This window comes from Gymnoscopelus microlampas (assembly GCF_963454915.1).
Source record: "Gymnoscopelus microlampas genome assembly, chromosome: 4".
Classification (NCBI taxonomy): Eukaryota; Metazoa; Chordata; class Actinopteri; order Myctophiformes; family Myctophidae; genus Gymnoscopelus; species Gymnoscopelus microlampas.
The window spans coordinates 45,162,207-45,234,295 of NC_139941.1; the positions used below are offsets into that span (position 1 = coordinate 45,162,207).

General features: G+C 42.5%; 2 protein-coding genes across 3 annotated transcripts; both read right to left on the bottom strand.

Annotated features, from left to right (window-relative positions):
- Positions 1–23,219: 23,219 nt before the first annotated feature.
- LOC311043035 (protein crumbs homolog 2-like) lies at positions 23,220–49,839 on the bottom strand (the record flags this gene model as incomplete). The annotated part of the gene is made up of 13 exons (XM_084054166.1): positions 23,220–23,441; positions 23,736–23,862; positions 24,837–24,953; positions 26,061–26,922; positions 27,222–27,387; positions 28,056–28,597; positions 30,685–31,656; positions 35,819–35,932; positions 36,473–36,658; positions 38,191–38,330; positions 40,124–40,319; positions 40,880–41,575; positions 49,770–49,839. The coding sequence occupies 13 exons, from the start codon at positions 49,837–49,839 to the stop codon at positions 23,220–23,222; spliced, it is 4,410 nt and encodes a 1,469-aa protein (XP_083910292.1).
- Positions 49,840–58,439: 8,600 nt separating this feature from the next.
- LOC311043808 (folylpolyglutamate synthase, mitochondrial-like) lies at positions 58,440–70,509 on the bottom strand. 2 transcript variants are annotated; one of them, XM_084055175.1, is made up of 15 exons: positions 70,255–70,509; positions 69,332–69,454; positions 68,524–68,577; positions 68,213–68,277; positions 66,228–66,342; positions 64,448–64,525; positions 63,937–63,998; positions 63,747–63,849; positions 63,574–63,651; positions 62,959–63,112; positions 62,472–62,555; positions 61,584–61,731; positions 60,590–60,665; positions 60,254–60,317; positions 58,440–59,808 (listed from the first exon to the last, which is right to left on the bottom strand). In XM_084055175.1, the coding sequence occupies exons 1-15, from the start codon at positions 70,303–70,305 to the stop codon at positions 59,411–59,413; spliced, it is 1,653 nt and encodes a 550-aa protein (XP_083911301.1). In that variant the 5' UTR covers positions 70,306–70,509; the 3' UTR covers positions 58,440–59,410. The 2 variants fall into 2 exon arrangements, with proteins under 2 accessions (XP_083911301.1, XP_083911300.1); XM_084055174.1 differs by having other exon boundaries at positions 58,440–59,823.
- Between the last annotated feature and the right edge of the window lie 1,580 nt (positions 70,510–72,089).

Here is a 72,089-nt window from a genome sequence, read left to right on the forward strand (position 1 = left end):
CCATTTGTTGCCTTAAATCTATGAGGTTCTTTTGAAATATGAGAACTTTTTATTTCTGTAAATGTTTTATTTTAAAAATTGTAGGAAACTAAAAGGAAAAAGAGGAAGATTTATAGACAGAGATTAAGAAAATCTATTTTTGTTTTATTTGTTTCATGATCATAAAGTGATCCAAGTGCTCAAAGTGAAAAGTGCAGCAACACACATTTAGGTCATAGGACCATCGTCAGTGCTATATCATCAGATCTAATAATTTGCGGTTAAAGCTTCATTACGTCAGTCCACATCACATACAGTATGACCATAGTGTATGTCTGGTGTAGTGTAGTATGTGATGTGGATTTATGTCTTGTATCATTTTGCGTAATTTGATTTGCGTCTCGTCTTATCATTTCACGTCACTTATAATTCATTTGCAGGTAAGTCTTCATCACGTCAGTCCACATCACATATGACCATAGGCGCTGTATGTGATGTGGATTTATGTGTTGTCATTTGTGGGTAAAGCTTGATTATTCACGGCGGTCAGTAGGCGATGCACTGACGATGGTCCTTTGACCCAAACGTTTGCTGCTGCACTTTTCACTTTTAGCACTTGGAGCTCTTTATGAGCATGAAAAATGTAAACGCTAATATATTTACTTATTCTCTGTCTAAGGAGTTTTCCATAAGGTTTTTGTGGAGTGAGTCTTTTCTTCAACCGGTTTTTATTTTTTATAAAGATAACATGGCTACCCATTTATGGTCTGTAAATGATTACATTATTACAATTTTCAAAAATATAAAATTGGTTGGAGTCAAGATTTTATTTCACACTTGTAACTTTTGTGGACATTTTTGTTTTTTGATAACAAATATGATCTATATGTCGTTTACCCGATTAAAAGCATCATCAGGTTTTTATTAAAACAATGTCCACAGAGCTTTAAAAAAGTGTTAAATAAAATAAAGTTCCTCTAAAAAATGTCAATCTTAATTGTGAAACTTAATTACATGTTGCTCATGTACTTAATCCATAGGGTTAGGTTTTCATCTGCCGTAGTTGTAGATCTTTAATTAAATGTTCATTTCTGCTGTAGTTGTAGATCTTTGAAATGTGTAAATCAGTGGTTCTCAACCTTAGTCTGGATCTGACCACTTAACATGGCAGCCGTGTTAAGTGGACAGATGGGTGGGCCTTTTCAGGGCATGCTTTAAAGACCAATCAATCCATTGGTACTAACTTAGTATAAATTATTTATTTAGTATAACTTTTTTTATATTAAATCTTAATGTTTTTGCCAAATATTTAGGAGGAGAACCACTGGTTTAAATTTCAACTAAATGTAAGTTGTATGTTAAACAAATGATTCCCCTACTTTATGGAATTGCTTTTCTTTTTTTAATTTACTTTATGAAATTAGTTTGAGCTTGTAGATCTTCACTCTTGTAGATTTTCATTATTTTCTTTTCTTTATGGAATTTCTTATTTAGCATTTTATTAAGTTACATTATTTTGAATGTTTTTCTTTATTTTGTGACACTGATCTTGTAGATCGGCTATTTTCACTTTTTATAATGTTTTTTGGACATCAACAATATTCCAATATGTCATATCTGCTCCATTCAGAACAAACCAATGTAATTTTCAAATGTATTTAATACATTACAATGTTCAATGAACCGTAATCCACAGGCCAATCACCTGCTGGAAGCTTTGATTGAATATTTAATTAACAGGTTGGGGGGGGGGGGGGTTTATTTACTCATGACCCAAGAAAATGTGTCCACGACCCATTATTGAGTCCCGACCCATAACTTGGGAAACGGTGGACAAGGGTCCATTTGGTTCCATGTGTTTCCTTAAATATATGAGGTTCCTTTGAAAAATAACGTTTTATTTCTGTACATTTCTTTCTTTTTTTTTATTGTAGGAAACTAAAAGGAAAAAGAGGAATATTTACTGACTGTAGCTGGTCTCAAAAACAAAGCAAAATTGGCAGAAAAAAAGACTCCCTCCACAAACTCCTTAGACGGAGACAAAGAAAAGCTATTTTTATTTTATTCGTTTCATGATCATAAAGTGCTCCAAGGGATCAAAGTGAAAAGTGCAGCAGCAAACATTTAGGTCATAGGACCATCGTCAGTGCTATATCATCAGATCTAATCATTTGCGGTTAAAGCTTCATTACGTCAGTCCACATCACATATGACCACCATAGTGTATGTCTGGTGTAGTGTAGTGTAGTGTAGTGTAGCGTATGTGATGTGGATTTATGTCTAGTTTCATTTTGCGTAATTTGATTTGCGTCTCGTCTTATCATTTCACGTCACTTCAGTCATGTGCAGGTAAGTCTTCATCACGTCAGTCCACATCACATATGACCATAGGCGATGTATGTGATGTGGATTTATGTGTTGTCATTTGCGGGTAAAGCTTCATTATTCACGGCGGTCAGTAGGCGAGGCACTGACGATGGTCCTTTGACCCAAAAGTTTGCTGCTGCACTTTTCACTTAGCTCTTGGAGCACTTTATGAGCATGAACAAATAAAATGCAAATATATTTTCTTAATCTCTGTCTCTGTGACGGGATAGATGAGGGAGGTCAGCAAGAGGTTTTTTTTGTGCAAATATTAATTTGAATATCTGTTAGTTTATTGTATCTTATCTGTATTTTGTTTTAGTTTTTCTCCTTTTTTATTGTTGTAATGTTAATTATTGACATGTATTTTGGGTTATTGTTTTCCTGTTTTCTTCTTGGTCATCATGACTTTATGGCTTGTCAAAATTACATAATAGCATTAGTCTTTGATGGATAATATCATTGGAAATTATGTAATATTTGCACAAAAAATATTTCAGTTGTAATGTATGTTTTGTTTTAACTTCCATTTACTGTATTTGAATGTGATGTTTTTTTTTATTGTATTTATTTGTTTATTTATTGCTTTCTTCTTTTTTTTAATAAAGGCGCTATATCACTAAACATTACCGTATCTGATCTCAATAGGCTCATTATCTGTAACTGTACAGCTGTGCTGCTTCAGGAATTCTGTGACCAACAGCGTAGCTCATCATTGTTGTAATGTGAAGAGACTCATCTTCAGAATCCACCTCATCCTGTAGCACTTAGATGCATTTTGAGCTTGTAGATCTGCTATTTTCAAATGGTCAAAGTTTAAATAGGGTTAATGTTTGTATGTTTTGTAACTAAAGGTTTCAAATAATTGTAGTGGAGTAAAAGTACAATATTTGCCTCTGAGGTGTGGTGGAGTAAAAGTACTGAAAATTGGAAATACTCCAGTAAAGTAAAAAATACCTCAGATGCTGGGTTCATTTGTTGACCTGGCATCCTATAGTTTCTATGTACAGATTACTAATTTATTATACCGTTCAGACTGATGCTAGGTTCTTGGTTTACCTGTGATCCTAGTTTACTGAGACACTACACTGTCTCTGCTTTCTATGTATGTGTTTACCTTGTTTATTGTGAATCACTCTGGACAAAGAGTATAGATGAATATCTACATTAAAAATTGTGAAGTGACTTTACTGTTGAAATGTAAATGAGTGAATGTTACCATGTGATTTGTAACTAACAACATAAAAACAAAGGCTCTGGTGTGGTTCTCCTGGTTTACCGGGATGGGGTTCAATTCCCTGCAGTGCCCTACTCATAGTGTTGTATTTACCATTTTATATGGTCTGTTTTATTTATGTTCATAGTGTTGTATTTACCCTTTATGGTTTTATGTTTTATTCTTTATGTTCATTGTGTTGTATTTACCCTTACATGGTTTGTTTAATTCTTTGTTCATAGTGTTGTATTTCCCCTTATGTGGTTTATTTTATCTTATGTTCATAATGTTGTATTTACCCTTACATGGTTTGTTTTATTTCATTTCATGGATGAGGGCGTTGTGCAAAGACAGGCTGGGCACCTGCCTGTGCCTGGAGTGGGCCCATGCGCTGGACGACCCTGCCCTGGAAGATGACAGTGGGGGAGTAGTGAGTGAATCTGCGCTCATGTACTGCTAGGCTGGCGAGGCAGACAGCGTTATTGAAGACACGACTGTGTGTGCGAAAGAGTTTGGCCTCAAGGGTGTCGGCAAACCACAGATCATTGATGGGCTGTGGGGGCGTTGGGAAGGCTGGAAGGCGTACCTTGCCCTGTAAGCAGCAGAGACTGCTCGTCTCCTTCTTGAATTTATATGCGCCACATTTGACGCACTTGATGCTGATTGTGCCAATAGTGTCAGCTGTGCGTGTGAGTTCAGGGATGTGTAGGTTGCCATTGAGACATTGTGCAAAGTCTTAGTTGCAGGTTTGAGATGAGGCCGGGGCTGTTGTCTTTGTGGCTGTTTGCGGGTAGTTGAGTTGCGTGGTCGGTGTGGCCTTTGTTGCCTGTGTTGTGCTTCCATGTCAGTGGCCTGGGCCGGTGTCTGGCGTGTGTGTTCCTGGTGTGCAGCTGAGAAGGAAAGACAGTGGAGTTAGATGAATAAGTGGAATGTGAAATGAAGGCATGAAGGGGCCAGGTGTTGTATGGAGGAGAATGAGAGTGGTGTTTTTTTAGTGGCGAGGTTGTGAATTGGCATGTCAGTATAGTGGATGCATAGTGTTTGACGATGAATGTGAATGCATGCATAACTCACCAGTGGCCGCAGCTTGTCGCAATGAGCGTCTACGTCTCTGTGCCTGGCTTTGCTGTTCCCGCCTGTGTGTCTTCTTTGCGAGGAGTCGAGCTGAGAAGTAAAGATAGTTGGATGTGAGGGGGGAAAAAAACACAGTACGGCTATATGCATGTGAGGTGTGGTCATGAACGGTAATGCTGTCTTTGGGAGAGATGTGAGAAATAATGTGCAGTGTGTTTGGGAGGGATGGGAGAAATTATGTGCTGTGGTGTTGGTGGTATGTGCAGCTGGCCAGGCAAATGTAGATAGGGGTGTGGGTGGAGAGAGTAGTACATGCAGGCGTTGCATGTTGGTGTGTATGTAGTGTGGTGAGGGGGAAGCAGTGTATTAGTTATAGGGCATGTGTGAAATGACTCTGCCGTCATGTGGAATGTGAAGTACATGGAAGTGCAGAGGAGGGGCAACTGAGGAGCAGAGATAAGGGCAAAGAGGGCTGTGTGTTGCAGACAGAACATGCACACACACACACACGCACACGCACACGCACACACACGCAATGCACAGGGAGACACATACCCAGACTGTGTGCATGTATGTGGTGTGTGAGTATAGGGTGTATGACAGTGCAGTGGAGAGAATGTGTGCAAGAGTGGAGAAGAGCATAAGTCATTACCTTGTTTGGGAGACAGCTGCAAGGAAGGTTGTGCTGTGGCTGCAGCCTGGCGCAAAAGTCTCAAGGAGCGTCTCGGTGTGTTGGGCTGCGGTTGTGCTGCTGGCAGCGTGTGTTCTTTGCGAGGAGTTGAGCTGAGAAGTGAAGACAGTTGGCTATGAAGTAGTGTGAGGAGCAATTATGCAGTGTGGATGAGAGGTGCGTGAATTGGCAGTAAGGCAGTCTGTGTGATGTAAGTGATAGATATTGGGGGCTGGTGTAGTAGGTAGCTAGTGTTCAGTGTGAAGATGTACATAGGAATGTGTGGTGGAGACTGAAAGAATTGCACACACATGTATGTTGCGGTGTATATAGTGTGTGGTGCTGTTTGTGGAGGTGAAGCAATGTGAAGGTGAAAGGCAATGAGGGCAAAGAGTGTGGCGAGGGGTGTGATGTGAAGGCCAATGCAACAGCAGAGGACGTCCACCTGAGGACAACAGATGTGCGCAAGGACGTCTGTGTCGTGCAGACAATAGAGTGAAACACAGACACTCTGTGTGACAGAGAGACACAGACACACACACACACACACACACACACACACACAGACAGACAGACAGACAGACAGACAGACACAGGCTGTAGTTGTGTGTGCATGGTGGTGATGTGAAAGAGTAGGTAGTACTTGGATGACAGTGGACTGCATGAGTGGAAGTAATTAGAATTGCATTAGGCAGTAGCTAGTCTCGCGTAGCCAGACCCCACAGAAAATGAAAAACAGCGACCTCTGCTTTTCTGATATTCTGTGGAGTCTGGCAGGAGTATAATGTTAGACTAGAGCGCAGGGAAACACCGGTTTCATGTCTGCCTATAGCGCATCACTTCCGGTTGGTGCGACCATGTTTTCATTCCCACTAACAATATTTCTACACGGAACACTAACACCACTTCTCCCAGAGAACATGGATGGTTTTGGTTATAAGCCCACTTGTTTCTATGATGAAAGAGTAATTTAAAATGTGAATATCTTTCCGTGGTTTTGTCCGCTCCGAGGACGCTATTGTTAAATTAGTTTCGGCTAGTTTCGAGGGGGGGAGGGTGAATCATGGTGGATGGACACGTGAATCCCGCCCACTACATTTGATTGGGTAAAGCGCGGCCCACTTCCTGATCTGAAGGCACGCCCACTTTTAGCCAATGCGCACTGGTTAGGACGAGCCGCTCCGACAGATTCCACCGCAGGTCGGAATCTGTTCTTGAGAGATTAGGCAGTAGCTTGCTTGTGAGGCAGCTGCAGCTGTGTGTGCAGCGTGCTCCGGTGTGTGGTGACTGTGTTGATGGTGTTGTTGTTGTTCTGTGCCAGTAGGCAGGTGTGTGCTGAGGCGATTGGGTTGATGGTCTGCACCTAATAATGGAAGACAGTTGAGGTGGATATATTTGTTGCATTGGAAAGGCAAGTAAAGGCATCAATGAGCAATGTGTTTTTGACACGGTAGGTGTACTGTGGAAGAGAAGTAGGTGAGGGTGATGTGGTGAGGATGTGAAATAAAGAGGTCCCTGAAGTGAAGAGAATGTGTTGGAGGTCAATGTAATAGCATGAGTCATCACCTGTGGCATGGGGCTGGGTGAATGTGCGTGTCCGTGTGTCTGGCGGCTGTTGCTGGTGATGCAGGTGTGTGTCCTTTGCGAGGAGTTGAGCTGGGAAGTGAAGATAGTTAGAGATGAGGTAGTGGAATGAGCAGTAATGGCATGTGGATGTGATTATTGCAAGGACGGCTGCGTGTTGCAGACGATAAAGGGCCACGCACATAGACAGACACACAGACTGGCAGTGTTCCTCTGTGTGCATGTTGGTGATGTGAGGGAAAAGGTTGTACATTATGCTTTTGCGAAGAGAATGGCTGGAAGTTTGGGAATGCAGTAAAGTCTACCTTGGCTGTCAGGCAGCTGCAATGAAGGGGTGTGAAGCTGGCGTTGTGGTGTGGCATCATGACCGGCATCTGAGAAGTGATGTGGCATGTACAGTATATGAGGTACACATTGGATGAAAAGGATTAAGTGCAGGTGGGAGACGTGGCGTGCTTTGGGTGGACATAGAATGTGCGAGAAGGTGCGTGTAGTCATGATGGGAAAGTGTGCGCCAGTAATGAGCAGTAATGCGATATATGTGAATCAGTGAGACAAAAGAAGTGGTGGTGTGTTGTTGTGCTGGGCAGAGCATATGTTGGTGATGAGAGATTATAGGTGGGAAATAGTGTAGAGTGGAAAGACTGCATGGAAGGGATGAGGACAACAGAAGTCATTACCTTGGCTGTCAGGCTGCTGCGGTGAAGGTGTGGGAGGTAGGGCTGGTGGAGTGATGTCGTGCTTGTCAGCTGAGAAGTGAGGTATGCATGTTAATAGGTGTTGAATAGGATAGACTGCATGTGTGGTGACACACACACATATGTATGCATAGTGGCTGTGGCATGATGTGTAATGCTATGCGCAAGGGAAGAGTTAAGGACATGCAATGGAGGGGACTGCATAGTGAAAGAGACGTACAGAGAAGGTGGTGAAATGGAAGTACTGCATTACCTGATGTGTGTGGCAAGCGTGGCCGCTTGCGTCGTCTAGCCAATGCAGGCCTTTTCCTTTTCATGACTGCCAGACAATGTGACGGTCCCAAGCAGGAGTGGGGTGGTTGTAGGTAAACTGTGAAGTAGGGAACATTGTGAGGCAGTGTAAGTGTGGTGTGACACCTTGTCAGGGCAAATGAAAATGTAATAATGGTGTGTACAATACAGCAGCGTTCCTCATAGACATGCTGTGCAAAGGGCTGTGGCCAGCGAGAAGCAGCAAAAGGCACAATAGGATTGACAACGTAAAAGAGGGCCGAAGAAAACAATGTCTTGAAAGTAATGGGTCCAAGACAACATAACCGGCAGTGAGGCAAAGAGTGAAGAGATGAATTAGAACATAGCGAGTGGGAAGAGAGGAATGGAACTGAGTGCTAGAGTGAAGGAAGAAGTGTCGGCGTGTGCTTAGAAATACACGTGCAGTAAGTGGGGCCACAGACAGCGTGTGAGGTGATGGGTGTGTATGGCGTTGTTGTGATTCAGTTAGATGGAGACATGGTGGCAGTTGTGGTGGCAGCGGTGGCAGCGGTGGCAGCGGTGGCCTAGTGGTTAGAGGGGCGGCCTTGATACCGGAAGGTCCCTAGTTCGATTCCCCAATTCATCACATCAATCATGAATCACCGCTGAATAGCCCTTGAGCAAGGCTTCCATGCAGGGTCCGGCTGGAAACAAGCTTCGTGCTTAGTCCGACACCCTGGGTAAACAACAAACTTTGCTTTGCTTTGCGCAACGGCTCCTTAGTATAGTTTTGTGTGTGAAGAAGTTGTATTGAATGATGTACTGCCTTGGCATGAGATGACATTACATTGTTGGTATGTGAAGGCGTGATAGCATGTGAAACATTTGTAGTGGCAGTGTGTTAAAGAGCAGTGTGCTGAGGTGGTTGTTGTGAACATGTTATGGCATTAATGTTAGCAGTCATGAAATACAGGGGAAAAAAGCAGCATCCGTTTAGAAAACAATCATACATGTGCATAGAAAGAGTGTGAATTAGCATGGAGAAAATGCGAGGTTGTGAAAAGCATGGAGATAAGATGGGAAGATGAAAGAAAGAGGTGAAAACATGAGTGTTACTGTAAAAAGGCATTGCACATTACATTGTTGGTTTGTGAAGGCGTGATAGCATGGGAAACATTTGTAGTGGCGTTGTGTGAAAGTGGTGTGTGCTGTGGTGCTTTGTAAACATGTTATGGCATGAATGTGAAGAGGCATGAAATAGAGGCAAAAGAACGTGCATCCGTTGTAAAGACAATCGTACATGTGCAATAGAAAGGGTGTGAATTAGCATGGGGAAAAGGCAGCGTTGTAAAAAGCATACATATAAAAGCGAAGATGAAAGAAAGAGGTGAAAACATGTGTTAAAAAAGCATTGCAAAGTGCATTGTGTATGTGAGTGTAAAGAAAGAATGGTAGGCGTGAACAGGCGTGTGGTAAAGTAGTAACGTCTGCTGGGAAGGCTGTTGTTATGAGGCAGAAGGTGAGGTAATATGCAAGCATAGTGCCGACGTGCAAAGGGAAGCACACATAGGGTCGCGGTAAGTTCAGGATGGAATGAAGCGTGAGTTTGTTAGCATTGTACTGACCTGAATGGATGGTGAAAGTAGAGAAGAGTCGGTGCAATGCAGAAGAGGTCTTGCTGGTCGTTGTGGAAGTAAAAGCATGTGTGTGTGGAGAAGCGACGTTGTGGCCACTGTCGTCGTGGTGGTGAGCAACAGGAGGTAATGGCGTCGCTGTTGCCTGGTCGGCGTGTTGTAAGCGCTGTGTGCGGGAGTTAGAGTGAGGAGGAATGGACGGTGGCAACTGTGGGCACTGGCGTGTGGTGAGGAACAGCAGGTTGTGGGAGGTGTAATGGTGTTGCCTGGTCGCCGTGTTGTAAGCGCTGTGTGCGCGAGTTAGAGGGAGGAGGAATGGGTAAAATGTGTGGTTTGGAGGGAAATTTTGCGAGCAGATCGCTTGTTTCTGTCCCGTGAACCTGGCATCCCGGACTGAATGTGCTCACGGTAAACGGTGCGGAACTGTTTCCCCTGTCTCCCCTTCCGTTCGGGTCGAAATGTGGTGAGTAGAATTAATCATGTTGCGAGGTGGAAAATATGTAGTGAGCAATGAGAGGTGCCCTACGCCACCCGTAAATTCAGCGTGCACGCCGTGGCTACTGTGGTGGCGAGATGTGGTGTGTCGGTGTTGTGTTTACTCGACAACAGAGCTGTGGGTATAGCGTCAGTGGCGGGGCGGAAGTCACTCCTCAATTATATAAGTAGATATGTTTATCGTGCCGCGCTGTGAGCTTGGACATCTGCTATTTTTTTAACATTTTCGAAGGCCCGCTCTTGTCCCCAGACGGCCAGGACGCGCTCGCCTCTTTCGCCGTTTCAACGCTATGATCCCTGCCGAGACAAAGGGAAGATCTCCCACCACCCAGCTTGGTGGAGGGTTTTCTGCGAAAAAGTCCGGAATTCTGTGTGCGATCGCTGTGCTGATGTCCAGAAGTGCTTGTCTGTCATAACTCCTTAGACACCCGACGGTGTAGGAAAAAAAGAAAAGGCTTAAAAATACTTAAAAGGAAAAACGCTGCCACGCTGAGGAGTGTGTACGGAAGCAGCCTTCCCCCTCCATTGGCGCTCCCATATAATGATGTCACATGTGTACTTTTTATAGAATGTCATATCAGAGGACAGAGCCTCGCAGCGTAAAGAATAGTTATACCCTTCCAGTCAGAGCTCCTATGTCTTGAAGGACCCATGTCCGTCCCGATAGAGCGAGCTCTGAAAGCACAGAGATGACCGAAAGGAGCCTTGCCTTTAGGGAAGTGTTTTGTTAGGCTTATGTTCTAACATTAATCGAGTATTGATTCCAAGTCCTTGGAATCTATAAGCGAATAATAGTTGCCCCTTCCCTACCGGCGTCTATAAGGTATATGTTGCATTCTGACTTTGACTCTTGCCTTGAAGACTACTGTGTCCGCCGGGATATGACTGGAGAGACTGGGAGACTCCTGTTACTGAAAAACACAAGTTGAAAATAACTTTATACTTAACTTTTTATTCTGGGTGGAAACATTCGTCAAAAATAGCAGATCTACAAGGCTAGACGCTTGTATGTCTTCATTTGTTGTTTCTGGTTTATTATTGTTGTTGAAGTAATTGTAGTATTAGTCTGTAGTAAATTCTAAAGAACAGCCACAACAGAAACCTGTGATCTGTAGTACTTTGTAGTGACTTTTTTTTGTCCCTAACATTCATCGAGCTCTGGACTTAGTAAATTCACCATTGGGTCACTACCGAAACGAAAGTTTGTCACTACCGAAATGAAAGTTAAAAAAATCACTAAAGGCCCGTTCAAAGTCCCTAGATGGGTCTGGAACGTGCGTCAGGGGGGTGAGGGATTCCGTCCGTTCTTTACAGACACACGCTCCGTACCGTACCCAATGTTGCCATGTCTGCTTATTATAAGCGACCTTGGGCTTATTTTTCTGTATAGTTGCTTGTAAACAAACAAGCATTTTTTTATTGTTGGTTGCGGTTTTATTTGGGCTTGTTTCTAAAGTGTAGTTGCTTATTTGGGCCAATTATTATTTAAACCAGTGATTCTCAAATATATATTGTAGATCTGCTATTTTCATATGCAGTGGTGTAAAGTAACTAAGTACATTTACTTAAGTACTGTACTTAAGTAAAATTTTGAGGTAATTGTACTTTACTTGAGTATTTCCAATTTCCAATACTTTTACTTTTACTCCACTACATCTCAGAGGCAAATATTGTACTTTTACTCCACTACAATTATTTGAAAACTTTAGTTACTAGTTACTTTTCAGATATAAATGATGATATTATGAAACATACATTAACCACTTTAGCCCTATTTTATACATAGGCTATTTGAAAATAGCCGATCTACAAGCTCACAACGCGTCGCACTTTTACTTAAGTAAAACATTTGAGTACTTTTTCCACCACTGTTCATATGTGGCCTAGTCGATTCTTTTGGGCTTGTTTTCATAGACCTGGTTACTTATTTCTCACAAAATCTGGCAACAATGCTACAATGCTATGAAACTAGCATTGTAGCCCAGTGGTACTACAGGCAAAACGTAGCGACCGTACGTCGGGCTGACGGTGAATGTCGACTGAACGGACGGAAAAACTGGAGCCGTTAGTGACGGAGGGGGACTAAAAAACGACAACGCAAGGAGCGCCGGCGCTCGTTACGTATCCTTACGTCCGACTATGAATGATACTTTAGTGTGGAGGCCAAAATCGTCCCCCCAAAAACCTGTTAGGAGTACGTTTCAGGCAATTTAGAGTTGATAGGTAGTACTTTGTAGTGACTTTTTTTGGTCCCTAACATTCATCGAGCTCTGGACTTAGTACATTTTTGTTTTCACCATTGTGTCACTACCGAAACGAAAGTTAAATCCGAAAAAATCACTAAGTCCAGAACTCGATGAATGTTAGGGACCAAAAAAAAAGTCACTAATCAACTTTAAATTGCCTGAAACGTACTCCTAACAGGTTTTTGGGGGAACTTTTTTTTTCCGTTTCGGTGGTGTCACTACCGAAATGGAAAAAAAATGACTAAGTCCAGAGCTCGATGAATGTTAGGGACCAAAAAAAAAGTCACTACCAATCAACTTTAAATTGCCTGAAACGTACTCCTAACAGGTTTTTGGGGGAACATTTTTTTTTCCGTTTCGGTGGTGTCACTACCGAAACGGAAAAAAATGACTAAGTCCAGAGCTCGCTGAATGTTAGGGACCAAAAAAAAAGTCACTACCAATCAACTTTAAATAGCCTGAAACGTACTCCTAACAGGTTTTTGGGGGAACAATTTTTTTTTCGTTTCGGTGGTGGCACTACCGAAACGGAAAAAAAAATGACTAAGTCCAGAGCTCGATGAATGTTAGGGACCAAAAAAAAAGTCACTACCAATCAACTTTAAATTGCCTCAAAGGTACTCCTAACAGGTTTTTGGGGGAACATTTTTTTTTTTCGTTTCGGTAGTGACACCATTGTGTCACTACCGAAACGAAAAAAAAATTACTAAGTCCAGAGCTCGATGAATGTTAGGGACCAAAAAAAATAGTCACTACCAATCAACTTTAAATTGCCTGAAACGTACTCGTAACAGGTTTTTGGGGGAACATTTTTTTTTTTCGTTTCGACCAAAACAAAAGTCACTACAGTACATACTTACTGCTAGTAACCCCATTCATACTTTAAAATGTTCATCTTACTGTGAACATGTTTGCCTGAAAAGGAATCTTTGAAATGTTTAATAGTTTTAGAATTGTACTCCTTTAATAGTTCAGAGATTTATAATGGAGGTCAATGGAAGAATTTGGGACATCAAAAAAACACAAAAAACACTTTCACCTAGAAACTCCATTCACAGTTCAAAAATTCCACCTTACTGTGGACATGCATGCTTGAGATTTTTTTTTTTAAATCATTTGTAGTTTGGGAGATATTTAAACTTTAAGCGCCCCATGCATTGTGGATGCGGCAAAGGGAAACGAGTACAGGCTACTAATCCTACATACTTACTGCTAGTAACCCCATTCATACTTTATAATGTTCATCTTACTGTGGACATGTTTGCCTGAAAAGGAATCTTTGAAATGTTTAATAGTTTTAGAATTGTACTCCTTTAAAAGTTCAGAGATTTATAATGGAGGTCGATGGAAGAATTTGGGACATCAAAAAAACACTTTCACCTAGAAACTCCATTCACAGTTCAAATAATCCACCTCACTGTGGACATGCATGCTTGAGATGTTTTCTTTGAAATCATTTGTAGTTTGGGAGATATTTAACTTTAAGCGCCCCATGCATTGTGGATGCGGCAAAGGGAAACGAGTACAGGCTACTAATCCTACATACTTACTGCTAGTAACCCCATTCATACTTTTAAATGTTCATCTTACTGTGGACATGTTTGCCTGAAAAGAAATCTTTGAAATGTTTAATAGTTTTAGAATTGTACTCCTTTAATAGTTCAGAGATTTATAATGGAGGTCGATGGAAGAATTTGGGACATCAAAAAAACACAAAAAACACTTTCACCTAGAAACTCCATTCAGAGTTCACAAATTCCACCTTACTGTGGACATGCATGCTTGAGATTTTTTCTTTGAAATCATTTGTAGTTTGGGAGATATTTAAACTTAAAGCGCCCCATGCATTGTGGATGCGGCAAAGGGAAACGAGTACAGGCTACTAATCCTACATACTTACTGCTAGTAACCCAATTCATACTTTAAAATGTTCATCTTACTGTGGACATGTTTGCCTGAAAAGGAATCTTTGAAATGTTTAATAGTTTTAGAATTGTACTCCTTTAAAAGTTCAGAGATTTATAATGGAGGTCGATGGAAGAATTTGGGACATCAAAAAAACACTTTCACCTAGAAACTCCATTCACAGTTCAAAAAATCCACCTCACTGTGGACATGCATGCTTGAGATTTTTTCTTTGAAATCATTTGTAGTTTTGGAGATATTTAACTTTAAGCGCCCCATGCATTGTGGATGCGGCAAAGGGAAACGAGTACAGGCTACTAATCCTACATACTTACTGCTAGTAACCCCATTCATACTTTAAAATGTTCATCTTACTGTGGACATGTTTGCCTGAAAAGGAATCTTTGAAATGTTTAATAGTTTTAGAATTGTACTCCTTTAAAAGTTCAGAGATTTAGGTAGCACTTTACAATAATGACCCGTTATAAAGCATTTATAAACGTTTATAAGTAGTTTGTAGACTATTAACAAATCATTAACAACCTGTTTGTTGACATTCGTAAATGATTACTAAAACCTTTCTAACTACAGTTACAAATCATTTATAAAGTATTAGTAAGTAGTGAACTATTCATGAATAAGCCATTTATATACATCTGTAAAAGATTATTAAATCATTTGTAACGACCCATTCTAAAGCATCTATAAACGTTTATAAGCAGTTTGTAGACTATTAACAAATCATTAACAACCTGTTTATTGACATTCGTAAATGATTACTAAAACCTTTATAACTACGGTTACAAATCATCTATAAAGGTATTTTATGACTATTCATGAGTAAGACATGTATAATACATCTGTAAATGATTATTAAATCATTTGTAACTGATGTTACATAATATATACAAGCTATTGGTAGCTTGTTCATGTTTAACATATGCTTTGTTAAACATTCCTAAAGTATCTATAAATCCTTAATACATGTTATTATGTGCCCTATAGTAAAGTGAAGACAGTTCATCATTTACAACTGTCTGTTAATGTGTTTGTTCATGTTTAACATGCTTTGTAAAACATTCTTAAAATATCTAAGACTATGCATTATTATACTATACCAGGAAGGCTGTACTTGTCAGCCATCTGTTAGCTCAATGGGTTGAGACGCAGTATTCATGATCCAGAGGCCATGAGTTCAAATCCCACTGATGTCATTCCTATGATTCTTTCCTTTGCAAACTGGCTTCCAGAAGATCAACTGAAAACTACCAGGAAGGCTATATTTGTCATCCAACTGTTAGCTCAATGGGTTGAGACGCAGTATACATGATCCAGAGGCCATGAGTTCAAATCCCATTGATGTCTTTCCTATGATTCTTTCCTTTGCAGACTGGCTTCCAGAAGATCAACTGAAAACTACCAGGAAGGCTGTACTTGTCAGCCATCTGTTAGCTCAATGGGTTGAGACGCAGTATTCATGATCCAGAGGCCATGAGTTCAAATCCCATTGATGTCTTTCCTATGATTCTTTCCTTTGCAGACTGGCTTCCAGAAGATCAATTGAAAACTACCAGGAAGGCTATATTTGTCATCCAACTGTTAGCTCAATGGGTTGAGACGCAGTATAGATGATCCAGAGGCCATGAGTTCAAATCCCATTGATGTCTTTCCTATGATTCTTTCCTTTGCAGACTGGCTTCCAGAAGATCAACTGAAAACTACCAGGAAGGCTGTACTTGTCAGCCATCTGTTAGCTCAATGGGTTGAGACGCAGTATTCATGATCCAGAGGCCATGAGTTCAAATCCCATTGATGTCTTTCCTATGATTCTTTCCTTGAGTGGGTTCGATTCCCACTCCGAGTCATGTGTCCCCGGTAACTTGGGGCAACGGATAAATTGACTGATATTCTTCGTGATGCTTCCCTTTGCAGAATAACTTCTAGATAAACAAGTTAAAACCACCAGGAAACCTGTAACTCTCAGCCAACAGCATAGCTCAACTGGTAGAGCGTCTGTCCAATAACATGACTTGACTTGAGTGCCCCAAGTTACCGGGGACACTTGACTCGAGTGGGAATCGAACCCACTCAAGTCAAGTCAAGTCATGTTATTGGACAGACGCTCTACCAGTCGAGCTATGCTGTTGGCTGAGAGTTACAGGTTTCCTGGTGGTTTTAACTTGTTTTTCTAGAAGTTAGTCTGCAAAGGGAAGCATCACTAAGGATGTCAGTCAATTTATCCATTGCCCCAAGTTACCGGGGACACTAGACTCGAGTGGGAATCGAACCCACTCAAGTCAAGTCAAGTCATGTTATTGGACAGACGCTCTACCAGTTGAGCTATGCTGTTGGCTGAGAGTTACAGGTTTCCTGGTGGTTTTAACTTGTTTTTCTAGAAGTTAGTCTGCAAAGGGAAGCATCACTAAGGATATCAGTCAATTTATCCGTTGCCCCAAGTTACCGGGGACACTAGACTCGAGTGGGAATCGAACCCACTCAAGTCAAGTCAAGTCATGTTATTGGACAGACGCTCTACCAGTTGAGCTATGCTGTTGGCTGAGAGTTACAGGTTTCCTGGTGGTTTTAACTTGTTTTTCTAGAAGTTATTCTGCAAAGGGAAGCATCATGAAGGATATCAGTCAATTTATCCGTTGCCCCAAGTTACCGGGGACACATGACTCGGAGTGGGAATCTAACCCACTCAAGTCAGGTCAAGTCATGTTATTGGACAGACGCTCTACCAGTTGAGCTAAGCTGTTGGCTGAGAGTTACAGGTTTCTGGTGGTTTTAACTTGTTTTTCTAGAAGTTAGTCTGCAAAGGGAAGCATCACTAAGGATATCAGTCAATTTATCCGTTGCCTCAAGTTACCGGGGACACTTGACTCGAGTGGGAATCAAACCCACTCAAGTCAAGTCAAGTCATGTTATTGGACAGACGCTCTACCAGTTGAGCTAAGCTGTTGGCTGAGAGTTACAGGTTTCCTGGTGGTTTTAACTTGTTTTTCTAGAAGTTAGTCTGCAAAGGAAAGCATCACAGTAAAGACACCAGTGGGATTTGAACTCATGGCCTCTGGATCATGTATACTGCGTCTCAACCCATTGAGCTAACAGATGGCTGACAAGTACAGCCTTCCTGGTAGTTTTCAGTTGATCTTCTGGAAGCCAGTCTGCAAAGGAAAGAATCATAGGAAAGACATCAATGGGATTTGAACTCATGGCCTCTGGATCATGAATACTGCGTCTCAACCCATTGAGCTAACAGATGGCTGAGAAGTAAAGCCTTCCTGGTAGTTTTCAGTTGATCTTCTGGAAGCCAGTCTGCAAAGGAAAGAATCATAGGAAAGACATCAATGGGATTTGAACTCATGGCCTCTGGATCATGAATACTGCGTCTCAACCCATTGAGCTAACAGATGGCTGACAAGTACAGCCTTCCTGGTAGAGTATAATAATGCATAGTCTTAGATATTTTAGGAATGTTTTACAAAGCATGTTAAACATGAACAAACACATTAACAGACAGTTGCAAATGATGAACTGTCTTCACTTTACTATAGGGCACATAATAACATGTATTAAGGATTTATAGATACTTTAGAAATGTTTAACAAAGTATATGTTAAACATGAACAAGCTACCAATAGCTTGTATATATTATGTAACATCAGTTACAAATTATTTAATAATCATTTACAGATGTATTAGACATGTCTTATTCATGAATAGTCATAAAATACCTTTATAGATGATTTGTAACCGTAGTTATAAAGGTTTTAGTAATCATTTACAAATGTCAATAAACAGGTTGTTAATGATTTGTTAATAGTCTACAAACTGCTTATAAACGTTTATAGATGCTTTAGAATGGGTTGTTACAAATGATTTAATAATCTTTTACAGATGTATATAAATGGTTTATTCATGAATAGTTCACTACTTACTAATACTTTATAAATGATTTGTAACTGTAGTTAGAAAGGTTTTAGTAATCATTTACGAATGTCAACAAACAGGTTGTTAATGATTTGTTAATAGTCTACAAACTACTTATAAACGTTTATAAATGCTTTATAACGGGTCATTATTGTAAAGTGCTACCGAGATGTATAATGGAGGTCGATGGAAGAATTTGGGACCTCAAAAAAACACAAAAAAACACTTTCACCTAGAAACTCCATTCACAGTTAAAAGATTCCACCTTACTGCGGACATGCATGCTTGAGATCTTTTCTTTGAAATCATTTGTAGTTTTGGAGATATTTAAACTTTAAGCGCCCCATGCATTGTGGATGCGGCAAAGGGAAACGAGTACAGGCTACTAATCCTACATACTTACTGCTAGTAACCCCATTCATACTTTAAAATGTTCATCTTACTGTGGACATGTTTGCCTGAAAAGGAATCTTTGAAATGTTTAATAGTTTTAGAATTGTACTCCTTTAAAAGTTCAGAGATTTATAATGGAGGTTGATGGAGGATTTTGGCACCTAAAAAATAAACTAAAAAATGTTTCACTCTTCATACCAGTAACCTGTAATAAGCTGATTTTTTGACATTCTGTATAGTAGTGTGTTTATCTGTCTGTCTCTTATATGTCATCATGATTTGTGTGAATGGGGATCTCATCTTAAACAAGCCCTGTGCTTAATGAGTCTTCCAGTTTAGTAGACCTTGTATTGTGAATTTGTACTTCCATGTACTGTTGTTCTCATGTCTTACTAAATAAAGTACATCAATCAATCAATCATGGTCAGTATCATGTCAGTATCATGATCAGTATCATGTCAGTATCATGGTCAGTATGTCAGTATCAGAAATAGGCTCTCTCCCTCTCCACCCCTCTCACTCTCCGTCTTTATGTTAGCCATGTTGAATTCCATCTATCCAAACATTCTTGGTTCATCCGCCCCCACAGAGAGTGATCAGAGAGGCCCGCTCTCCTCTCCTGCCTCCCTCGTCTTCATTAGGGAGAGAACCACTGACCGAGTCAGCAGCCACCCTGGGTGGGAGTCGCTCAAAGACACAAAGGAATTTTCCATTACTTCTTCAGAGAAAGAACGGTATAGGGAGGGAAAAAAAGGCCTGCTTTTTGCTTGGTTGCGCATTGAAAATTGCAGATCTACAAGCTCACGATGTATCAATGTATAAATCTGGGAGAAGGGCCAGGGAGGGTTTGACAGACACAGAGTTGGAGATATTAGATCTAAAAGAGAGTGGAAGAGGGACACACCTGTAGAGTAGCATGTAAAACGAGGAGTATAAATCGAGCCGCAATGAATTTTAATGTCTCTTCGGTGGATTTGTTTTTCTCCCCAAAACATATTCCATAGAGGGACATAAGAAGAGTTCCATACAGAGTTGTATGTATTGGCTATACAGTGTATTGTTGCTTAGTGACCAACATCACACAAAGGGTTTGTGGTACAAGAACAGGTGTGAGTAGTAGAAATTCTATACTTTCTGCCCAGACAGTGTCTCAGTGTTTTATTATTCATCGTATACAGTATATGGCATTTTTCACACCCGTCAATTTTGAATCCAGTAGAAAGCTGGATTGGTGCTGTGTCGCACTACACAATTACAGTTACTATCCAGTTGGAACAGTATATTAACAGTATACATCTCATATTAAAGAGTAGTCACAGAGTACTCCTTCTTACAGACCAGGGTTCTCAGTACCCAAACATGAAAAGTCTCCTTCCAAAACACAACATCCACCTTTCGAAAATAAGTGTCATTTACAAAGTGATTGATAGCGTGACACTAAAACATCAAAACAAATTATAATACGTTGGACAGTCACATAAAACACATTGAACAGTCATGTCTTAAAAAGTACTGAATAGTAAGTAATGTAATAGTAATGATATTGTTTTGGGAAAATGATATGTTGTGTTTTGGGAATGGACTCTTCATAGAAGGTAGAGATGTAAGTTGTACTGTACATGGTACAGCTTGAGTAAAAACGGCTCCAGTGTAAAATCACTACCCATTTTGTACATAGCTGAAACATTTATCATTCCAGTGTGTGTTTCTCAGTCTATGCAGTCGTATAATACGGATACTGAAATGATTTCTACCATACTGGAAAAAAAAGTGATTTGTGGCCCAATCTTCAGTCAGTCGGACCGGCACAAGGAAATTCCAAATTTTCCAACCACGTCCATTGTCAGTTATTTGTCCAAATGCCCATTTCAAATATAAAATAAAAGTGGCATTAAAAATGTACAATGTCAAATGAGTGGTTGCGTATGAGTTGGACTGTAAGGATTTAGGTGAAATGCTCTCAGGTGGAACCTTTGCACATGTAAGGCAGGTGACCGCAGGATTTCACTGATTGATTGTCTTTTGAGCCCGATGTAATGCTCCATCATACGACAGTGTCGGACGCCGAAAATAGCTGATCTACAAGCTCACAACGCGTCGCACCTGCGACGCGTTGTGAGCTGGTAGATCTGCTATTTTCGGCACAGGACACCGTCGTGCAATAGAGCATAAATTGGCCTGCAAGCTTGCAAAGTCTCCCTCCCACATCGTCTTGTTGATCATTCCTGTCATCAAGAGGAAACTACTACAACGAAACAAAGTCAGTTTGAGACCTTCTAGGTTGCCCCCGATTACCTCTAGCGTTACAGGCTTTAAATTCATATTTCATAATGAACAGTGACATTTACAAATTATGGCAAGAGTCTGATTTTGTAAGAGCAGATTACACAGACAGGGATGTGACAATGATACACCGTTTTGTTGTACTACTGTAGTCTATTAATTACAAACATTACAGTGAGTTTTCCTTTGTTGAGCCTCCATTCAACCACTTACGCCTTATTTACTTCACTGTACGACAGTGTCATGCTAAAGTACAGAGAATAACAGATCTGCAGTCTCAGAACATAAGTGGGTGTTGCTTTTGAAGCTAAGAGCAAGGGAATGCCGCAGTAGTGGCCAGACCCAACTGAAAACCTAATTGAATTCTAATGGTAAAATGTGGATTAGTGAGGTAATTGCCTCCACTGTATCTATTAAAAAAAAACTGGTCAATAACACAGAATATTTCATGTTTTGTATATTATTACATATACCGTCAATATTTTAGGGATTTCAAAGTGAATGTTTTAAAATGGGGAAGTAAGATAGCTGATGTGGGATTGATGCTCATATTAAAACATGAGTTCTGAATGGTGGGGATGCCAAAGGCTTGACACTATTGTCTTGCTACCAGTGATTGGCAGAGCTGACTACAGGCTCTTGGGAATCACAATGCGAGTTGTTGCTGTAGGGTGGAAACCTCATAATTATGTCCAAAACTGTTGATTTTCAGATAATCTCTTTCTTTTTTTCAAAAAATAGTAAAGATAGCAGATCTACGAGCACAAAAGCTTGTAGATCTTGTACAGTATATGTACTGTATCAACAATAAGCACCTTTAGTAGACAGTGAAAGAGGTTTGTAAAGTTAGCAGCAGAGGGTGTGTAGTGAATGAAAGGCAGGTGAGAGGTTGGGTTCATGTGGGTACAGTTCACCTCCAGTAGAGTTTATACTGTAGGTGAACACCACTCAGCTTAAAATATCCTATGAATTATTGATGTGGTCTTGCACAGTCCAGTCATTATTAGTGAACATAACACTCTCCCAAAGCGAGAAACCAAAGAAAAATCTGCAATCTCGAAACACATTGCCATGCGACACGTTTTGAGATTGTATATCTGCTATTTTTGCCGAATGTTCTCCCCGGCATGGGTTCAAGTGGTTCAAACGTAAAGGTATGATATCTGGAGTTAGGCTACCGAGTTCCCTGTGGAAACCACCCTCCACCACCATTAGACAGCCCTTAAGCATGGACTGTAAGCCTTACCCTGAAACCCACAGGGGGGGGGGGAAGCCAGAAAGAGCCAGGAACAGCTGGAGAAAGTCTGTCGAGGCAGAACTCAAAGGAAACAAGAACATCCTGGAAGGAAGCAGAGGAGAACACCAAACCAGCTGGAGAAAGTTCATGAATGACCTGTGCTCCCCAAAAGTCAAATATGGAGTTACTTCATTCAGTACTTATATTGGGAAAGATGCTAAAGGTAAAATTACAGTTACTTCCCAGGGAGATTTTAGAGGGAGATATGGGAACATTTTCTGGATCAACATATTTTCTGGATCAAAAAGCAAAACACAGTGAAACTCATTCATGTATAAAATGCTAAATCACTTCAACCTCTACAGCAGCACAATAATTTCAGGTCTCATGTCATCATGTTTGAGTCAAGGTTTTCTCCAGTTTCCAGCTTTGGGAAAGAGTTGTTTCTGTCCAGCCAGAGACTACAAGAGTAACAGTATTACAATCCCAATCCCCTTAAATGTAATACCAAACATATCTTACAGTGACTTTAACCTGTTTAGAGCACATCACATATTTTTACACAACACATCAAAGACATAGACAACATACAGTATATTTACAAAGTGACAAATAAAGTACAGTGGTTTGCCTATTAAGCTACTTAGTGCACGTCGATAGAAAAATACAATGATTCTGAACACCAAAGTCAGTGTTTCCGCGGTTCCTCGCAAAACTAGCGAGGGTCGTCGTTGATGTCCACAGGTAGATCCGAGTTCTTGGGTCAAAACACCATAGATAATCCACAAAGTCTCGTGTTTATAGTGGGTCCAGCAGGGTCATAGACTCCCCGGATGAGCCTCCCACCCGACAGGAATGCCTGAGTATCACACTGTAAAATCCTGAGTGTTCATTTAGCTCCGAGAGCTAAATGAACACTGATGATTTTACTGTGCAGCCAGAGGCAGGTCTCTGCCCTCTTCCCTATCCGTGGCTGAAGCTCAAACCTCAGCAGTTTCCCCCAACAAAGGGATCAGCCATTGATTTATCACCCTCCCCCGCCGCCACCTCTGTCCCCATCGCTGTTCCCGTGTGTAGGCCCCACCAGCAACAGCATAGCAGCAGCATAGCACCATGGTGACATGGTCCTTTCCCCCAGGTGGGCCATTGGCCCTCGTGGACACCTCTTAATGACGTCTGTGCTCTGAGGCATAGCAGCCTGCGTCGCCGTCGTCCTCCTTCTCTTCTTCTTCTTCTTCCTCCTCCTCCCTCTCCTCTCATATCAGCCTCTCCTCGGGGGGCACTTTGAGCACACTGCCCATCTCCAGCCGCGCCCCCGCCACCTCCTGGTTGCTGGGGCTGTAGGTACCCTCCGACTGGCGCTTCTTCCTGGCGGTCATGCAGAGGAAGGCCACGGCCAGGACGGCCAGCAATGCACTCAGGGTGGTGAGGGGTATCGCCACCACCAGCCAGGGCACACGCTCCTTCTGCTCCAACCACTAGAGGAGAGAGAGAGAGAGAGGAGAATAGAAGAGTGGTGTTGTTGTTAATCTGCTGCAACGCCATCTTTTTATTTATCTTGTGGGATGTCATCATTCATTTCTGTGGTGAGACGTGTATAAATAGTATGTATCTATATATATTATTCTATTATATCAAATATTATATTGTATATTATATAAACTATGAAATTATGGTTTGTAAATAGAATTGATCAGGATTATTCTTTTCCTCAGGTTTAGTTAATAATGATGGGTTAGAGAAAAAACATAAATAATTTGTATGCCACTTACGTTACTTTCACACAGTCTGCCGCTGAATCCGGACACACACTCACACTGGAAGTGATTGAGTCGGTCCAGACAGGTGGCGCCGTTGAGGCACGGGTTAGACTCGCACTCGTCCACCTCTGTCTGACATCTGGAACACATCACACAGGCTTTAACACACCTTTCTCTGACACCCCACACAGACCACAGCTTTAACACACCTTTCTCTGACACCCCACACAGACCACAGCTTTAACACACCTCTCTCTGACACCCCACACAGACCACTGTCACGTTTATGCCTTTGGTCAACCGACATGCACCGACTGTACCTCGAGTGGTATCATAGAGCTAACCATCACCAAAGTCCCCCAACCAAAGACCCCATGCAGTGATGACATACAGTAGGAGACAGTACTCCCCCCGGATACACATGAGTCCATGGAATTGATTCCTATACCAACTGAGTGCCCAGGCCTTTTCTCTGGTACATCCCTTAAGACTGTGACTCATACTTTGCTGCTCACCGGTGTCATGCACAGAAAATACTCAATCTACAAGCACACAACACGATTGGCTACACAACATAAGCTAAGCTATTAGAGTACAATGTCTCACTCTCAGGTATTCTATTGTTGCATATCGTTGGGCAGAAACCTCTTATTTCCATATTCAAACTTTCTGTGTTTTTTGGTAAATGAATGGCCTACTTGATCAAAGAGCCGCGTTTTGAGCTTGTCGATCTGCTACTTTTGTTATTTTTGAATTTGAATCAGTAACAGTTTTTCAACATATGAGGTTTCCACCCGACAGAGACGATGTAAGAAAAACACAAAAACACAAATACAAAAATAGTAAGAAGTCTCATTGAAAAAGTCCCACATTTTACTTAAAGGGCTTTAAAAAAAAGAAAAAGTCCCAAAGTTGTTTCTTTAACTCCACTGCAGTCATTGTTGAGTCGACTACTATATGTCAAATGTTGCAGAACAAAGTAGATATTACTATTAAGTGATAGGCATATTCATATCCTTTCTTTGTACCCTCTAATGGCTGAAACAGGAATAACGTTTGGACAGTGCAGTAGTTATGCAGCATGTATTGCATGCAGTAACATGTAGCCCTCACCTGTTCCCAGTGTATCCAGGCTGGCAGGTGCAGTTGCCCCCCCAAACGCCTCCCATGCAAACGCCTCCGTTGAGACATTCTGTACTGGCATCACATGCAACTGGAGGGAAACGCCACCTATTGGACATACACAGAAACATTCTATTACAACGTAATATGTACATCAGTGTCCTCAGCAGATACTGTTGGTAGTGTATTAGATGAAAGGGTGGCTTAGAACATTAACATTGGTTCTCAACGTTGGCTTAGAACATTGGTTCTCAAAGTGGGGTCCGGGGACCCCCAGGGGTCCTTGGGGGGTTCCAGGGGGTCCCCAGCATCCCCATGTTAATACAGCATCACAATCATTTTAACCACTTTCATTCATTTATATGTTGGCTATTCAAAAACAGCAGATCTACAAGCTTCTACAAGATTTTGAATAATTTAGATTATTTAAACATAAATCTGCTCTTCTGGGGGTCCCTGGCACAAAACCTTTTCAGATGGGGTCTGCTGTCAAATTATATCAATTTGCGGATCCTTGGCACAAAAAAGTTTGAGAACTACTGGCTTAGAAGCTATAAAGCATGCCCTGTAACAGCAGAGACACAGGATTGATCCAAACAAACATCATGTTCAACCACCATGTATCACCTTAAAGTAGAGCCCGAGAGATATATTAGTTTGGCCGATATATCGGTCATTATGTGACTTTTTTTTTACGACATCGGTATCGGTATATCCCGATTTGTTTAATAGACGCTCTACAAGCTCACAATGCATTGCATCGTGATGCATTGTGATCTTTTTTTTTACCTTGGATGGAGTTAAGTGGCAAATAAAATAAAGTTCCAGTTTATCTTTATTTATATTTACTTGTTTATTGTTAATTGTTGTATAATTTGTTATGTTCTTTTCATATATTGAAGTTTACTGTACTTAACTACATTTTTTCTAAAGGTTATTTGTGTTTATTTTTAATTATTTGTTTGCTCATAAGTTCTAAAATAGAAAGTCGAACTTGAATTGAAGATTTTTTGTTCTTCTTTTTTTTACAAAATATTGGTCAAAACATCGGTAGTAGGACCCAATCCGGCGGTGGTCGGGCTCTACTTTAAAGTGCTCTTAAGCAAGACACTCAACCCCTGTTGACACCTTAATCACTGTAAGCCATTCTAAATCATATCATCAGCTAAATGCCCCAAAAAAGAAAAATGAATTCATCCCCAGTCCTATACTCACTGGCATCGTTTGCCGGTGTACCCAGGTGGACACGTGCATGTGTGGCTTCCCACGGCCTCCAGGCAGGTACCCCCGTTCTCACAGCTGAATTCCAGGCAGTTGTCCACCTCCTCCCGACAGTCCTTGCCCATGTATCCAGGTTGGCACTTGCACTGGTAGTCTGCCAGCAGGTCAGTACATGTGCCATAAACACAGGGGCTCGAGGCACACTCATTTGTCTCTGTCTGGCAGATGTCCCCCTCCCATCCCGGGCTGCAGCTGCAGTTGAAGTCATTAAACTGGTCGTGACAGGTGCCCTGGTTGAGGCACGGCTGGGCATCGCACACCGGAACGCCGCGGCATCCCGCCGCGGGAACATGCCCACCCCGGCGCCAGAACTGCGACGCCTGAGGGGCATCTGGCGCGTCCGTCAACGGCAGGTAGACTCCGCCCACCCTCACCTCCCGTAGACATCCTGTGAAGTTCGGCGCCAGCCACACGGCCGTGTCATTCAGGAAGTTGAGGTTGCCGCCTGCACCCAGGCTGCCTCCGGCTCTCTGGCCGTCCACGGTCAGCCGCCAGCGGGACGTGGACTGCGCGGGGTCAGCCATGGCCAGGTGGACGCGGTGCCATGCCCCGTCGGAGACGGTTACCTCGCTGGTGAACGCTAGCAGCTCGGGGCTGTCCCTGCTGCGGAGTTTGACCAGCAGGGTGGAGTTGAGTAGTCCCAGGCAGAAGATGGTAGATCTGTGGCCAGCTCGAAGCAACACTCCGTTTTCCTCTCTGGTACGTAGATCTATGGTGACACTGGTGACGGAGTTGACGAGGGAACTGTTGGCACTGTACTGCATGGCGTTGTCCTGGAAGGTGGCTTCAGTTAGGCCTGCATGGGGGAGGAGATCTTTGCATTTAGATGAGAAGATTCTGCAACACTGCATGAGTTATAGGGGCTGTTCCTGCAGGGGCCACACATCAATTTAAATGTTTGAACTCATGCTATTCTAATTATTTTGATGATAGAGTTATGCTATGTAATAATAATACCATATGCTATGCTGCCACACACTACTCAATTATTTTTGTCTACTGAAAGAACCAGTTTACCCCATCTGGGTTTAATGTATGTATAATGTTTTATCTTGTGAGAGAGAGGGAAAACAGTGAAAATGTACTTTTACTTACACTCATAGCCGTCCGGTAGGTCGACACACTGTACACCCTCAGAACAGGGCCTGTCAACACACCATAACCGTGTCTCGCATATCCTTCCAGAGAAGTTAATGGGACAGTCACACCGAAAATCATTCCAGGTGATATTACACCGCCCTTCATTCAAACAGGGCTTATTCTGCAGCGAGAGAGAGAGAGAGAAAGAGAGAGAGAGAGAGAGAGAGAGAGAGAGAGAAAGAGAAAGAGAAAGAGAAAGAGAGAGAGAGAGAGAGAGAGAGAGAGAGAGAGAGAGAGAGACACACACACACACACACACACACACACACACAGATGGATTAAAAGTTAATTGGCAAAATCTCTCACCTGACGTGACCCCAACAGTGCAAACTGAAGAGGACTGCACATTCTTTCACCTACAGATCACAGGTATGTACTGCTAGATCAAAATTCGTTGACAAATGCTAAGACTTGGAAAGCAGAACATGTGTTATGTATTATAATGCTCATCAAACATTCCCCGACCACCATACGAATGGGTGCATTGTCACCCTGCAGTTAGAGACTCCATTCATAATAATTCAAAATTTAGGACAAAAGTAGTCACAAATTTGTCTTTACAGTTTTTCATATATGACAATTTACCAGTTAGCCCGCATTTTGCCAAATATTGATTAACTTGGACAATATCTGTGTACATTCCATAATTAAAAAATGTTTTATTTAGAATAGTCAACTGTAGAAATGAGCATAGACAAAATGGTATCTATATACGTATAATATTCAGAATATCATTCATATAATAAAGATTAAAACATACTAGTCATTATCATTGCCACTTTTATTCACCTTGCAAGTGTCATCACTTTGGCATCCCGGCAGCACATGCTCCGATCCGGTCGCGCGGTAGATCTCATCTGTCACAGGGTGGGCTCCCATGGTTAGGTGCTTGTGGTCCAGCCGAATATCCTGCAGGCAGCCCTTGAAATATCCTCCCCAGGAGGCCGTGTTTTCGCCTGCAGGAAGCCCCCCGACAAACGCCACATCTCCAGCCTCCACGCTGACGTTCCCCAGGGCCAGATGGTTTCCCGCCTTGGGGAAGACCATGTGGCCATAGCGCACCCTCACTGTCACCAGCTCGTCGCGGCCGCTGGTGACAAACCTGGACTCTGACAGCAGCGTGGTGTGCGGGCTGTAGACGGCCACCGTGCCCTCCTTCAGGTAGATGGTGAGGTAAGGGCTTTGGTCTCGGCTCAGCTGCAGGATCAGGCCGTTGTGCTTGAGGGAGCGCATCACGAAAGAGATGGTGAAGTTCTCGCTGTGGTCCTCCTGGATGTCGAAGGTGGCGTAGCTGGATGAGTTCTCGTGGCTGAACGTGAAGGCAGGGAACTCTGGGAGAGAACAACGCACATTTCTTTTTGTCAGTAATTCAACCTATTTCAATACATTCTTCTTTTGAACACATATTGTATACACCAGTGGTTCTCAAACTTTTTCATGTCAAGGACCCCCAAATTGACACTTATTAGCCCGCGGACTCCCATTTCAAAAGATATGCCAGGGACCCCCATAAGAGAAGATTTTTTACGGCTCTAGCAGTGATTCTCAACCATTTTAACTTCAAGGACCCCCAGTTTGACATGCATTAGGGCTACAGACCCCCATTTAATGGCATTTCTATCACTTGGACCGCAATTTATATTGTAAAATCTATGTCAATTTAACTCTGAGAGTGTACAAATGGAACCAAATGGACCCGTTAGGGTCCATTTGGTTCCATTTGTACACTCTCAGAGTTAAAGACCCATAAGGGTCCATTTGGTGCCTAATCTATCATTTAGCTGGGGACCCCCTGGAACTCCCTCAAGGACCCCTGGGGGTCCCCGGACCCCACTTTGAGAACCAATGGTATACACATACACACAGATGCAAACTCACGTGCTGACAGAAATTCATACTCCACTCCACTAAATTACGACCTTTCCAGAACCAGAAGTGATGTAATGTTTTCCCTATAATTATAATTTATGAAACTCGTTGCATTACTATTTGCATCTGTCTTGCATTTTTATGTCATTTGGTTTCTGTTAACAAACCCACTTGTGTCTCTGTTATCTATCTTTCTCTCCCTCCCTCTCTCTCTCTCATATTCTGGAATGAGATGTGTGTAGCACTGTGGACTTTATGGTCCTTGTTAAACAGGTTGTATAACCTCCTCATTTGTACTATTCTATGTGCAAATAAACTCAACATTGAGCTAGAACCTATAGAAAACCTAGGGCTCTAGGATGTTGTCCGGAGGTTTGGACAACAATTTCTCAATCATTCCAGCAGTTTACATTTTAAGATAAACCACAGACTGCCATCATGAGGCCTGTATATGTTGCAGGGCAGAAGCAGATCATTTGAGGAATGCAAAGCATATTATGGTATTATTATTATATAAACAGTGGTGTAAAGTAACTAAGTACATTTACTCAAGTACTGTACTTAAGTAAAAAAAATGTGGTCATTTTACTTTCTTCAGTATTTACAATTTTCAATACTTTTACTTCTACCCCACTACATCTAAGGAAAAAACACCTGCACTAACCCCTCCCTTGCACCTGCTATCTGAAGAGTGGACAACAGGTTGCCCACTCTTCTCTCTCAACATCTAAAAAGCAGAACAATGTACCTCATCCACAGTTGTTTCTAACGTGGTTCTCAAACGCCCAAATTGGTATGTATTCGACAGCAGACCCCCATCAGAAAGGATTTTGCGCCAGGGACCCCCATAAGAGAAGATTTGTGTTGTCAAAACTAGGGTTGTAGTACTCGAGACCGGTCTCGAGTCCGCATTTTGATTTACTCGGTCTCGGAGTAAGGGACTCTACCCCCACAGAGTCCACTCGAGTCCAAGTCACTACAATGCAATGACATCATTTTGTTAAACCCATATTATGAGGAGCCCATTCACATTAACATTATAAGAGAGCTGTCTGGTGCTTATGGACAGCTATCAAATAATAATTTAAAAAAAAATCTGGTCTCGGTCTCGACTCGGTCTCGGCTCCTGTCGGTCTCGGTCTCGACTCGGACTCGACCCCCTCCCTGGCCTTCCGGACTCGGTCTTGACTCGGACTCGCCCCCCCTCGGACTTGGTCTTGACTTGGACGAGGTGTCCAAGGTGGTCTCGACTACGTTTAGGTGGTCTCGACTACAACCATAGTCAGAACCATTCCAAATCATTCACAATTGTTCAAGATTTTTCCAGTATAACAGATCTACAAGCTCACAATACATCGCATCGCAAAACATTGTGTCGATCATCTATTTTCAAATAGCCGAAATATAAAATAGGGTTAAAGTGATTAAACTGATTTTGCTATTAACAAATTTGGCTGAGGACCCCCTGGAACCCCCTCAAGGACCCCAGAGAACCACTACATTACATGTGTCTGCTTACTATGCATATGGGGCTATAAGGACTCCTTACCTTCCTCACATCTGTCCCCGTAGTACGGTCGGTGGCAGTCGCAGGTGGCCCGGACCCACGCGTCAACGCAGCGCCCGCGCTGGGAGCATGGCTCAGCCTGGCACCAGTCCTCCTTGTGACATCCCAGCACCATGGTCCCTGCCATACCAAGATCCTGAGGCAGGAGAAGCCTGTGGTCCACCTGGAGGTCCTCCATACAGCCCACGAACCCCTTCCCGCTGGCGAGGTGTGCCATGTAATCCTCTGGTGCCCCTCCCACATACAGCTGACGGAAGGAGCTGGGTTTGACGAAGAGGAGGTGGCTGTAGCCTTCGTCTTTCACCGCGCACCCTTCCTCGTTGTCACAGGCAGGACCCTCCACGACCAGAACCAGCCTGTCGACCATGCTCACCGTGACCTGGTACCATTCTCCGTCGTTGACCCGCTGAGGATAGACGACCCGCAGACGCCTCTCGGCCCTCACTCTCGCCTGAAGGAGGCCCCCCACCAGCTCCAGCGAGACGAAGCGCTCCGCCGTGCCCCGGTAGAACAGCACCATGTCGGGCAGAGTGGTCCTGAAGCGGAGCCGCATGTGGAGACCCCGGTTCTGGTTCAGACCGTTATCCGGGTCGGCCTCTCGCCTGGTCCTGTTGTTGTCCGCCACGGGAAGCTGGATGTGACCGTACCCGTCAGACGTGAAGGAGAAGGTGGTGGAGGCGTCGCACCGCGCCCCCGTCCAGCCCGACGGACAGAGGCACGTGTAGCTGTGCTCCCCGTCTTGGGTCAGCGTGGGGTGACAGGTCGCCCCGTGCTGACACTGGTGCTCTCGGCAGCCGACCAGGGGGATGTCACAGTTGTGGCCGCCCCAGGGTTCCCCGCCGGGCTCCGCCTCGGGGCAGTGGCATTCGTAGAAGTCGACCCGATCCACACACATGGCGCCGTTCTGGCAGGGCTCGCTTTCACACTCGTCGATGTCCACCTCGCAGTGTACGCCTGGAACGGGAGAATAAAACTTAAACTTCAGAGAGGCTAGAGTGGCATATTGATATTACTGACTGATACATGTGTCTGAAACAGGGGTGGATGACTGACATTGAAACTGAAGCTAAAGACCTGAAGCTGTTTGTTATAAGTTATATGAATCTATAGCCCGAGTTATATTTAGTTGTGTGCGGGGTGTGGCGAACCATGAGGGAAGTCAGCTCTCTGACATTATTCTGATACATACATACATACAACTAGATAAATACAATGTTCTATCCATAATGAATAATGAACTTAATTGGTCAGTCAATCAGCCAATGTTCTGTTCTTCTGGAAACCTACAAACTAAGTCATTTAGCTCTATTAGATAAGCAGACACACACACACACAGATGCAGGTTTGATGATGCAAGTGCACCTCAGGAAGGATTCTATCATCATTATCATCATCATCATCGTGCAGAAAATGAAATTACAGTGGAAAGATGGCAAATATTTGGTTAGCAGTCAATTCGATTTGCGGTCTCCAGTGACACGGTCAAATCAATATCTGTGGCATTCACAGAATCAGCCAGACCTTGGAAATATTGCACTGTATGTATGCTTGTCAGTTAAACGTGTTTCTTCCTGTGCCACGAACATACAGGCCAGCATTTTTTCCGCTCAAACAATCTTTGATTCAGAAGGCAAGGAGTGCAAGGGAAACATTAAGCCCCGCGAGCAGCAGCAGTCACCTTGCATTAACACACACTTTATAACACTCTACGCCACAGGAAAGCCAAAAGCTGCTAATTTGTCATGTGCCGACACACTCCACCCACACACACACACACACACACACACACACACACACACACACACACACACACACACACACACACACACATATTCCTTTTCACACCTCAGCGTTCAAGGTGCTGTATGGTGTACCATACTGTACTGTAGGCCTACCTGTCAGCCTCCAAGGCCCACCGCAGCACACCAGCAGCAGTAGAAGCCCCCTCATTCCCCTCATGCTCCACACTGGACCACAGCACATGCAGCTTCACAGTTCTACTCTCCCTCCCTCACCTCACCTCACCCAGGTCAACGCAAAACAAGAAATATCCCAAAGAAGAGGCACCACCACCAGGTCCTTCTTTTCTGTTTCCTTCTTTCTCTCTCTCTCTCTCTCTCTCTCTGTCTGTCAGTCTGCCTCTCTCTCTCTCTCTCTCTCTCTCTCTCTCTCTCTCTCTCTCTCTCTCTAGCATACCTAACAGCACTGCCTCCACTCCCCCAGTCTGTACCAGGCAGGCAGGAGCGATTATACACGAGCCCGGCCCACCATTCCCTCCCACTCTAACCCCCCCTCAACCCACCATTCCCTCCTCCTCTCACCCTCACGCACCCCCTCTCTCCCTATCCATCTCATCCCCTCCCTTTCCTTTTCTCACTAACTTCTTTCTACCTAGCACACCCTCTCCCCCCCCCCCCACCACACCCCAAAGTCCCTCCCTTCATAACTTCTTCTCGCCCTCCCTCCATCCCTCCCTCCCTCCCTCTCTAATGGCTACAGCCTATCCCAGACAGAGCTGTACATAAGCTCCCAGCCCCCCAGCTGGCTCCTGTCGGTGCTGACAAGAGGAATGCCACGCTGCGCTGCAGTCACTCCCCGTTCTCCTGATCAATGACCCATCCTATGGCGGTCCCACTGATGCCCGCTAGCGGACGCCACTACTGAAATACTGCATTTTAAATAGCCTGCATGCCGTCTTGCACTTGGCCTTGTTTCACCCACCTTGGTTGGGATGAGGAAACGAAGGTACGCGGAGCACGACGGAGTACTGTTTATTTGTACATTTTAAACTTTTATGCAGTGGTGTAAAGTAACTAAGTACATGTACTCAAGAACTGTACTATTATAGAAGTACAATTTTGAGGTACTTTATTTGGTATTTACAATTTTCCATACTTTTACTCCACTACATCTCAGACGAAAATATTGTACCTTCACTCCAACACAATTATTTCAAAACCTTTAGCAACTAGTTACCCTAAATTAGCATATATACAAGCTCCCAATGCGAATTGTGAGCTTGTAGATTTTCTTTTTTTTAAAATACATTTTGAACTTTTTTACACATTTTGAACTTGTGAAATTGGACATTCTGCACAATGAGTATTTTAACTTCTGGTACTTAAAGTATAATTTGATGCCGATACTTTAGTACTTTTACTCAAGTACATTTTGAAAACGGGACTTCTACTTGTAACAGAGTATATCTACATTGCAGTATTGATTATTTTTTATTTTAGTAAAACATGAGTTGACTTCTTCCATCACTGCTTTTATATGGACCCCATTTGAATGAATGGATTTTTTTACCATGTATTTCAATTATCTGACGTGTCATTTTACTGATTGAATGCCAAATAAATGTAATCCAATCAAAATAAGTAGGATGATTTGAGCATTTTCTGACAAATCTCACGTGCACAGTCAGAGGGAGGGGGGGCTGGATGTGGGGGGGGGTGTTCTGGTGGGCCATGCTAACATGTCTTCCACCACGCTGTATGTATTAAATGTGGTGTGGGGAGGGGGCGATAGGGCAGGATCTCCTAAATTGGTTTAGCAGCCAGTAATGACGGTAACCCACTCCATTCCACGCACGTCAGAAGTCTACATAACACGTGGCGTGCAAAAGAAAGTTAATAGGATCATAATATTCCTTCTGCTCTATCTGTTCTTGCCTGTTGCGTCACTGTGCAGGTAATCTCTCAAGAACAGATTCTGCTCTCCGCTTGAATCTGTCGGGGGGGTTCGTCATAACGTGTACGCACTGGCCTACAAGTGGGCGTGCCTTCAGATCAGGAAGCAGGCCGCGCTTTACCCAATCAAATGTAGTGGGCGGGATTTACTGTCTGCTCTCGCTTCGCACTGAAAACAAACCGAAACTCATTTAACAATAGCGTCCTCGGAGCAGACAAAACCACGGAAAGATATTCACATTTTAACTTGCTCTTTCATCATAGAAACAAGTGGGCTTATAACCAAAACGATACATGTTCTCTGGGAGAAGTGGTGTTAGTGTTCCGTGTAGAAATATTGTCAGTGGGAATGAAAACATAAGCGCACGGGTGCTCCATTTAGCTCCCAAGTGAATGAGTAAAAAACAGCAGAGGGCGCTGTTTTTCCTTTTTATTTGGCGATGGGTTCCCAGATTGCTGTGCAGGTAGTTTCATCAGTCATAATTCTGAAAGGCAGATGCAATGAATGATATTGTCATTGTTATTTTGTCTTCGTCTTTTTCCCCAGAAATAATGCTGTCGTGTGTAGAAGCCAATTGATCCATTAGGGCTTGATTAGGCTCATAAGAAGCTTGGTGTTGTAATCTCCTATCCCCCTGATAGATTTCTCTGGGAGACCACCTCCTTAATAGCTAAGCTGGACAGCTGACATATGGTGCTATAGTCCTCCAGACCATATGCTACACAGTACGCACATGCATGAATACAGCAACACTACGCCCTTAGTGTCATTAAAGGTATCGTGTTAAAATAAGTGTTAAATTGCTTTATATCCTGACAGTACTCATAGAGTGTTTGTTCAGTAACATGGGTCTCCAATTTTATCCAATCAGGAGAGAAAACTCACACACGATACAGATTAAACAAGTGAAATTGGATTTGGACAAAAGAAGGATGACAAACCGCCCCTGATGAGGAATAGTTTGTCAGGGCGTGAAGAGATCATTAGCAGCAAAAAGGATTAAGCCTTTGTTGTTTTGACTGGGAGATTCAGGGACACGGCACAGGGCACGTTATCTCTCTCTTCAGTCCATTTGCTGTCTAAACTGACTGATACTAATGCAAGTGTGGGGGGGGGTCAGTGAAGGTGTTTTTGTTAAGAGATAAATGGTTGGTGCCCAGAGACTAGATTAGGGACCGTCTGTAGAACCACATGTACCCCTGCTGGCCTATAGGGTCAAATTCAACTAGAGCTTTCTCTCCTGTGCCTTCCTCAGGTTTCCTACAGTGCAACGCACCGAAGAAGAGTAGACATTCTAAGAGGACTACCTTCAGACACACACGCACACGCAAACGCACACGCACACGCACACGCACACGCGCACACGCACACACAGATATGGATTTGTCCACAATTGGAGGGGGGGGGGGGGGGGGGGGCGTACCTGTAAATCCGCCTGGACACTGACACTTATAAGCATTGATCAAGTCCTCACAGCTCCCTCCGTTCTGGCATGGATCCGACTCACACTCGTCCACATTTATTGAACAGTTCTCTCCTGTAAGAAAGAACAAAGATTTTAATTTCTATCCGTCTGTCTGTCTGTCTGTCTGTCTGTCTGTCTGTCTGTCTGTCTGTCTGTTCTACATCTGAGCTGGAAAAGTGTTTACAGCAGTGATTCTCAAAGTGGGGTCCTTGAAGGGTTTCCAGGGGGTCCCCAGTAAAATGTAATAATATAGCGTAAAAATAAGTTTAACCACTTTAACTCTACAACAATTTTGCATATTTGAAAGTAGCAGATCTACAAGCTCACAACACGTCGTATGGTGACATGCTGTGAGCTTGTAGATCTGCTAATTTAAAAAGGATCTTAAATATGGAACACATGGAAATATGGGGGTCCACGACATGAAAACGTTCAAGAACCACTACAATACAAACAATTAATGTTATAAAAGTTAATGTTACTTACTTACTTAATGTTGTAAATTAAACAGGATGATTTCCTGAACGTTAATTCAACTGCAGAAGTGTAAAAATGGACCCTTACATGGACCCATTTCAGTACATTGAATGTACACGTGCAGTAGGGTCTTACCAGTGAATCCAGGCTGACAGTGGCAGATGAATCCTGCTGCGTCCTCGTAGCTGAACTCCAGTGTGCTCAGCTCAGACAGAACGCCATAGTTCAGGACGTTTGAGCGCTCAAAACACTCCCCGCCGTTCTCACATGGTTCCAGCACACACTCATCTATGTCCACCTGGCAGTTCTCCCCCTCGTACCCTGCAGGACACACACACACACACACACACACACACACACACACACACACACACACACACACACACACACACACACACACACACACACACACACACACACACACACACACACACACACACACACACACACACAGACACATGTAAGTGCATGTGTACAGACATTCAAATGCACACACAAAAAAAATGGAAATGCACGCACGTACACAAACACACAACGTGCTATAGTATACATACCAACACACATAATTTAAAAGCTACATGTGAACCCATTCTATCATTTACATTAGATGCAGATGTTTTGTATGTTTAACATTACTTAAGACTGGATTCAGAAAGAGCTGACACCAACATGCAACCTGACTTCATACACATTAAAATGCGGAGCGTGATTTTTACGCCGCAATACTGCAGAGAATTTCACAAGTCCTGAGGCCTTTTTGGTTTAGATCTGTAAACCCCCTCCTCTCTGTCAGAATTATGACAGCCGTAATCACAGCAAGACGGCACGCATTCTGCACTGTTAGTTATTGCAATGTGCTCATGCATCACTTTTCATAATTCAACACAGCACTGAAGATGCCGTAATGATGCACTGCAGTTTCTCTAGTTTTACACAAGATGGCGCTGTGACAACAACAGGCTGCTCTTTAACCCTCTCTTGGCCTCTAATCTCAGGGGTCAAATTCTCTTTATCTGTGTGATTTATGTGGGAAACCACAGGATGCTCTGATGGAGGTCATCTGACTGAAGCCCAATACATTAGTTTTTTTTGCAATTGATGGAAGTATGCAGACATTTTCTCTCCTTTTCTAGATATATTGATATCTGAAAGATGTTTTTATTATGGCTAACGGCAGTGGTTCTCAAACTTTCTGATGTCAAAGACCCTTAAATTAATATGTATTTGGCTTCAGACCCTCATTTGAAAATATTTCGTGCCATTGCTTTGAGAACCAATGATTTACTGAGGGTACTCTGTAGACTAACACACACGTAATCTGATATACTGTAAAATAATCATAATGTACTGTATCTCACCAGCCTAAAGTTATCATCACCAGAAAAATGTTTTGACTTGTTAAATGGATATGTGTTGAGCTGTTTTGTTTACGCTGGAAGAGTGGTGTGTCGTTGATTAATGAGATCATCAACTGAAAGATCACAGATTTGATCCCAGCACAAAACCTGATGTGTCTGAAATGTGCAATATCGTTGCTGTCGGGCAGAAACCTTGTAATCTCCATATTTCAACTACTTTATCATACGAGAGTGCAACACAAAAGTAGTGAAAAGAGCAGATATACAAGCTCACACAGACATACAAGGTTTCCACCCGACAGCAACGAACCCCACCCAGCTCATTCATTGTACGTGATTCTAGTTAAAAAACACAGAGAAATGCTTGCAACGTATCACAGCATGTATGAGAAATGGTGAAGATTAAAAGGAAATAGAGCCTGAAAGTGAATTGTGTGATATAGCGTGGCGTGATAACGTGTACAGCATGTCAATGTGTTGTGTGTACTACCGTACCTGGCCAGCAGCGGCAGCCATATTGGTTGACGCCCTCCAGACAGGTGGCTCCGTTCTGGCATGGATCAGAGAGACATTCAGGGATGTCTTCCTCACAGTGGTCCCCCACATAGCCTGTCCCCTCGCACTTACATTCATAGCTGAGGAACAGAAGAGACACAGGTACAGCTGCTTAGAATAAAGTCTGAGACAAATAGGAAAGCAAGACCCGCCACCATCTCCGGTTTACTTCCTGTATCTCAGTGACATACTGTATGTGGGCAGTGGACAGTGGTTCTCAACCTGTGGGTCTTTTGGAGGGGGTCCGTAAAAAGATTTTGGGGGGTCGCCAGATGATTAGCCTAATGTGCAACATTGTTTTCTCACTCAACAGTAAACAAACCGACATACAGTATAAGTGCATACAGGGTATCTGCACATTTCTACCGTGACAATTTAAGGACTTTTAATACCTTTTTAAGACTATTACTGCATCAAAAGCAATGGAAAAAAGGTCATACATTGGCCAAATTGTGAAACATTGCTAAAGAAAGAGGCAAACATTTTGAAAATAGCTGATCTACATGCTCACAACGCCTCGCGTTGTGAGGCGTTGTGAGCATGTAGATCAGCTATTTTCACACTATTTATCTGTGGAATCGAGTCAAACTAAATGTAATGCCTCAACTCCTACAATTCCAAGTATTTATCAGGGTGGGGGGTCCCCAGTTCAAATATGATTCTTTTGGGAGGTCGCGGCCTGAGAAGGTTCAGAACCACTGTTTTAAGAGACCAGAAGTAAGTCTTAGTCTATTCATCACAATGGGAGAAGCGAAAGTGAACACAGCTTCTGACCCATTCATTCTTTAGCCCCATGGTCACTATAACTAAATACAGGACCCATTCTTCACAAGCCACACACAGCTTCCCAACATTCTGACACAAAAATGGCATTTTTCAGGAGAAAATCAACTTTGTTATCGAACCTTTTCTGTCCCAGCAACACCCTCTCACGAGATCTATCCACAGTAATCATGGGATGTTCGCTAAACTAACAATGGGGCTTTTGCAATGGATGCATAACTGAAATTAGCAGGTGATAAGACAGGAAAATCATTGGACACAGGTCAGGATCAATTCAATATTTTAGATGCATTAAATCTCAGGAATCTCAGGTGACCCTCACCCCGGCTAAAGCACATATACTGTATATTTGTTATTTGTACTGAAGGAGAAGTGAAGTGCAGTTCAGGGGGTGTGTGCATCAACCAAAAATTATTATTTGGGAGTTTGGATTCTGCTATGGCAGCTAACATCACTCAGAGCATATATTTGGCAGACCATTATATACTCCACATGTGTTGCTTTATTGATGTGGTGTGCTATTTAAAAATAAATGTGTTTTTACATATTTTTTAACGTTACCTTTATCATTGTTGCAGAGTCTTTGAATTGTGTCATGCTATTTTATAGGCCACATGTGCACAGAATATGCTGTGTATGGGTCACTTCATCAGTTGCCATAGCTCTGGAAATTGTGGAAAAAACTTTAGCTTGCTCCTCATCAATGTTTGTCCCAGTCAGATATTCACTACACCTGACTCATAGCCATGATCAATAAGTGGATTAATAGTTATCCCTGTTCCTGTGTTATCTTTAATGTCTGCTAAGAAGGCTGATACTACCAGATGACACATTGAAGTTAAGCTTGCCGGGCTCAATGTGACAGAGACAGAGACAGAAAGAAAGTTTGTATGATCTACATGCTTATTGCTCGGTTATGTTTGGCATGTGACACAGTCATATGGCTAAGTATAAATCACTGAACTCAAGCCTATGGGTTGATGTGTGTCTGTCTCCCTGTTTGCATGTGTTGTCTGTGCGTGTGTGCGTGCGTGCGTTCGTGTGTGTGTGTGTGTGCGTACACGCGTGTGCGTTTGTGTTAGCGTCCCACCTGTTGATCAGGTCGACACACTGGCCCTCGTTCAGGCAGGGCGCGCTGGCGCACTCATCGATGTTCACCTCACAGTCCAGACCCTGGAAGCCGGCCACGCACTCGCAGGTGTACATGCCAACGTGATCGCTGCAGGTGGCGCCGTTCTGGCAGGGTTGCACCTCACACTCATCAATCTCCACCTCACAGTTCATGCCTTCAGGGAGGGAACCACATTATTGGCAGAGAGCCAAGCCATGAGCTCCACAACAAATGTAATTGTCTTAGCACACACACAGTGGTGGAAAGTAGATAAGTACATTTACTCAAGTACTGTAACGCCTCCCCAAACATTATTGCAGCCAGTGCAGAGCTGGACTGTATGCTGTAGAGGGCGACGTTGTGACACAGCAGCTCGTCAATTCTCAAGCCAACATACAGAGGTTCTCACTGGGGAAATGGAAATAGTTCTATTCTATTCTCTTCATGTTAAAAGAAAAACATTCTTCCTAGCTTTAACTACACCCTACCACTTCTTTGTCTTATATGATCATTATAACATCTATTGTTAGGGTGGTTTGGCTTCTTTGACCCCTCAATGACCCCATTGCACTACTTGCTACTATTGTTTGCTTTTGTTACCATAGCGATCTAGCAAATGAAGCTTTCAGAGAGATTGTAGATCTGCTATATCTTTGCTATCTTTGCCTATAATAATGACATGGCCATAACAGAGACACCAGGTGGGTTAATATGACGTTGAACCCCTCCTCTCACCTTTGAAACCTTTCACACAGTCACATCTGTAGACGTCCACCTCGTCCACACACGTGCCGTTGTGCTGACAGGGCTGCGAGGCGCACTCGTTGATGTCCAGGTCACAGTGGGAGCCCTGGAACCCGGGCACACAGAAACACTGGTAGCTGTCCACCAGGTCTTTACAGATGGCCCCGTTCAGACAGGGCTCCGAGAGGCACTCGTCGGCATCCTCCTCACAGTCCTCCCCTTGGTACCCGGCGGGGCAGTGACACCGGTACCCGACTTCAGGGACGTCCGCGCAGATACCGGCGTTCTGGCACGGCTCCTCGGAGCACGTGGTGGTGTTTGCCCGGCAGTCCTCGCCGCCCGAGCCGAGTGGGCAGTGGCAGGAATAACCGTTAACGTTGTTCGCGCAGTGCGACCGCGTGCCCCCGCACGGGTTGCTATGGCACTCGTCCACGTCCTGGGTACAGTTGGCGCCCGTGAAGCCCTCGGGGCAGTGGCAGGTGTACTCCCCCGTTCCTAACGAGCTGGTGCAGTTGGCGCAGGGCGCCAGGACGCAGGCGTCGTACAGTTCGTCGCAGTTCGTGCCCGAGTACCAGACCGGGCCTTTGGGGCACAGACACACGTAGGCTCCCATGTGGTCCAGACAGGTGGCGCCGTTATTACAAGGCGATGACAGACAGCTGTCTGCGGCCGCCGTGCAAAACAGCCCTGGAAAGAGAGAGCAGTAGAATTAGTTATTTAAACTTAGACCCTCTATTATACTTGACCCGAATTCGCTCTCTGTACTTGTTCCACTCTTTTCCCCCTCTAGACCAAATCTCTTTGCCGTAAATAGCCGATCTATAGATCTGCTATTTTCTGTGGATGTTACACCTAGAATAGGGATGCTAGGGTTCAAGTGGTTAATTGCTGAAAATCAGTGGATTGGTTTTTGTGGTTACAACCTCACGTCACTGGATGCAAATGTGCTCTTAGTGGCAAAGGATGGAATTCCACCAATGCAATCTATCCTGATACCTTATCTCCCACTCAGCTAATAATTCCCTTTCATTTTGCTTAGTATTTGGACATACATCTTTACATATCTCTAAAAGTGTGTGTAGAAAAGGCTAAAGAATCCAAATAGTTTTTGTGTTAGAGATAATTTTGTAATTTCCACATTGTTTCAAATGTTGGTTTATATCATTTCAGAATAAAAACAGTAAGTCACAAATTAGATTTGAAGCATGACATTGTGAGTTCTTACTACACACCATAGTCCACTGACCTGGACCATGATCTAACATCACTGGACCTGTCATTAGTACTCTGCATGGGTTCACCTTTGACCTTTTTGCCAGCCTAACTAGGACCTGAGCCGTATTACCCTGTGGCTTATACACTTGACAGCAACACTGACAGCTCCTTTGTCTTTAGAAGTGTTTAGAAAGCAATCTGGTAATGAAGAGTAAAAAGCCTACTCTTCTCTCCAGACTTAAGGTCAGAGCAGATGGTGTTGACGGAGTAAACTTATTATGCTCAGAGTGAGCAGCTGTCACCTGAGGACTATCATCAATGAAAGTTCCACTTACGCTCTGTACTGTATACACCTCTCTCTTGTTCTCTTTTCACTCTCTGTTCCAGCTCAAATAAAAAGTTTAAATCTTTGCATATTATTAAGACATGCAGTGTTGATTCCATTAACACCCATAGCCAGGCCAAATCAGCAAAGAAGTCTGTCGGACCCCCCAGATCAGCCTCTCAACAAACAAATTCAGCTGCACTGTACTGGATTAATCCTCTCTCCAAGTTAGTCAAGTATGCTCTTTTATCTTTGGTTAGATTTTTCACAACTTCACAACTTGTGACCGCCACATCTTGAACCATACATACATACATCTGCTTGGCCAGGGACAGAATCTTGCTAAAACCTTCCCTTCTGTGACTTTCCTCTTTCAGACGTGCCACTGACATTTCTCCAACCCATGCTAAAAATTCAATATAAGAGATTTGTGGTAGTCAATATAATTTTACATATAGGCATTCCGCAAACGGACAGTGTTATAGGATTAGGTCTTCCACGCCCCATGTGGCACAATGGGTAGAGCATATGGCACTGCCACTGGTTAGGGGATTTATTGAATCCGGAGACACCCAGGCTAAAATGATATTCATGTTCATGGTTCTGAAGGGTGGTTTGAACAACAACATCTAATTAAGGATTTAAAGTTACCTTTACAAAGAAATCCTACCAAACCACCAGGCAAATAGCTAATTGCTCTACATACCGTATATACAGTATAACACCTATTGTTTCCCATCACACCAAATGAATCTATCACCTCATGCAGTAAGTCACCAGCATTCTGACTTACATGAGTCCACCTTTTCTCACATCCTTATCTGATGTCACACCAAGCCTGCCAGCTCACAAACAGTAAAGCTTTTGTCAAACACATTGCATGTCATATTAACAACGTCCTGCTTTCTCTCATTCAATGCATCCTGGGGAAAGGTGCATCATTGTTTTCTCTACTGTTATTTGTATGCAGGGGGTAAAGTCTTGATATTAGATTCACCACCTTGATGATAAGTCTCTTGCAACATTGTGCAGTAAAAAGGTTATGAAAGATTCTACAAATGCCTTCTAAATCCTAACAGTTTTCTGAACAAACTTATGTTGCTATATCAGTGGTTCTCAAACTTTTTCATGTCAAGGATCCCCAAAATGATATGTATTGGCTGCCGACCAGCATCTCAAAAAACTTCGTTCCAGGGCCCCCCAGAAGCAAAGATTTTAGTTAAAATGTTTGCTTTAAAATAATATAAACATATTCAAAGATTTCAAATTGTCATGATCTTTTCTAAAATAGCAGATCGTGTAGCAGAACGAAATGACGCGCTATGAGCTTGTATATCTGCTATTTTTGAATAGCCAAAGTATAAAATTTGGTTAAAGTGGTTAAAATCTAAAATGACACGCTTTCCCGGTTTTGATGGGTTAATTATAATTTCATATTAACATGTATTTGAATTCAAATTTGTTTAGCACAGCTCTCCAACATGCATAATGAACTCGAGGAAGGAGGAACTGTCTGTTACAGTGAATTATGTTTGTACAGCACATCCTCTCATCACTGTAAGTACATAACATACTGGGGAGGTTTTCATGAAGCTCTCACATGGTATCCCTGTGTAACTACAAGATTTGCGTACCATCTTAACCAGAATACTGATAATGGGTGTCAGTACGAATGAATCATGATTCATTTAAGCCTGTGTAGGGATGACAATGGCCATGTTGTTGGGTGAGTCATGGCCAGTGACCCTGCTATGTAAGCATACAGTATGTGTGTGTGAGTCATTCTAAACTCACTGTAACTCATCATCATGTCAAGGACCCCCAAGTCCCAGGTACCCCATACAAGTTTTGAAGAGTTGCAAAAAGCAGATCTGCAAGCGCACAATGCGTCGCAGTGCGATAGCCGATGTATATAGGGTTAAAAAGGTTAAACTGATGGTATATTAACTCATTTTTAGACTCCCCTCAAGGACCCCTAGCTCATGGCTTTGAAGCTTGTGTTCATGACGCAGATCAACTGTACTTTCCCTGGCCTGTGCTCCCCTGTACCTGACTCACCATTCAATGGACCCGTTATCTAGGTTAGAACAACCTGTTTCTATTTTTTTCACTGACATTGTTGATATACTGCGAGTCTTCAAGTAAGCACTTTGTCAGCTTCATTAAAAACGTACAGTTTTTTACTTTATTTTACTTTTGCTCAGAGTATGCTGAGGATAGGACTTTTTTTCTAACCCGTTAAGCTTGTTTTTCATTCGTCACCTTGGTGATGACCTACGCACGCATGCTTGTCCTTGGCACAATTAAATCTAACTATTTGCTGTCTGACTCACTATGTCTTGTTACCGAAATGCTGCTAAATACTGTTGCCTACTCATTGTCTGAGCTTATTCAGGCGCTTTGACGCAACTTTTACCCTGCTGTCTGGTGTGTTTATACTATAGTCACACCAGTTTATTTTGTCATCTATTTAGGTGCCATTTGGGTAGAGTTTGCATCATAATACAGTATACTGAGCGCCAGAGACAGTGACGGTGGCAAACAACCACATGTTTGAAAGTCAATTTTATGTTTACAATGCTGTCAGTATAATCCTGGAAGGGGAAGCCAACATGCCTAAAATAGGGATGCCAGTTTAAAAGTGGCTAAGTGTGTCTGTGGGTTTTATAAATATTTAACCAATGAAAAAGCATTAACAACAGCTTGTGACTAAATAGTAACTACATTGGATCCTTTGGAACACAGTTAAAAAAAACACTGCTCAAAATAATTAAGGGAACACTTTGATCCCTTCATTCTTTTGAGCAGTTTTCGTTAGCATTATGTACACAGTTCATGAAAAAACTCAAAATATCTACAAGATCTACAAGCTCATAGCGCGGCACCGAGTGCCGCACTATGAGCTTGTAGATCTAATATTTTTGAAAAATCGAGAAAATGTGTGCGAATGAATATATTTATATTATTTTAAAGCGAACATTTTTAACTCAAATCCTTGCCTCTGGGGGTCCCTGGAACAAAATATTTTGAGATGGGGTCCGCGGCAAAATACAAAAAAATTTTGGGGTCCTTGACATGAAAAAGTTTGAGCACCACTGACATAGAAACATACGTTTTTCAGAAAAAACTGTTGGGATTTAGGAGACATGTAGAATCGGCTTCAGGTCTCAATATTAAACAAAAACAGAGTACTTCTTCCACCACCGCTAAAAGCTAAACAATGTGATTTTTCTTGCTTTGTGCTCAAGCTGCAGCTGCACTACCTGAGTGTCTCCTGAGTCAGAATGCTTCAGATAAGGATGGGGAGGGGGGGGGGATCTCATGCTCCCCCCCAGATCCATCCATACCCACTCAACCCCATTCTGACACATTCCAGTGTGCTGGTGTCACAGCCTAACCGCCTATGTCATCAAACAGTTCATAGATCATGGTTATGACCAGCCAGAGGTGGTGATCTCTGGCACCAAGCCGTACCGGTCTCTCAACCCAACAATAACACAGAGCAGAGCCATGCTGTTAACTACGTCAATTCACAAAGAAAGGTGCAAAACGTGTTGATTTTACACTGTGGAAAGAGGTCCATCCTATCAGATTTTATCTGATAATGTGTCTAAAACTTTTTTTTTCTTAAATACATTCAACGATGTGCCATTTGGATCATTTCCAATTTTTTCCAAAACAAATCGGCTCGTTTCAAGTCCTCCTGAATTAAAGTGACATTATTTGGATACTTGAAATAAGGCAGATCACCCCGATCTGCATTACTTCAAGATAACGTTCTAAAACATGACAATACAGGCGAACATCTGGCGAAAATAGTCAATCTACAATCTCTGATGTCGTATTGCAACGTGTTGTGAAATTGTTATATGGCTATTTTCATTTGACATACAAAAAAGTATATATAGGGTGTAAGTTGTTGAGTTACTTTTTCTAATATATGTCTTTTCATGTTTTGTAGGTCCTAGCAGGTTGAGGGGGCTTAAGGAGGTCAGAAGCTTACTGGAGATGTTGTCCAGAGGTGAAGACGGGAGAGATCTGAAGAGTAAGCTTATCTGTGTTCCCCAAAGAGGGAGGGAGAGGAGGCATTAAAATGTAACATTTCCTCATTTCCTCCTCACCATGTTTGGTATTTTCCCAATAAACTATTTCATATCATAGGTTCTGTGAAATGCTCTAAAAATAGGGGCATAATCTGAGTGTGAAGTTTGTTGTTTGTCTCACATGAAATCACTCACAGACTACTAACATGTTTGAATATGCATAGACTGGCAAAAACATTTGGAGCAAATAAGGCAGTGCTTTTCTGGATCAGGACCGAAGCGTTTGCGGCCCACCCAGCTGACCACTTGACCCGTTAAGTGGTCAGCCGGGTGGGCCCGTATATTTTCAGAGCATGTTTATTTTAATGATCAATCAATCAGTTGTGTTCTGGCTTGGATCAAAAGGAGAACAAGTGTGGCAACAACAGTGCACAGTTGTGCACCTAACAGTTAGGTATAGCTAAAAAAAAAATGCTTGGCTTTTTAACTGCATTTGGGTGGAAAAGGCCCCAGGGTAAGAAATCTACAGTTTGCCCCCCAGTTAAATGTCAAAAGAAAGTCACGCTGTAGGGCTCATAGCATCAACGCTACAGTACTATGAGTCATAGAGCAGGGATGCCCCTGGCTCAGACACAAGTTTTGCTCATAGGAATTCTATTGAGTCGCCGCGGGAGACGGCCTGTATTGAGCTTTGTGCTAACTTTGTTGGTAGTCTAAAGGCTGCTCGGCAGGTGGCCACCCCAAAAAAAACACAAAAATGCACAAATCCACACCGCATTAGTCACACTTGCACGTACAATGACGAGTGTGAAGACTTCCAGACATTTTATCTGCTCGGTGTCATCTGGAGCCAGGAAATTGAATCAATATAGTTTTACATGATATGAACGCTAATAGTGAATAGGTCAGTGGTTCTCAAAGATTTTTAATTTCAGGGACCCCCATAACTCTGAGAGTGTGCAAATGGAACCAAATGGACCTGTAAGGGTCCATTTGAAACTCCCTTAAGGAACCCTGAGGGTCCCTGGACCCCACTTTGACAACCACTGACATAGTGTTACATGGTAACTAGGCAGTTGTAGCTAATAATAGTGACATTTGTGAGTTGTTTTTCTTAAAAAACTATTGCGGTTTAAAGTGCCAGGGCTCTCGCCACACTTCTTAAGACCCCCATACCTCCCACCCTCGCACTCCTCCATTCAAAGTTTAGACAAAACCCAGTGCAGCCGGACTCTTGGCCCGTCACCATGGCGATGGCTAACAATGGCCCTCGCATGTGATCACGCCCGAAGCCCTGCCTTCTGTCCGCCGCAATTTAACGAGGTTCAGACGCTTCCCACAAATGAAGGTCGCGGGAAAAATGGGTCAACCACGCGGGTTCATTAGGTGGGGTTTAAGATATCCCCCCATATACACACACACACACACACACACACACACACACACACACACACACACACACAGCCGGTCACACCCTGCACAGCCATGTTTTATCAGCTATAGGGTAGTTGGCTTAATCATAGACACATCAGTGAATCATCATAGTTACACAAGCCTATTAGACCCCCTGCACTGTCGTCATTGGTTATCTATTATGAATGAACCATTATTAAGCACTCAAACCAATTAAAGAGATGCGTGTGTGCCATAGATTATGCCAGATTATAGATTTTTAGATAAGCCTACTACTCATCTAAACCCAAACAGTTCCAGTAATAATTAGACTATCACAGTGGTTCTCAAAGTCCCTCAGGACCCTCAGGGTTCCTTGAGGCAGTTCGAAATGTAACTAACTGTAAGTTAGGAAGGGCCTTGAAATTAAAAAGTTTGAACTGGACTTCATTATTAGACTATGGGATCTTTTCTTCATTCAATAAATGAATTCCTAGTTATTGAACCCATTTTGAATAAGCCATGAAAAACACAATAATGAAAAGGTAAGCTTTCAGTGTCTATGATTATGCATTGCATTCTGAATAGAATGAAAGCCACTGTGGTTCCTTAGATGTCTGTCTGTCTTTGCTGTGTGAAATATACACAAGTGATCATCTTACACATTGAATGCCTAAAACGAATTAACTCGTTTTTAGCTTTTCATCACTTGAGTGCCAAGATCTGCTAAAAACGAGTTAACTCGTTTTTAGTAAAAAAATATTTTTTCAAATTTTTTTTTTTTTTTTACTTTTTTTTTTTTTAATTTGACCCAAAGACCAAGGAGATATGAATTTTCGAAGATCTTTACTCTCATCCACTTCCTTGTTAACTTAAAACTTTAAAATGTTGTATCTCGGCTCCTGAGCACTTTTTTTTTTCCATTGAAAAATCTCTGGCATGAATAACAATAGGCAGTGAAAATAATTCTGGCAGTCAATGTGTAAGAGAGACCATTATTTACAATCATATTGACGCTGTCAGGTGGAAACCTTGTATGTCCAAAACCATTCCTTTATTATAATTATCATTATTGTTATTAGTTAAATAGTGAAAATAGCAGATCTGCTATTTGCAAGGGTATTCATTTACAAAAAAAACATTAAAAGTTGAAAAATGGAGGTACAGTACAAGGTTTCTGCCCGACAACGACGATATGATGAACATACACTGGAAGTTAGTTATCAGTCCAGTTAATGCTCTATTTCAGCAGCCTCCTGAGTCCTGACCATGTACACATGCATCTCCTCATTGCACCTTGCTCATTCATAAACATGTTCACAAGCCCAAAGAGTCAACAAAGTGGATAGCAGCCAAGTACATTTACTTGAGTACTGTACTTTTGTAAAACAATTTAGCATCTCCTTTCCCGGTCAATTTTGTTTAAAATACATTTGGAAGCGTATGACTTTCACTCCACTTTTGACTCCACTATATTTCTAGGAAGGTACCCAAACGTACAAAAATATGAATTAACCAATAAAGCCATATTTCAAATATAGCGCGTTGTGACTTGTGAGCTTTTAAATCTGCACAATTTGGGGTTTTTATTATTTATCTTTTAAATTTGTTTCTAAGTTTCAATACAGCAATACATCGATATCAAAAAAGGAAATCTACCCTGTAATTTGCACTTTTAAAAGCAAGTGCTCCAGTACTTTAACTCAAGTACAAATCTGACTGAGAAACTTTCACTTATAACAATAATATTTGACCAGGAGTATCTATACTTCTCCAACTCAAGTACTGGGGTTGAGAACTTTGTCCACCACTGCCAGACACACACACGCATACACATACAAGTACATATACAGTACACACACATGCACATCATACACTTTGCAGTCAAAGATGATGCTCGACTCACCCAGTTTGAACATCATCATGGTGATCAGTACGGTCCGTTGGTACTTGGAGAAAACTCTCCCCAACTCCATGGCAAAAAGTTGTAGTTGTGCCCTTCAGTCTTGGAGGAGTAAAGTAGTAGTGTGGTCCTGTCACTCCGCAGTCTCCACAGCATCCAGCATGCTGCTTGCAGCCACCAATACACAGTAGTAAAAATTAACTGTGAGTAAACCAACTGCGGGACCCCCATGCATGCCTGGTCAGTGTGAGTGTGTGTGTGAGTGTGTGTAAGCTCTCTGGGGACCAGAGAGAGCTGGACTAGAGTAAAGCAGAGTAATCACCCCAACAGAGTACAGAGGGGGTGGGGAAAACATGGGGCGGAGTCACTGGCCCCGGATTCACTCGTCGGCCGTACTGTCCGACTGCTGTTGTTTTCTTGTCGTGTCTGTTGTTTCTCTATCTGACCCTTTCTCTCTGAACGCCTCTGCTTCTCAGCACCTTCATCACCTGGTTTAGCAATTTATCTCACCTCTCACACATGCGCGCGCACACACACACACACACACACACACACACACACACACACACACACACACACACACACACACACACACACACACACACACACACACACACACACACACACACACACACACACACACACACACACACAAAGCCAGTCTCACCAAAGTCATCACTGCTGAGTCAATGCTGATATATAGTACTGAACCTGCCATGACTCTGCCATGAAGTTCATCTCAACATTTCATGTCAAACATTTATATTCTATGACTTTAAGCTGAGGCTCGTATTCAGAGTGGCTCACAATGAGGATGAGCAGTCTGGGACTCAGTCTCTTTTCTCCAGGACATGTCTCCTGAACTTGTGACCTATAACAGTTATAAAACAGTGTCTTTAACACCTGCCAGTCAGTCCTCATGTTCCTTCTAACCAGGCTGGGCAGTGGTAACAAGTTGTCCTGCCCGTCCTCACAGAAGTTTTCACTATGGTCCAGGCCAGAATTATCATGTGCACACAGGGACCATGATCAATGGCACGCTAACTCCCCCCCCCCCCCCCCCCCCCTCCACATACCCCACTCGCCATCCCCCTCCCCCAGCTATGCGAGCAGGGGGCTTATCCTGCCGCGCTCCAACACCTTGTCGGGCGGCACAGAGCCCCCCGTGGCAGCTGGGCTGAGTCCTTCCTGACCCCCCCGCCCGCCCCCAACCCTATCCCAGCCCTGAGCCCCCGGGTGCATCTAGGCTTAACTTCAACCTGCTGCGACTGGGAGGACAAAGTTTAATTAAACACTTGGCACGCGGTGGTGAGCAGAGACGGAGGCTCCTTCAGCTCTCTCCCTCACAAAACATGCAAATGTGCATCTAGTCTGCTGGCAGACCACGGCGCAGCACCGAACGCTCCACATTCCTCAGTGACTGGCTGCTGCTTTCATTAAAGCAATGGCACAATAGAAAAATACACACAGGGCTACCAGGGCTTTCCTTACCCAGGCCGGGCCAGACAAAGAACAGGCTTGAAGATGTCAAGAAGAGTACTTCTTTTTGCCCGTGAGATCAAAACAATTGCCTTCTGTCTGTGATTTGTGCGTGTCTGACCTGACTCAGAATTGTGTCATGTTTTTATCACCGAAGATACTATCTGTATGGTAAAGTAAAGGCTGATATACAGTATGTACCGTCTCTAAACATGCAACGATTGACTTTATACTGTGCATCATTTAGAAAATGCAGACATCGTCTGTTTCAGGAATAAAGAAAAGAAAAGAAAGGAAAACCAAGTTTATATAATTAAGTGTCAGCTTGATATGGTCTACTCCCTATATTGGACCCAGACCAATACTGATGTCAGTGTGGGCAGAAAAGATTTATGCTGGGAATTCACAAATCGCATTCCTTCATACTCCAGTATTCACCTCCAGTGAGAGTAAATGAAAAGGAATCTTTCCCAGCAGAAAACATGTCCCTCTAGGAGTCATTCAGTTTTCATTCAGTGACACAAATTATACTTTCTTGAAACAAGTGAAACATATTTATATTGTATGTATGCAATATTTTGGCTAGTTTCCAATGCAAATCCACTTGCCCCAAGAATTTTCTGGAATCACTATCCCAAGTGACACTATCTTGAGACTATTCGTGGGCTGATCTGTCTTCTTTCAAGATAACGTCACTTGTCTCAACTAAATTCTTGGAGGAAATGTAACCTGCATTGGAAACAGTGAAATAAACTCATCCAATTCACTGACTTGACCACTTTCAGGTTTAAAGGAGGAAGAAAATTAGACACATTTCTACATTACATATCCTGTTACGGTGGACGAGTTTTGAAGTTTTAGAACGGCTGCAGGACAACTTATCTCATGTCTTGTGAGTCTTATCGGGCTTGTTTGGCCTTTTAAAAGGCCTGATAAAGCAACCTTCCAGGACCAGATCTACTTAACAGCAGTGACACTTCCAGATCACTTCTCATCCAGTACCCAGACAAACCACAATGCAGGGTTCTCATCATACCATATAGCAACATAATATCTACAAGCCACCCAATCTGTCACCACTGCTGGCTCGTCACTAGATGGCAACCCTAGAAAGGATGGAAGTGCCGGGTTAAGTTTAGGCATGACTTTAATTATTTAACTTATGCTAAGGTTAGGCACTGTATGACACAGGCTCAGGGTAGAAGACAGGGTTAAGCAATTCAAAATGGGATTGGTTGTCAAGATGGTCAAGGGAGCTCTGCCTTCAATGCCCTCATTATCCTCATACCTGACTAACTACCTCAGCAAAGTGAGGGACACCCACAGCCACAATACCAGAGGGAACGACCTGGTACCACCCACCTATAGATCGAACAAACATGGGTAAATTCTCTTTCTACTGCACTGCCACCACAGTGCGGAATGCCCTGACACCATCCCTTAAAAAATGTGGATCACTGGCTTCCTTCAAAACAGGCCTGAAAATCCATCTTTCAGGAGGCCAAAAGGGGAGGTAAACTCACTTCTGTGTTATCCTTTTAGCTCAAATGTCTGACTGTACCTCATGCTGTTTCTGTCTAATAAAGTATTCAATCAATCAATCAAAACAGAGTTACGTTTTGGCACGGGTTTGGAGTGGTTACAGTAGGTTAAGGATCAGGGGAGGGCGTTCCGGCAGGACGTAGTATGTCCTTTCTACGATGGCCATCTAGTGACAACCCCTGCTGCTCCCAAGCTGGTGTTCAGCTTATCATCACTACCGTACCATAGACATGTAGTCAATGGTGGACAAAGTACTCAAGCCCAGTACTTGAGTCAAAGTATATAGATACTCCTGGTCAAATATGACTCAACTACAACTGGAAGTTCCTCTGTCAAATCTATACTTGAGTTAAAAGATAGTCGATACTTGTAGATCTGCTATTTTCACTATAGTATTTGAAATAGGGCTTAAGTGGTTCATTCATAATGTATTTGATCCCTTCCTACTTAGTGGAGTCAAGATTTGTCAAGTAAAGTACAGATAGTAAAATAATGTACTGTACTATACACTGCACTGCCAAATACCACTGCCTGTAGTAAAGAACAGGCTTTGGGGCGGAATCTACTTCGCGTATAGTGATCTGTGTGGCCAAACAAACATGGACATTTGGGCATGAATCATGTTTAAAGCAATTATGCGATGTGACACATTGGACTTCCGTGGGACATCACAGTTTTGACAGGATACAAAGAATACCTGCTCATTTACAGCAGCATTGTATGGAAACTGACAGCTGGCTGCTTTGTCACAGTAACATACAGTGCATGCTACAGTAAAAAGCTGCCTTCATTTCCTAAGATCACAGACACAAACAACTGATAGTAAGGAGAGTATGGGACAGGGGGTGACAATAGTGTTTTGACAACAGATACAAAACTCAGGTCCCAGGGGTGTCGGTGTCGGCTTGGCAACACATTGAGTGGTGCGGGAAAGGCATATTCATCTTTCTTAACCACGTATAACCTGGTGTCCCTATTTCGGGCACGTCATTATAGGAGAACATTTCAAAAGAAAATTCAAGACATTAAAAAGAAGTTTTGAACATTTTCCAAAATAGCCGAACAACAAACTCACAGCACATGATTTTGTAAGGCTGTTTAACAGAAATGGAAATTCAAAACTATATTTTAAAGATATATAATATATAATGATACATTTCCATGAACACTGCACTGTCGGTAACTGGTCGAATACCCTTCCGGTCTGAATAGCAGATGACAGATTCCTGTTCTGAACTTTTACAGGATCTCTGTAATATTCGTTGATTGTGGAATAGATAGTAGGCTTGAGACTACTACCCAACTGTGTAGAAATAAGGTTTCTTTATCACAGTAAAATACACAGGTCACAATGGTTACAGACCCATAACCTAGGCAACAGCCAAAACTTACACCAAAAGGTGAGTAAACAAACCATCCAATCAAAACCAAATAATATTACCCCCACAAAACATTTACAGAGGAAACAGTGTGGGTGGTATTTTACAGGGGGGAGGGGGGGGGGGTTAATGAGCAGCTGATGCTAATTCATCCATTGAGTGGTAATTGAGCTTCATGACAATCAGTTACTGCCCACTGAGGCTGTAACTGATTGTCTATTAACACTTTGACCACAGATAGACAGACAGCAACAACAGCACACAAACACCTGCCTCAGAGAGACAGCTACAGCAGCACACAAACACCAAGTCTTTCTTTAATTCTAAAAATATATATATAAAAATTGTGTTCTTTGGCATTCCTATTTTGGGTATGTCATTAGGCCAAAAGTTATAAACTAAATAACCTAATAGTTCACCTATATTTGCAAAGGTATGAATAGGGCTTAAGAAGTGGTAAACAAATATTAAGCATTAGGATAAGCAATCTAAAATTCCCACGATCACATTCAAATTTGAAAAGGACAAATGACAATCTACTGTACAGGTGCATACACACAATAACATCCTCAGTGTTAATCTAACTCCCTTACAGGTCCATTTGTTTACATCTGTATACTCTCAATGTTAAATTAACACTGAAGATTTCACAATGTAAACAACTGATAACAGTGGCATAAAATGGACTTTTAAATGTAATTTAAAAGATGGTTTTGAATGGCAAGAGAGAGAGTGGGAGATGGCCTCATTGTCTGGGTTTTCTACGGGCCAAGTACCATTTGACACTTCCCACCTTCTCTCGGAGAGGGGAGGGAACGGCCTACCTTGTAATTTATGGGGCTGCTTATAAAGACCCAGACAGGAGATTTGCAGTAGATACTCCATCTCATCTCTGGCCTGTCCTCCCCTAAAAGACATACCACACACACACACACACACACACACACACACACACACACACACACACACACACACACACACACACACACACACACACACACACACACACACACACACACACACACACACACACACACACACACACACACACACACACACACACATAAATTGCCTCTTCATTTGTGTCCAGATGCCCACACATTTCCTTGTGCACACATGCATGCGCGCGCACACACACAGGGGGGCCTTCCCCTCCCACAACAACCTTACAGCTAAAGCAGCTGAATGTCCATTCATTTATGTCGGACCCTAAACAACACCAGCACCTAGAAGACCAATTGCTTGGCGACCCTTTAACTTCACGGCACCGCTATGCCCGCCCCACCCCCCCTTTTCTTTTGCCCTGTCAACAAAGAATGCTGGTAGAACTAAGACTGCCGGCCGGGTATTCATCCACCGTGTCTGTCTCATGTCCCTCTGCACCCGCAACTGTTGAACTGTAGCATGAAAAAAGGGGGGAAAACAGGGAAGGGTTTTATTTGTCGATTGTCTTGTGTCAAAACTCAAAACCAAGAGGGTAGAGACAGAGAAAGATGGTCATTTTGAATCTCAGTGGAAGGAAAAGTGGGGAATGGGGAAAGTAAATTAATATTACTCCTTTCCCATGCACTCTATACCCTTCTTTTGTTCTTCTGATGTAATATTGTAAATTATATTTTCTTAATCTTTTGGGGTAACATTGTAATGTTTTTGAAATGTTTATACTGTGAACTAGATCTTTATTTAGGTATATGGCCATGAAGACATCCCTCAGTGGGTTCTTGCCTCTCCTTGTACTAAAAAAAATAACTGAGTAAAATGCATAAACTGTATATAGTTTTGGTAAACAAAACTCACCTCCCACGACTGCTAAGGTGCCTCAGAGCAAGGCACTTAACCTCTAACTTCCTCCAGTGGTGTTGTTCAGCGACCAACAGTAAAATATTGTTTGCACTGAGCAGCTCCCGTGTGTGTGTGTGTGTATGTTTAATTGTATGACAATAAAGCAAGGTGTTGCAGAAAAAGAACATACCTGCTCAGCAAACCTTCCCCGAGATGAATAAAGGTTTAAAAAACGCAGCAAATGTACACCAGAGATGAGATATGATGCATCTCTGTGATATCTGCAGCATTGCACTTCCTCATAGGGGCATTAGTCAGGGTCCTGGGAGTCCCTGTAAGAGGATTCGAAGACATGCAATCTTCTTAAAGAGCGGAGCAAGATACACAACCAAATCCCTGAAGTTTGTGGTTGAAAGAGAAATGTTGTTTGCCTGACAGTGGCTCACTAGAACAAAAAGCACTGTTGTGACTTGACTAATTACTCAGGCTGCTGTAATACCAGATTAGCACAATCAATTGTGATTCACGGACCAACTGTGGCCTTTTCCTGTTTGCTTTATCACCGGGTGTTCTCTATAGGTGCCTTTGTGCTACTCTGTTCTTTCACTCAGGATTATAAGTCGTTAAAAAGTCATGACAGCCCGGGATCGGCAAGATACTGTACAGTATGTCCTTTTTATGCTCGACTAAAACTGATGCTAAAATGAGAATCTCAGCGGTTTAGCTAAAAAAACATATGACCTCCGGCGCTAATATTTGTTTTCTGTGTACGGTATAAAGAGATTGTCAGGCCTCAATCTGTCCCAGCGGCCTTCTGTCTCAAAATAATCTTGATGAGGCGACTAATAAGCCAGGGGGACCTTACACGCCACCCTCCCCCAATGGGGGCCCCACTGCAACCCTTCGAAACATCCCAGGTTAACCCTTTGGTTGCCCAATCCCATTTGTTTAAGGATGCTGCCCAAATAATGCTCAAGTAATGAAAGGGATTGAGTGGAGCTAAGGGGATTGGAGGGAACTTCCTCTAGTAATATTTTTAAAGTGAATCTAACGTCAAAATATTGCATTCCATTTAGCTTTCAAGATTGTGTCTGTCTGTAAGCTTAGCTAAGACATTATGGGGAATGCACCGAGGGGGCATGTAGACAGACGAGACAGACGTTTTTTTTTTCCTGTTTTGGGGCACCACTGTCAGTGGACTCTAGGCCTGTGGCTGTACAGTGGGTGGGTTTCATTACAACATGCCACATAACCATTGAAGACTGCTGCCTGAAATTCCTCAGTCAAATGCACAGATGATTGATTCTGTTCAAACAAACAACAAAAAAGGAATATTTGGGATGACTCTAAAATGATTCATAAATTCATAGCCATATGAACCTTCTCTAAAAGACCCAGGACAACGCTCCACACATCCCAGACTCTTCTCCCTCCTGGGCCGCTGGCTCCGATAGGCTCTATGCACAGCAGCCATATTGGGAATGAATTGGGCCCCTGCCTTACTTCCTTCACAGGTGTTACCAATAATACTAATTAAGGCTCTGTTCCATTTAGTGTGGCATAGTGGTTGTCTTATTTTCAAGGACCCCCATAACTCTGAGAGTGTACAAATGGAACCAAATGGACACGTTACACACCCACCATAAGGGGCCATTTGGGAACCAAAATGGAGTGTTTCTAGTGAGCCAACATGCACGATATCAGCACCCTGACCAGAATGGAACAGAGCCTTCATTAGTATCATTGGTAACACCTGTGAAGTAAGTAAGAAGAGGCCCAATTTCTTTCCAATATGGCTGCTGTGCATAGAGCCCATTGTGGAACAAACTACCCATTGCAGTCAGAACTGCAGACTCACTCCCAATTTTCCCCTGTAATCTTAAGACTCACCTCTTCAGACTCCACCTCAACCCCCTAGCACTCCACTCTCCCTGTACCACTTCCTGCCACCTTCTGTCTCGATTGATGCCAGCGATTGACCAAGATATGGCTACCATGCAGACATGTCTTGGTCACTCGTTCTCATGTTTTTGTTACTTGGGTTTGTTTGCTTGACCACAATGTAAAGAATGTAATTTAGATAGCATGTTATTTAAACAGAGGCTAGGTTCATTGTTTGCGTGGTATCCTATAGTTTCAATGTATTGATTGTTATTCCGATTGTTGAGACTGATGCCAGTTTCTTTGTTTACCTGGGATCCTACTTTCTTGAGGCACTAGTACTACACTGTCTCTCTGCATTATATGTATGTGATTACCTTTCCTATTGTAAGTAATCTACCAAATGCCTAAATTGTAGTCACCAATAATGTGGATTATTTTCATGACAGCAATAGTTATCGAAAGGATCTACTTATTTCTCAAATAGTTGGTTTCTCATTGGAGTAAGACGGATGAGTTGGTGGAAACATTATTTTGTATAAAATATAGTGTAAATTGAGGCCTCTGCATAATTTAACCTGCATCACTGGTATAAGAGAAAGAGACTCACTTATCAAGTGTCATGCCTGAAGAGGCTTTATTAAGCGGTAATGTTACACTGAGACAACACAATACCTCGACTCTGTCATGAGGTACAATACAAGCCCTGCAGTGCCCTCCGCTGGACCACAGTGAAACATAGCGGCAGCCACTGAGAGTCCATGTAAAGATTTTTGTAAACACATTAAAAGCTCTCATAAATCCACTTGGCACATTTACACCAGCAACAGGTGGAACGCAACGCAAGTAGGTATTGCTGCCATTTTGGGATGGGTGGGGGTTCATGAACCACAAAGGTTGAGATCCACTAACCCACTGGTTCTCAACGTCAGGTCCAGGCATCACCAGCGGACCACCCTTACCGGTCTATAACTCTGAGTGTACAAATGGAACAAGTGATGCACAATATTAATCGGTAGCATCGATATCAGACGATATTTCATTAAAAATGCAATATCGGTATCGAACCAATGTCAAAATAATTCAATATCTTTTCACCGATATTGACCGATATTGACCGATATTTCACCGATATTGACGGAATAATAATGTGACCGTTAATGGCTTTGGAAATGAAAAATAAAAAAATTCAACAATGAGCTCAATATAAATATAATATATAATAATGTAATATATCAGTATCGGACGATTTGACCCTGCATATTATCGGATATCGGCCAAAATGTTTATATTGTGCATCTCTACATTTTAAGGAGCCCCAGTTTGATATGTATTAGTCCACGGACCCCCATATGATACCACGTTTTATCTCTGAGAGACTACAATCTACACATCTACATCGTAGATTCTACACTGTAAAATCCTCAGTGTTCATTTAACTCAGAGAGTGTACAAATGGAACCAAATGGACCTGTGGTTCTATTTTTACCCTCTCAGAGTTACAGACCTGTAAGGGTCCATTTGGACACCTGGTGGTCCTCGGACCCGCTGTTGAGAACCACTGCACTAATCCACGGTTCCTCACGAGTCCAGCGAGGGGACAAGGTGTTGGAGAACCCCTCCCACCAGATACAGACTGCCAGTCACTAGGACAGAGATGTGCGGCGCATCCCTCAGAACTTTAGCCCAGTCTGTGGACTGTACCGGCAACCTGGAGAACTCTGGGATCCCAGGAGCCAGGACTGGGTCTCTTCCCTGGCTGATCCACTGGAGGGCGCTGGGGATGCATGGAAAGACCAGGGTGCGAGTCCTGGAGTTGGCCACTGGATGGCGCTGATGATGATGATGATAGTGGTTCGGTTGGTCTATTAGCAGCTCGGGACTCTGACCTTCTGGCCCACTCAGACTCTGCCAGCTGTTCTGGTTGTCCAGGCAACGGGCTAACACTTGCTCCACGGGCATGCTTGAGTCGGACTGAACTGTGGGAGAGCTCACTAATGAGGAAAGGCATGATAAACACGTGAGACATTGCTCTCACTGTCGTAGAACAACAGTTAAAAATGACACTTATATTGCCATTCCATTTGCATGAGTTGATTCAAGTTAATCCTGGTTTTAATTGTTATAATTGTAATTCAGTGTGCCACTTCAAAGGACAAAGAATGAAAGTGTCTTGGTGTTTATTTATTGGGTCCAATTATCATTCCAATGTCTTTAACCATTTGAACCCTAGCGTCCCCTATTCTGGCGGGAATATTCGCCAGAAATAGCTGATCTACAAGCTCACAACAAAGAAGAAAAAAAGAAGAAAAATGTGTTCTACTATAATAGCAAATCTACAAGCTCATAAGACATCGTAATGCAATGCATTGTGAGCTGGTAGAATATTTTCACTATTCATCATATGACGATATATGACCTTACCTGTGTTGTTTGTATGCGTTTCAGTTACATTGGGGCAGAAAACTGCATAGTCAAACTGGAAAGGCTGCAACATACAGAAAAACAGCCAGGTTTTGCATTGTGATGATATTTTGTAAAACAAATGATACAAACATACAAAACCTTTTATACATTTCTCCTTCATCAGAAGGTAGAGAAGATTGAATGTGTGTGTGTGTGTGTGTGTGTGTGTGTGTGTGTGTGTGTGTGTGTGTGTGTGTGTGTGTGTGTGTGTGTGTGTGTGTGTGTGTGTGTGCGTGTGTGCGTGTGTGCGTGAATTAATTGATTGATCGATGTATGCTGAACTTGAACTCTCACCACTAGAAGTTTGAGCAAGGCAGCGGAATCCCTGTCTCCTGTTGTGTTGAACAGCAAAACTCTAATTCCACGACTCCTGTTTGAGGAGTGAGGGAGAGAGAGAAAGACATGGCGAATGAGTGAGCAATAAAAATGTACACTGGATTATGTTCCACAATGGATGTGCAGTTTGTTAAATGTTTTGGTGCATTTAAGTTATTTCATTTTCACCCATATCATACTGGTAATTGAATATCAGGAAGTAAGCAAGTCATAGACACAGTTATGTATGAGTCGACTCGTTACAAAACTCATTTAATGTTACAGCTTCATTATTGTGTCTGTGTGCCCGCTAATGAATTACGGATTATCTGATGATACCCGGACTCTAATTTGCCCAAGCTCAACAGCAAAACAGAAAGCTCTCCCCCTCCCCAACAAGCTCTGGCGTCGATTCAACATGCTTGGTTGGGTAATCGGGCCATGCTAAAGGCTGATTACGCACCCGGCAACTGTGCGGAAAACAAATATATTTTACAATAAGAATTACACACTTCCTCCTCTTAACCCATTAAGACCTGGAACTGTGTCATTTTTAGATTTGAGCTAAAAAGCATTATTTTACACTTTTGGCTATTCAAAAAATAGCAGATATACAAGCTCATAGCGCGGCACCGAGTGCCGCGCTACAAGCTTGTAGATCTCCTATTTTTGAAAAATCGTGAAAATGAGTGCAAATCTTTGAATATATATTATTTTAAAGCGAAAATTTTAAACTCAAATCTTTGCTTCTGGGGGTCCCTGGAACAATATATTTTGAGATGGGGGTCCGCGGCCAAATACATATCATTTTGGGGTCCTTGACATGAAAAGGTTTGAGAACCACTGACTGTAACATACGTTTTTTTACATACGTTTTTTTTTTTAAAGTTAGGATTTAGATGACATTTGTAGAATCGGCTTCAGGTCTTAATGGGTCACCAGCAATCTTCTCTAAAGGGTGTGTGTGTCTTACCTAGACACGTCTCCCCGCTGCGTCTCCTGTGTGAACCACCGGGCACAGGCTTGGATGCTGTCTGTGGTGTGAGCCCCGTCTATGTAGTAGGACACAGGACCGTGACTCACTGTCTGACTCCGGCCAAGCCATTCTGTCTCCTGCAGGCCTGGAGGGGGTTAGGAAGGAGAGAGGAGGTCATGAATAGACGGGAATGACATGTAATGATATGAAGGGGAGAGAGGAGTAATACAGGAGCCAACATGCCAGGTTAGCGGGAATGTAGCCAGGTTAAAGGAGAATTTTGGACTAAGTTTTTCTTACCTTTTCTATGACGTTATGATATCTTAGGATGAATGGTACAGTAGAAATTTTTCATAACTCCATCCCGGGTCCGCCACAGCTTAAAATGTGCGCGGATAGGCCTTGCGTTAAATCACATATTTTAATAGCTTTTTTTTTGTGAAATCTGATGTTCATAGTTACAGAACACTATGCAACCAAAAAAAAAAAAAAACCTAAGTCTCGCTAGACGAGATTGAAATCTCGAGATTTCAATCTCGTCTAACGAGACTTCTGTTCATCCTAAGATATCATAACATCATAGAAAAGGTAAGAAAAACGTAGTCCAAAATTCTCCTTTAAGGTGGGCAGAGGAGAGAAAGGATGAAATTAGAAAAGGAAGTAAGTAGGAAAGGGAAGAGTAAGGAGGATAAGAAAAAGGTGAGGACAGGGGGGGCAGAGAAGGGAGAGTGGAAAGACCCTTTAATCAGGTACTTTTATCTACAGTAGTTTTACCAGCTGTGTTCCCCCCCGCCTTAGGACACAGTTATTTATGGGTGCTATTTTCCATGGCAAACGGTAAACTCTGAATGGAGACATATGCCAGGTTATAAAGCTCATATTCACCTTTCTGCATCGTCATGCTGGGCTGGAACGCAGTTGCCTGGGAGCCCGGTCTCTGCCCCGCTGTTGGAGTTGAGTGGAATCCGTCTGCAAGGAACCAAATGGGTGAGCCCCAGGATCTGAATTATTCATATTTACAATGCATTTTCTAATAACGCTTAACACACAAACGTATCAAAAATTCATCGACTATGAGGAGAAGACTATGAGCAACCTAAAAGGGCAATCAAGGAGCGCACAGGGAATATCTAGTTACCATCAAGTTGTTTTCAACAATATCATTTAAACATAATGCTTTAACTATTAAACTAAATAAAAGGTGTCCCTGAAAGTCATGCACTGTATAATACAGCAGGATGTCCAGCAGCCGCGATAACACTCGAATTGTTTAAGACCTCTATACCATGTAAGTCAGCTAATTATATCTTTTGTGTTGATATAGTTGCTGTATTGGCACTTTTCCAAGGAGTGATTCAAGGTCACACTCCACCTGTTCGCTCCGCCTTCTGGCGCTGTAACCAGCTGTGACTGAGCTGCAGGGCTAGTGAAGCGTTCCCATGTTGGTGCTGTCCAGCTAAGCCCAGACAGAGAGGCGGGCCTTTAGATTCATATTCCTCCAGCTCTGGACACACCCGCAGAGGACACTACAAAGACATACAAAGTAAACAACACGTTTGTTTACGAATTAAGACATTAGTTTTAGCAGCTCATCAACTGGAACTGCGGGATCTTACATCTGCTGAAATTAGGTGTGAGAATGTGTTGTCTAGCGTTTATGATTATCTTACACATAATTGTCAAGTGGTTTTGCTTGTCTTGAGATAGGCTGTGTACACATTGTACACAGTTGTGATTTGCTGTATAGTTAATTGTTTATTGGCTGTCCTGGTCGTGTGTGTTGAAGTAAGCCTCAGTTTTCTGTATTTTTATTGGCCAAAGGTTATGAATCATATGGATATGATTGTCATATCCATAGCTCATGATGCAAATGAGAACTCTTTTTAATTAATGAACTGTTGCTATTTCAGTTCATATTATACAGTACACACAGGCTTGCTGGAGTGCAATGGCCTTGCTGAAATGAAGAGTGAAGAAGACATCTCACCCCGATCTCTTCAGCCCTGTCCTGCAGAACATTCAGAGGGCTTGATGGCTGCCTGACAGTGAAGGCTGGGACACCAGGCTAGAGACACAGACGGAGACGGGTATCAGACAGATGTATGAACATTGCTGAAAAAACGCTCAGTGAAACAAATATTCTATATTTTTATCACATACTTTGAATATGCCAGCCTTCTGCCAAGCAATCTTCTCCACGGTTTCTCCAAGCAAACTGGCGTGGTCGATACCTAGAGACGAGATGCCACACACCCAGGGCTTCCTGTGAACCACAAATAGTGTTGACCAACCTTCAGAAAAGCCACGGATCCCAACCTCCAAATACATTTTCAATGCCTGCAAGTCCTACCTGACAATGTTTGTGCAGTCATACTGCCCTCCAATCCCCACTTCAATGACCGCTAAATCCACCTGTCACACAGAGACATGTCAGTGAGGGTGGTTTGGCCCTCGGGCGGAGGGCTCTGTCACAGCTATGTGTGGTATGCTGTGTAGGGGCAGTGGATTTCAAACATTTTCATTTGAAGGACCCCCAAATATTATGTATTTGGCCGCAAAGCCCCATTTGAAAGGATTTTGTGCCACAGACCCCGGAGAAGAGAAGATTTGTCAATATATTCATCATTGTGAGCTTGTTGGTCGACTATTTTCAAATAGCCAAAGACATAAAATAGGGCTTAAGTTTAAACTGTCCCTCATTTTGCTGGGGAACCCCCTTAAAGGACCCCTAGTTGCGCAATTTGAGAACCTGTGTGTGTGTGTGTGTGTGTGTGTGTGTGTGTGTGTGTGTGTGTGTGTGTGTGTGTGTGTGTGTGTGTGTGTGTGTGTGTGTGTGTGTGTGTGTCCAACTGAAACCTCACCCTTTCCAGGAGAAAAACGTGGAAGGCCATCAATGTGAGGAACTGGAAATAGAAGGGCATACTTCCTCCATGGTCATCCTATAGAATGATAGAAACATTGGTTAACCACCTTCAACATCCCTTTGACAGCTCTTTTTGGAATTGTGGAACCAGGAATGGCCCTCAGTAAATATGTAAACCAGGCTATCTCACTATCTACCTTGTTAGCCAGGAAGTTAATTCTACAGGCCTGGAAATCAGAGAAACCCCCGACAATCAATATGTGGCTAAGGGAGCTGGGAGGAGTGTTGCACCTGGAGAGGATAAGGTTCACTCTTTCTGATAGGGAGCCCCTATTTCAGAAAATCTGGGCACCTATTATTGGGTTGCTAGATGAGATGACTTGAGTGAATATAGTGTCGTGTTGCCCCCGGAGTGGTACCTGTTGTATGCCTTTATATTTTACTAGATCTTGATGCTGTTCGTTTTGCCCTTTGGATGTGTACTGTCATCAGCCTCATGTTGTTTGTATGTCATTCAGTTTAGTTAAGTTGTGTATGTTGTTGTTGTGTTTTGTATGTCTCTGTTTTGTTTCATGTTGTTTTTTTGTATTTTCTTTATCTGTGCAAATCCTGCTGTCGATTTTTTTTGAAAAATTCCTATGTGAAAAAAAAAAAAAACTGCAATAAACAGATGTTAAAAAAAAAAAAAACACCTTCAACATGCAGTCCCCTTTTTGGGGGCATTATGAGCAAAATGTTTTCAAAGATTTTACATAATTCTTCCCAAACAGTGAACATAGATTATGTAAAAGCTCACAGCGCATCATGATCGAGTTTGAAATAGGGCTTAAGTGGTTAAAGTAGCATTTTCTTCCATGTTACTCTAAGTCGGAAAAAACTAATCTAATTGAAAAGCATAAATGTTTTTCCATATGGAATCTGCAAAATGTTATGCCCTAGCCTGGAAACCAGACAAATCTACCAGAGCTAAAAAAAAATAAAGAAACCAAAACCAAATAGCTCTGTGCAGGCTAGTTATGCTCAATATCGCAAACACACACTAAATGCAGATGGAACCTTGTAAATGAGATTAGATGTTGGGGGGCTAGGAAAGATAAGTATTGCATAACACAACAGATAACATCTTGATAACATAAAATCAACAGTAGACTAGAAAATGTGCTCCTCGGAGCACAGGTCTCCGCCAGTACTGTTCCTGATTAATCCTGTCTTACCTATTTATATTACATATTGTCACGTGTCACTTGACCAATGTTAGCTTGATCCCGTTAGCTTGACCAATGTTACCTCACTTCCAAAAACATGAACGTTTTTTGGAAGTGACACACCTATTTATAGGATTTTATTTCGTCATGCGTCTCGCTAGCCAATCAAAAGTATTGGTGACAACATATTGTCACGTGTCACGTGAAGCTTGACCAATGTTAGCTTGGCTAGGGGGGGACACACACAGCGTGACGGGAACGAAAACATACTCTCCACAATGCCTTCGGCCTGGCAGAGACAATAACAGCTATTGAAGTGAGTGGATCAAATCTACGAGCGTAACTCTAAAGTGAACTCTGGCTATGATGTTGTACAGTATAACTTGCCATTTTGTATGGCTTGCACTGTCCTATTGACTCATACAGTATGTGATGTAATGTCTTGCATCCTGTCTGCCTGTACATTCTTCTGTGCAATTGTTGTGTGTAAAGGTTTTCAACATGTCCCTAGATCACAGCACTGGGTCAATAAAGTCAATCCTGATTTTGATAACTGGTGTCTATAAAACCTACCTTTGTCACAGCTAACTGCTCATAGACGTCCCAGAAGTATTTGGTGAAAAGGTCCTTGCTGATCGGCTGTCCATTTATGCGTATTCTCTCTCTGACATGAACCAGGTGTGGAGAGCTGTTGGGTAACCAGATCTGGGTTAAAATGTGTTTACATGTGTTTCTTAGTGTTAATACACCTTGGGGTTCCAGATGGGTGCGGTTGGCATATACTGTAGTGTAGTGCAATCCAATCCATATTAAGTTTAAACAATGTCAGGGAGATTATTAGTTAATTTAGCACACTTTCCAGAATTGCCTGGATGCTGGAAACTCAATCCATCTGGTATTCCAAACAAATGCTTAAGAGTAAATGTATATGAGTATATGAACATGAAATGTCAGCACATACTCTCTCTGTCTACTCAAGAGTACACTTGTCAAAGAATAGAACAGTGGGCCTAGACCACTTTCAGTGACAAGCTGTAGAGATAACATAAACCTGTGAAACATTCAAACCATTTCATTTAAAAAATGAGCATGTTGAATAATTTGATGCAGGTGAATACAACAATAACCTGATGCATGAGGTGGTTTCACGCACTAGACTAGATGTGTCACAACATGTCAGCCGAGCGTGCCAGTTTACCATCCTCTAAGTAGAGGATCAGGTCTAATGCAGGACGTGGTACAAAGTGGTCAGACGGGCAATCAGGCATTTTATAAAGCGGTTTTGTTTCACTGAGGGATAAAGGTAATGGAAATCTGTGAAAATGGTGCAAGGTTTATGCACCATCACAATGCAAACTCAACACACTGCTTTCTCCATTCAAGAATTCTTGGCTGAGAAACTAATTTCTGTAATAATACACCCTCTATATTCACATGACCTAGGCCAATGCAATTTGTTCTGTTCCCAAAAATCTACATTAAGCTGATAAGAAGGGTCACGTGCCATCCATCCATATTATGAACATGAACTCAATCACCTTACAATGGAAGCTTCCGAAAATGTCAAGAACATTGGGAAAACTGCATGCCATCAGAGGGTGATTATTTGATATCTGAGGATATCTGTTGTATGTAGAACATTCTCTGAAGTAAAGGCCAAGTCGTAGAACTGCTCGATCAATCCTGGAATATTGTTATTAATATACATATATTGCATTTAAATACCCGATCTGCAAGCTCACAAACACCTCACATTGCAACACGTTGTTGTAAACTGTTGGCGCCAGAATAGGGACCCTAGGGTTCATGTGGTTTAAACCAGGGGTCTTCAACGTTTTTCAGGCCAAGGACCCCTTAGTTGACAGAGAGATGAAGCAGGGACCGCCCACTACATATTGTATAAAATTGTGTTGCAGATTAAACTTTTTCATAGAGGAAAAAAATACATCCTATCACACAAACATTTGGCGGCCCCCCTGTAGTCACTCTGAGGACCCCCTAGGGATTTCGGACCCCCTGTTGAAGACCCCTGGTTTAAGCAAATGCCTGCACAAAGGGGACATCAGATTGGTGTAATATTACTAGCCTCTCAAAGCAACACAGATAAACTCTTGCCATGGGATTATCTTTAGACTAGTCCACGTGGCTCCACAAACAACATCACAGGTTAACCATTTACATGATCAGACAGCCACGGCCCAGTGAGGCAAAGTTCAACATCAGGCTAACAGGTTGAAGCCTTTTGCTTTCAAATGTCACAACCCCTGTGTTTATGAATCTGCATTATGATATGACAGTTTATGGATGTATAATTAGTAAGAAGAAACACGCACATCCGATACCAAACCGAAACAAACTAGAACGAAAGAAAACTGCTTGCCATTGGGCTCCAGTTTAAAAAATATTGAATGAGTGAGTGCCCCGGTGACGTTTCGAGCTATATGCCCTTCAGACACATGGATGTTACATGCTTGTATAATATGTCTTGGAAGAACTATCATATTGAAACAGTGAATTAACACATTTCCATTGGGAATATACTGTATATACTGTAATACCTGTAAAATCCAGTTCGAAGCCCATGATTCCTGAGGATTCTCTCTGTGAACGCACAGGTTGATCCCTGGAAGATAAATAAAGCATGCTTTATTTTATACTTAAATGAGATTGATATATGGTATATATGTAAACATTTATTTAAACCTTTGGCCATACCAAAATAAACCAACTATTATGCAATTTTACCAGTAATTAAGATCATTTAAAAAGGAGAGAACATTTCAACAATGCTGGGCTGTATGACAGACACACTTTTCTAAATGTAGGCCTACTGGCCGATGTGATAATAATCAGTTGGAGTCACTCATACCTTTCCTTTGGTTCCTGTCACATGGATTATGTTCAGCTTGTCCAGCTCTTGCACCTAAAGTGAAGAAGATAAAAAAAAAAAAAAAGTTTGTTTTGACTGAAACACTTAGCAATGGTTAAAATATATATCAACAAATATATCAAATAAAAATGAAAATACAACATAATTACACACTGCAGGGGTCTTCAACAGGGGGTCCGGGACCCCAAGGGGGTCCTCAGAGTTACTTCAGGGGGTGCGCTAAATCTATGTGTGATGACAATAGCCGAAAATAGCAGATCTACAAGCTCACAACGCCTATAGCAGATCTACAAGCTCACAACACCTTGTGCTGCAAGGCGCTGTGAGCTTGGAGATCGCCTATTTTCAGAGAGTTGGTGTGGAGGGAAAAAACAAAGGGAAAGTACAGAGCCAACGGTCAAGTTGACAAAATATTGAGGGTTTAAAAAGGTTAACTGTCTTAAAAATACACGTTAACGTGAATCCAACACTAATAGAAAACATAATGTCTGTCAAACAAGTCTATTAAGCTATGAAATCTATGGAAAAGTTTAATCTGCCACACAAGTTTATACGATATGTAGTGGGGGTCCCTGCTTCATCTCTCTCTCAGCTAGGGGTCCATGGCATGAAAACGTTGAAGACCCCTGGCTGAATTACTGACATCTTATTACTGGAACAGGAGTAAAAGTTAAATTCAGGTCAAGGGGGCGGGGAAACGTAGTAAGGGACAGAGATCATGTAACCAACTTCACGTGCTGTCACTCAACGCGTGGTGCATGTTTCACATAATTCTGTACATACTCACAGCGAGCCCGGTTCGAGAGAGAAATGTGTACATATCCAGGAGCTGGCATTCTGGATTGTCTTGTTTTCTACGCAAACGTTCCAAAACATTACTCTGCAAGGAGTTAAGGACACGAACAGCTCCCTGCAGACAGAAACAGAAATACACACAACACGAAGCCTACATATCAACCCAAATAACACAAGCATGTGAAATTGTTTCCCTCACATCTTGACCACAAATGTAACACTGTAAGATATATCCTATTATAGCCTTGGATCAAGAATATCATAGATGTATTTTATCGATTTTTATGACATTTGCAAGCCTATGATCGTCTTGGTCTTTACCCCCCAAATGTCACTGGACATCCACCCTTAAAGTCCGTATTTCTCCGAACATGTGCAAATGGAAAGTATAAGGTGCTTACCCGGTAGCCCCGGATGTTATCTCAGCATTCGGAATCTTTCTGCACTGTATTAGTCCGTATTTCTCAATAGATCTGGGTTTTAAACCCGTCTGTGCCTGAACGCCATTTCCCCCCCTCGTATATTTACTGTTTACACTGAGTGTCATACCAGCTGTCACCTGATGCGCCCCGCCACTACCACCCATTGAGGGAATTTCCGACAGAATCCAACACACGCGGGATTAAAACACATATCTATTGAAAAATACGGGCTAATACAGTGCACACGGGTTCCCAATGTCGAGTTAATATTCGTGGCTACAGGGTCAGCACTTAATATATCTTTTTATTTTCATGTACGGAGAAGTACGGGCTTTCTGCGCGGATGTCTGATGTCTTATAGGGAGGCAGAGACCAAGACTATCATAGATACGAAAGTAAAATTCGACTCGATAAAATACTATGATGGTCTTGATCCAAGGCTAGGACGTTGAACGTGCCATAGTAGCCGGTGAGAAGAAAGTAGAATACGCACGTGAAAACCTTTGATCTTCGAGATGACAGGTAAACCTAGTGCGGGAGGCATGTCTGATCACAGCCGCTTGTAGCTCTCTGTTACATAGTAGCAGCAGCGCGTTACATTTGAATTTCATGCACGGACTGGCTGACCACAGTGAAAAGAAAATAAATACTCAGAAGTATCACTGGTTGTAGAACCGTTACTAAACGAGCACGAGCGGAGCGATCGATTAACAAACAACTCGTGGGATCAGCTCGGACGGTCTCACGACATCCGCGCACACAGCGGACAACTCAGCAGTTGACTAGAGACTAGGATCAAGTTGCTTTGCAAGTTGCTGATCCGGTCTGGGTCTATACCGGATACGGAAACGTTTCTTCCATGTATGTGCGCGAGCAAATAACCGGATACAGTAGGCGGGCTTTAGACCGGATCACACCGGTTGATTCGCAATAGAAACCAGGCTTCGCACGGGTGAAGCGAGGTTAGCAGTTGACGTAACGTTGTAGTGAGATTGCATGAATGGAGTGCACTGTGTGTGTGGTGCCACAGAGAGCGCTGGTACCGGCCTGGAGGAGGCAATTAATAATGCTACAATTTGTATTTCCATTTTTAATATTCCAACATGTAAACGCGATTTTTTACTTAGTGTGTCGCTTGCGAAAAAGAAAAGCTGTTCTTTTTGGCAAGAGACAATACTCGTACTACGGAGCCCCTAAAGGGACATAGCATAGTCCAAACAAACACTGTTTATGTATTTAAAAAAATATATATAAACACAGAAAAAATACAAAATATCAGGATAAAATGCAGTTAAACTAGAAAAATAAAATAAAAACATACATGAAACATACAATATAGCAAATATACGAAATAATTAAAATAAAGATAATAACATTAAAATAAATAAAATAAGCTCCAGGTTGTTGTAGCCAACAGAGTTTAGGCAATAGCATATAACAAAATCTTCTGGTTTTGATAGCTTTGGGTTTTACCCTGGTAAGCAACAAAAGTAACGAATGATGTAGCGCAATAGTCAGAGCATGACAGCGTTTTAAAATAAAGCTACAGGCTCCTCTCAAATCAAAACAGTCAACTACTTGCCTCATAATCCATTTGTGTGCTGTAAATTATGTTCAAGGTAGGCTGGCTGTCTGACAAAAAGTTTGGACTTTATTCTTACCTCTCAGAGATGGCCCCTCTCTGTGTAATGATTGGTTTATCTTTATTGACTCAAGAAAATTATAGATTTTCAAGAAAACAAAGTCTGCACATTTAAAACCATTTCATAAGTTCTGTGCATTAACAATAGCTGGAATGCAATTTTAATTATGAAGGTTTAGTAGCCCTACATTTTATGTGATTTAGCTCATTTAAAAACCTGGTTTAAGAGCTGGATTTCATTTCACCTTATCAAAATGTGCCCCTAAATTAACTTAATAATGTTTAGACAAGACAACCTAGCTGTTATTGAACAACTAACAACTTTAGACTAGTAATATAAATATTATATTAATGTACATTTTAAGACATTTGATGCTGGGAAGACATTTGGGTAGGGTACTGAGTGCATCAAATATCTGACTGTTTGGGATGGTCTGTCCAGGCACTCATATTCCTACAGTTGCCTCACTTGCCTGTCATGGCACAGATGACCAAACAATAACACTATACCTGCAATCCAGTCACATCAACATGTGGGCAGCAGGTTCATTTCTGAATGCCATTTCTGAAAGCTTCTCTTCTTCCCTGAAAAGTTCTGCCCCCTGCAGGATGTTTCTATCTCCATCAACAACACATTGATGGCTCCTGTTTCAAGTTTCAACTGCCAACAACCTGCGAGTATTTCT

Excerpts from the sequence above, each read along its gene's own strand:
- LOC311043808 (XM_084055174.1), bottom strand. The coding sequence starts at position 70,305 with ATGCCTCCCGCACTAGGTTTACCTGTCATCTCGAAGATCAAAGGTTTT. Across the intron at positions 64,526-66,227 it reads AGCAGTTAGCTGTGACAAAG|GATGACCATGGAGGAAGTAT; the intron begins GTAGGTTTTATA and ends ATCATTCTATAG. Across the intron at positions 62,556-62,958 it reads CCAGAAGGCGGAGCGAACAG|ACGGATTCCACTCAACTCCA; the intron begins GTGGAGTGTGAC and ends GGTTCCTTGCAG.